Raw genomic sequence first — 71,749 nt, forward strand, 5'->3', positions numbered from 1 at the left:
AGTATGTAGACCTCTGAGGCTCAAGGATAGTTTACCTTTTTTGCATAGTTGGTAATCCATCCTTGTTTTCCTGTTTTGCTTCTCTGTCCGCAGGTGTTCCTACTAGTGAAATCACTGACAATGGCGTATTCCAGGTAAATAGCTCCAGTAATTTAGATCCTGGTCTGGGTTTTATGCAGCAGTAGCTACACATGCTAGCTTATCAGCCTGTCCAAGCTGACATTGGGATGGGTTGATAGGCTATCCCAATGTCAGGCAGACAGTTCACCAATCAATCCCAGGACTGTTATTGGACAATAATAACTGATAATAAAAAGAGCAGTTTTGTTGGGTTTGTGACTTTCTTACAACTCCTTTTCCTACAGCTACACTGTATTGGTGACTTTGGTGGAAGCAAAGAGCAAAGACGTGTTACAGTTCTCGTCTATGCCTTTTTTCTTCATAGAACAGGTCTAAGAGTCAGCCATGCTAGCAGCCCAGTGAAGCTGTAATTAGACAGAGCAGTGTTTGAGCTAAATGCTAAAGTCAGCGTACAGTGCTTTTCAGAAGACCAGTTTCACCACCTTAGTTTAGCATATTAGCAAAATACTATTTGTTTTAGGGGTAAATATAAAGTAGTACATTGTCTAATTTGCAGTTTTTGGTGGGGAAAAAATACTTGAATTACCTTGAAAATGTTCATTTTGATCACATGATGACACAAGGTCATGTGTCACTGCTATGCTAATCCATTCAGTAGATGTTGAGATATTTCACTGGTATTATAGAGAACAGCAGTTTATCTGTAAATGCTTCAGGACATTTTAATGAAAAACAAAAAATGTTGATCTCTTTGTTAACTGACTGAGAGTTACGACAGTTACCTTAGGTAGAGCCACAATACTAGCTAAACAACAATTAATGCTTTACAGTTCAATGTCAGTCTATCTTCTGTCTGGATCTTCAGCCTAAAATATGAACTCTCATCACGTCATGATTTTAGATACTTGTGCTTTTTAGGTTTTTATGGACCTTTGACCGAACCATTTTATCCTTGAGTCCAACTAAACATTTGACCTACTTTTTTAGATGTTCCCTCTAGACTTTCAAAAGATATCATGCGATAAAATGTATAATGCCTCCCTTAAATAGAGCTTTTCCAGTCAAGCAGCAGCAGTTTGTATGCTTAAGTGATTCAAGTCTGTCTTCATAATGTCATCATACTCCAGTGAACGCACAGGAGAGCAACTTCAGTATCTTGCTCGAGGATACTTTGACATTTTGCTATGCAGACTGAAGCAGCCAGGGATCAAACCATCAGCTGACCTGCTCTACTTCCTGTGGCAAAGTCACCCCATAGAGAAGCATTGATTTTTCACAGTTAAACCTTTGTTTCATGCTGTAATGTCATCTCATGGATTGCACAAATAGAATACCAGTTTTTCTAGTATTGAATCCATCTAATCTTTGGAACCATAGTCCTTACATAAACCACAGTGAATAACATTGGGCAGATCACTTGACACAGGTGGCATACATTACAGTCCAACTTTTGGTTACTCATGCTGTATGTCATTGGAAATGCTGAGACTGTTTTGATTTATTCAGATCATTTTGCTCTGGTAACTGAGCAAACATGATAATGTATTCATGTGGCTTCATTTCTGCATTCAACCACGTGAAAATATATTCTCCATGATTATGAACATGTTAATTTTTCCATGTACTTTAGCAGGCATGGCACAAATGGATGATTCACTGTTTTACCATGCAACTGATTTAAGTTTTGAATGAGGCACCCCATAAACAAATGTTATTCAAGACCACAGTTACATTGCAGTATTTCCAAGCTGATTACCTGTTCAGAGGAGGAATATGATTAATGTGTTGCATAGATTTTAAAATAAATGTTGAAAGAACATTTTGGATTTATTATCATTTATAATGTTAAATTTTGCTGGTTTTGATTTTTAGGTATCTACTGTGGCAAACAGTGCACAAGCAGGTGTCTACAATTTTGAGGATCCAGGCTTCATGAAACACAGACATGTCACGATTGTGTAAGGACAAACTGAGGACGTGACACATCTCTGAATGCTTGCGAGCCTGGGAACAAACCTGCACAGCATCTAAAAGGTGCTCGGCTTTGTCTGGATAAAAGGTGATCTGGATGACTGGATCTGCTCAAACCAAAGACTGATGTAGGGTGAAGGCTGTAGCTTCAGGTGGCCATGCAGATTTTAAATCTTCCATAATTTATTGTAGAGAAGAAATCATATAACCCTGTGATATACATACGAATTGTGTACATTTTTATTGTAACATTATGGGAATTTAAATATTCAAAAGTGATAAAAGTGATTAAACTTCTAAATCCCTTAAATTGCATCTCCTTACTTGTAAAGCAATTGTTCTCTGAGGAGTGGTCTATTTTTAAAAACATGATTAAAAGCTGTTTTAAATAGTTACCTTGAGAATGACATGGCAGTTTCACATGTATAAGTTGCTAGCCAGCTGCTGTGCACGGGCAGCTCGGGGTGGTTGTAGCTCATGAGGTAGAGGAAGTCATCTGCTAACTGGAAGTTTGGCAGTTCAATTCCTGGTTATTCCAGTGTCCATACCAAAGTATCCTTTGCTAAGATATTGCATGAGGACATGATTTCTTTGAGTTATAGCAATTTTATTCGTCATGGTGCAACATTGAAATTCGTCGTCTTGCCAGGGTCACACGCTTTGACAAAAACTCAGTTTTCAATGTAGCCCAAGATCAACTTCTTAAGGCTTTCCTGTACAAGTTTAAGGCTGCTCGGGTCACCCACCTCTACTCTGTATCCCAAAGTGTTAAACATGACATTTCCTGTTCCCACTAGGTGGCGCTGTCACCAATGTCAAATATGGCAGTTGAAATGTTTTCAGGGGTGGAGCCTTATCACATGTGAGAAGTTCGGGCCAGATTGGACCGTGTTTGAATGACAGCAAATAAAAATTTCAAATGGACTCATTCTTATATAGCGCTTTTCTACTCTCCTGGAGTACTCAAAGCGCTGTATGCAACATGCCTCATTCACCCACTCATACAAGCACTTCTAAACTCAAGTGCAACTAATAAGCATTCACACTCCAATGAACGCATCGGAGGGCAATTTGGGGTTAGTATCTTGCCCAAGGATATTTGGTATGCAGACTGGGGGAGCCAGGAATCGAACCACCATCAGCTACTGATCGAACCACCATCAGTAGCTGATCTGCTGTACCCCCTGAGCCACAGCCACCCACCTCAAATGAGCGCCGTGGCACCACGGACTCGCCCTATGACGAAAACTCAAAAGCTCCACAATTTAATGTTGCCCAAGTCTGTAGTTGAGACTAACCAAATATGATGTTGATCTGATAAAATTGCTATAAAATTTAAAATTTAACTGAGCAGATTTCAATTACAAGTTCAGACATTTTTGCTGTTGAAGCAGTCAAAAGCCAAAAAGATCCACAATGCCTGCTATGGCACACTGCAAGGATATGTGCTACAGAAATGCCTACTGTTCTCACACTTTAATATACGTCAGTAATCCCAGATTCAGCATGTTTTTTTGGACTGCTGGATCAGCTGGACTCAGATGACCTTTACTTGGCCAAGAAACAATTTTAGATGGAATTTGTTGGTGAAAACGACCAGCATGCAGCAAAATTGTCCAGCTGAGCTTTACGATCAGATACAAGCCACTGATGGCAACGCTCCCCACTGGATCAATTAGGTGATAACGTGACATCGCTCTCACTATCACTCCTATGTAATTAAAGATTCAACTTAATTTGTGACTAGATTTAATGTGATCTTCATTCAAATAGCCACTGAAGGTCTTGAGATGAACTTTGGGACTACTTAGTAAGAAAGTTTGACTTTGTGTTTTTATGAGACAAAGTGGAGTCAGCTGGAATCCTAAGACAGAAATGTTTCATTTGATCTGCTTAAACCAGCAGTAACTGATTTTGGGGTCAGAGAAGAAGGCTGAAAACACGATGTTGCCATATCACCCGAGAGACAACAGCTGAATCATTTCTACAGTCACAGAGAAGCAGTTTAGCCTCTGTGTAGCCTGAGAGGAATAACCTGCAGCTTTATGGCTCTGTATCTCTGTGTGTGGACAACTGATGGGAGTGACTCACATTAGAGAGCCGATGTGCTGAGGAGGCTTGTCAGAGTGTCTTGATGAAGAGTGAGGTTCCACAGCGCTGCTGTAAGAGCCCTTCAAGTCTGAGAAAACTGACACTAAATCCGATTACCTGCACTGTTTACGTCTCCATATTTAAAATCACATTAGTGCCTGTAATGTTCTCTTCCATTTAGCGTCTTTGAAATTGCTTAAATATGAAAGAAGATCCTCTTCATACTATCACTCTTTGATTTTACTCTTGTTAGTTGTTCACATTTTCTGTGAGTAGAAGACTAGTAGCTTATTTCAGCCTTTATATGTGATTAATACGATTTACAGCATTGCAATTGGATGTGAAGAGCAGAAACAGTGGCTTCTTGGTTCCTCCTAAAAATAGATAATTACTTAAACAGCAGGCTGGCAGTGGATGTAAGTGGTAATGAACAGAACCAATAAAATTAATGAATAAAGCTATGGTAATGACTATTGATAAGCCATATATAGTGCTGCTTGTTGAGTCATCCTGGCTTTCAGGGCACTTCTGGGCAGTTTCACCCTTGCATTAGGAATGTCCAACAAATTAATCTCACAAAGGAGACTTCAATCATCAAATTTCCTGTGCAGAGTTGGAAGCGCACACATGCATCCTGCTTGCAAAAACCACTGGCTGGCAGAACATGTTGATAATGTCAGTGTTGATTAAACTATGGAATATTTGGATGCTACTAATCATTTTCTTCCAGGAAAAGCAGCAATCAAAAAATTACCTGTCCAGATGAGTAACCCCTTTCGTTCTCCTTTTGTTTATATTTTAACAAAGTCCAAGAAAATGCCTTTTGTATTACAGGCACACTGTACAGTACACAAATGTTGGAGGACTAGACCTTTCCTTTGTCATAATGATTCAGACACTGAAAGATCCCATGATGGGGGAATTGAACTCAGAACCTTCTTGCTGTGAGGCAACAGTGCTAAACATCATGTCACAATAATTCTGCAAAGGAAGACATGTAAAAAAGTAAGAATGACAGATGAATAAATGAGGTCTTTTAGTTTATTAAATACTTTGTTCTGTCTAGAATAACCAAACTGTAATGTGTTGTTTCTCTTAATTTACAGCCCCAATTTTTTTTTTTTTTTAAAAGTCTGGTTTCTGTTTAAAATTTGAATAAGATTTTCAAATCTCATATTTTGTTCTCAGTAAAACACAAAACATATCACAAGTTTGATTTGAGATCTTTTACTATTTCATGAAAAAATATTAGCTCGATGGCAGCAAAACATCTCAAAAATGTTAGGAAGGGGGCAACGAAGGCTGGAAAAATAAATGGTACTAAAAACAAACAGCTGTAGGAATATTTTGCAACTAATAGGAAAATAATTGGGTTTGAAAAGAACATCTAAGAGAGGCAGAGCTTCTCCCAGGTAAAGATGGACAGATGTTCACTAATCTGCAACAAACTACATCTCCAAACTGAGAAACACCTAAAATTGTCAAGACTTTGAATATCTCACCGTCTATCATCAAAACATTCTGAAATCTCATTTTCATTGCATGGGGTCAGAAACGCTTACAGAGACCACTGCCTGTGCATTTACCTTCCAATATCACTGCATAGTGTATTTAGCTGCTGTATGACTAAAAACAACGATTTGTTTTAGTGATGGGATTCATTGCCTTAAGCAGTAAGGGAGGCAAGGAGTTTTCCTTGCACAGTATGATGGAGCGATCAAAAACAACACAAAGAAGTTCCAGTTTTTTGAAAGCTCTTTGTTCAGAAGACCAGTCTTAAAAATAGCTGATCTCGAGGTAGCAGCTTCTTTGCTAAAAATGCCTCAGCAGCATTACAAGAGCCAGAATGAAGCTGGTGACTGTCAGACTGGGGGAAAGGGCTTACTTGTGCTGCATCTGGTAATAGATAACCCTGCAACTTAGCGTGCAAAGGGAGAACGCGTGAGTGCCCACTTTGTCAGATTGTCAATATGTCTTCAGGATACGGAGACAGAGTGGGTCTAGAGTTCAGAAAGAGTTTGCTGACGTGATCAGCAAGCCAATATGTTCACCACATTCTAGAAACATATCCATATACTGTAAATGCTGATGTATTTAAGGATGTAACTAATAATATAATCCATCCATCCATCCTCATCCGCTTTATCCGAAGTCGGGTCGCTGGGGCAGCAGCCTAAGCAGAGAAGCCCAGACCTCCCTCTCCCCAGCCACCTCCTCCAGCTCATCCGGGGAACACCAAGGCGTTCCCAGGCCAGCCGAGATATAATCTCCAGCGCGCTCCTGGGTCTGCCCTGGGCCTCCCCCGTGGGACATGCCCGAACACCTCACCCAGGAGGCGCCCAGGGGCATCCTTGTCAGATGCCCGAACCACCTCAACTGGCTCCTTTCGATGTGGAGGAGCAGCGGCTCTACTCTGAGCCCCTCCCGGATGGCCGAACTTCTCACCCTATCTCTAAGGGAGAGGCCAGCCACCCTTCGGAGGAAGCTCATTTCTGCCGCTTGTACCCGCGATCTCGTTCTTTCGGTCACTACCCACAGCTCGTGGCCATAGGTCAGGGTCGGGACGTAGATCGACCGGTAAATTGAGAGCTTCGCACACTCAGCTCCCTCTTCACCACGACGGACCGGTGCAGCGTCCGCATCACTGCAGCCGCAGCACCAATCCGCCTGTCGATCTCCCGCCCTTCTCCCATCACTCGCGAACAAGACCCCGAGATACTTGAACTCCTCCACTTGGGGCAGGAACTCATCCCCACCCGGAGTGGGCACTCCACCCTTTTCCGGCTGAGAACCATGGCCTCAGATTTGGAGGTGCTGATCCTCATTCCCGCTGCTTCACACTCGGCTGCGAACTGCTCCAGTGCGAGCTGGAGGCCCCCACCGATGAAGCCATCAGAACCACATCATCCGCAAAAAGCAGAGATGAGATTCTGAGGCCACCAGTGAAAGCCCTCCGCCACTTGGCTGCGCCTAGAAATCCTGTCCATAAAAATTATGAACAGAATCGGTGACAAAGGGCAGCCTCTGGCGGAGCCCATCACCCACCGGAAACAAGTCCGACTTATTGCCGGCAATGCGAACCAAACTCTCGCAACGGTTGTATAGGGATCGAATGGCCCGTAACAGTGGGCCAGACACCCCATACTCCCGCAACACCTCCCACAGGACACCCCGAGGGACACGGTCGAATGCCTTCTCCAAGTCCACAAAACACATGTAGACTGGTTGGGCAAACTCCCATGCACCCTCAAGTATCCTCGAGAGGATAAAGAGCTGGTCCAGTGTTCCGCGACCAGGACGAAAACCGCATTGTTCCTCCTGTATCCGAGGTTCGACTAACGGACGAACTCTCCTTTCCAGCACCCTGGCATAGACTTTCCGGGGAGGCTGAGGAGTGTGATCCCCTATAGTTGGAACACACCCTCCGGTCTCCCTTCTTAAAGATGGGGACCACCACCCCGGTCTGCCAGTCCAGGGTACTGCCCCTGATCTCCACGCAACATTGTAGAGGCGTGTCAACCAGGACAGCCCTACAACGCCCAGAGCCTTCAGGAACTCGGGCGGACCTCATCAACACCAGGGCTCTGCCACCGAGGAGTTGTTTAACTGCCTCAGTGACCTCGACCCCAGAAATTGGCGGGTCATTCCCTCATCCCCAGACTCTGCTTCCTCCTCGGAAGAGCGTGTCAGTGGGATTAAGGAGGTCCTAAAAGTATTCCTTCCACCGTCTGACAATTCTCTCAGTCGACGCCAGCAGCGCACCGCCAGCACTATACACAGTGCAGGTAGAGCACCTTTCCCCTCCTGAGACGCCTGACGGTTTGCCAGAATCTCTTCGAGGCAGTCCGAAAGTCTTTTTCCATGGCCTCTCCGAACTCCTCCCACACCCGAAGTTTTTGCTTCAGCCACTGCCTGAGCCGCATTCCGCTTGGCCTGTCGATACCTGTCAGCTGCCTCTGGAGTCCCACAGGCTAACCAAGCCCGATAGGACTCCTTCTTCAGCCTGGTGGCTCCCTTCACCTCTGGTGTCCACCATTTGGTTGGGGATTACCACCACGGCAGGCACCAACCACCTTGCGGCCGCAGCTCAATGCAGCAGCCCGGCAATGGAGACGCTGAACATGGTCCATTCGGACTCAATGTCCCCAGTCTCCCTCGGAATGTTGTTGAAGCTCTGCCGGAGGTGTGCGTTGAAGATCTCGCGGACTGGGGCCTCTGCTAGACGTTCCCAGCACACCCTCACTCACGCGCTTAGGTGCACCGGGTCTGTCCAGCGCCCTCCCCCGCCACCTGATCCAACTCACCACCAGGTGGTGATCAGTTGACAGCTCAGCCCCTCTCTTTACCCGAGTGTCCAGAACATATGGTCGCAGGTCTGGTGACACGATTACAAAATCGATCATCGACCTGCGGCCTCAGAGCATCCTGGTGCCACGTGCACTTATGGACACTCTTATGTTTGAACAAGGTGTTCGTTATGGCCAAACTGTGATTTGCACAGAAGTCCAATAACAAAACACCACTCGGGTTCAGATCAGGGAGGCCGTTCCTCCCAATCACGCCTCCAGGTCTCGCTGTCGCTACCCCACGTGAGCATTGAAGTCTCCCAGTAGGACAACAGAGTCTCCAGGTGGGGCACCTTCCAGCACCCCCAGGGACTCTAAGAAGGCTGGGTACTCTGAACTGCCACTCGGCGCATAAGCGCAGATGACAGTCAGGACCCGTTCCCTGACCCTGAGGCGCAGGGAACAAACCCTCTCATCCACGGGAAAAACCCCAACGCATCGGGCAGCAAGCCGGGGGATATTAGAATACCCACCCCAGCCCGCCGCCTCTCACCAGGGGCAACTCCAGACTGAGACAGAGTCCAGCCCCTCTCCAGGAGACTAGTTCCAGAGCCCAAGCCATGCGTGAGGTGAGCCCGACTATATCTAGCCGGTACTTCTCAACCTCACGCACTAACTCAGGCTCCTTCCCCACCAGAGAGGTGACATTCCATGTCCCTATTGCCAGTCTTGGCAGCCGGGATCGGTCCGCCAGGGCCTCCGCCTCCTGGCCGCCGCCCGACACACATTGCACCCGACCCCTATGGCGCCTCCTGCGGGTGGTGGGCCTGCGGGAGGATGGGCCCATGTCTCCTCTTCGGGCTGTGCCCGGCCGGGCCCCATGGACCAAGGCCCGCCACCAGGCGCTCGCCTCGGGGCACCCTCCCCGGCCTGGCTCCAGGGCGGGGCCCCGTAACCCTATCCCGGCAGGGTAAACTGTTCCTCGATGTTCTTTTTCATACGGGTCTTCTGAATCGCTCTTTGTCTGGTCCTCACCCAGGACCAATTTGCCATGGAGACCCTACCAGGGGCAAAAGCCCCAGACAACATAGCCCCTGGGATCCCAGACACACAAAACCCTCCACCACGATAAGGTAGCGATTCACGGAGAGGTAATAATATAATTTGTGACATTTTTTATTCAGACATTTCTTTTATTGTAGGGTCTACCTAAAGCGCCTTGAGTCGACTGTTGTTGTAATTTGGTCCTTTATAGATAAAATTGAATTGAATTTCCAAAGCAGGGAACTAAAGATAGTAAGAGACATGAAAGCTGTAGGTCCTTTATAACACATTGCTACTTGTACAGCATCTTTCTACTCATTTGAACACTTTCTCCCACGAGTCTCACTCTTCCAATCACACACTGCACAGGGGGAAGCTTGGGGAGTAACATTTTACCCAAGGATACTTTGGCACACTGGAGAAGTCAGGGATTGATCCACCAGCCTGATGATTGGTCGATGACTAAATCTACCACCTGAACTACAGACATACCTAAAACTGCTTTTCAAAACAAAATGAGAAATAACAAAAAGGCAAAAAACAACAAAACAAAGAAAAACTATTAACTGGAAATCACATGGAACTTATTTGTTTATCCATCTAACACAAAAGACTAATTCAGACTCTTACTGTTGGATTTAAAATAATATTGGGTTTGCTTGTTGGCACAAAATTGCGTGTCAACATATCCCAAGCAGCGTGATTTGGAGCTCTGTTTCAGGCCATGTGGAAATCTAAATTAGAAAGCTTTCGTTTGTATTTGGACTGAAAATATAAGGAGCTAATTTATTTATTTGTTGTCATTATAGTGGTGATGGTACATTTTAAACACTTTACATACTTTTTATTTACAGGTTGAGTTACTTTAACAACACTGTGTTGACTACTGACAGATATATAAAGAAATAAACAAACAGTTTTGCATATATTCTGTGACTTTTGGGTAACCTGGTAAAGGCCACTGAAGCTTTCCAAAGTGAGCCTTTGTTACATGTAAAGTTTTGCTCAAAAAGATCCTGAGCAGCTTAAAATAGAATAATGCAAAAAACTTTTCATCAGCATTGAGTTCAAATGCATTAAAAAAAAAGAAAAAACACCAGATGTATTTTGTTTATTTATCCATTCTTTTCTTTTTTTTTTCTTTTAGCAACGATAGCTGAGTATGCAGAATGCTTTGAATGTATTTCTTGTTTTTCTGCCATGCTGCAGCCACACAGTCTCCACATGTTCAGCGTGCTCCTGATTTGACTGGGATGTGATTAAGAAAATAAGCTGAGGATCCTTCTTCAACATCTCTGTGAAAACAGAGAAATGAAACAACCCCATGAAAATCTTTAAAAATAAGCTCTGCACACTGGTGAAGACTTTATTTCAAGGAGTCGATGAGATTTGACGTGTGTGGGCAGTCCCAGTGAATCAGGGCTTTGAGTGACTGATGATCAGTTATTACCTCAGGTGGATCCTGAGGGACACTGAGCGTGGTGGATCTGTGAGCAGCTCGGGGCTCTGATTAAAACATGACTGATTTACGGTTTACTCAAACTCTGCCTGATTCATGAGTGTGCAGACACACACATGCATGCACATGAAAAGTTATGAGTGTCACTTGCCAAATAAAAAAAAAGAAGGTTTTCTGAAAACTGTAAGAACAGGCAGAAATAAATCTGAAAAAAAATAAATAAACTGCAAAAATGTAAGTTCATAATTTATTCCAGTGCTCCTCTCTGTTGCACAGCAACAGTTTGGTAACTTGTGAATACAAATGACTAAATCATATCCCCATATTTCTCCTCAGTTTAATAGTTTCAGCCATAAAATCAACATGGGTATGTTAAAAATCTTTGTGGTATTTTTTCAGTTTGTTTTATTGGTATGTAAGTGTTTAATGGGAGCAATTATTAGTTTCCCTAATGTAGTCAAAACCAGAAATAATAAAATAGTTTGGCCTGATATTTCTGATTCTTTCCACACAGAATTGTTTGTCCTCTAAAGGCATCAGGACTGATTCACACACACTGGGTAACACATTCATTCAATCCGATAAATATGGCCATGGTGTGCTACGGTGGCTACAACGTCCCCTCCAGGTCCTTCAACTGGATTTGCTAATAATAATTAATTATATAATAAGAGTAATAATAAAACATATTATAACATATTGCAGCTGGATAGTTGGGACAGTCAGTACGCTATATATTGAGTCAGGCACACATTCATAATGTGAAAACACTCTATGCATTATTATTAAAGCAGTAGTCACTGACATAAATGAGATATCTTATAAAATGATCTATAGCAGCATTGCACATCTTTTAATTCCCGTTATTTAATTCAGTTTGCCTGCTACATTTTACCAGCAGCGTTAAGTGTGCCTGGACTGTTTCACTGAAGTATTTAACTGGGATAAAAGGTTACTTTCAGGTCTTCAAGATAAAATAGAAAATAAATCTTGTCCAACTTTGCAGTTTTCTGCAGCAGGGTTCCTCTTTTATATGTTATGTTAATATTTCCTCTACCCCAATACGCCTTCAGCACCTGCTGCTGCAAAGGACCCCCACAGCATCAGTGCCACCAGACTTCACCATCATCATGAGAAATACTGCTGGGAAGTACAAAAGTGCAAATTTGATCTCCACTTACTAACAGTGCTACTTATTAATACTACATGTCTGCCCACTCTATTTGTAGTTAAAGGCTCTGCAAACCCACGCAGCTATGAGTAAAAACACCTGTGTGGGTGGATAAAAAAATAGATTCTGGATAATACATTTCTATTGATCAAAATGCCAAACAATACTCCAAATGTGCTCTGTCTCAAGCAGCAGCAGGAGCCACCATGAAAAAGTATCATTTATATTCATGAATCCTTACTTTTATTGTTTAAAAAATGTTGGAAAAATAATATTGGAGACATCTTTTTATTATCTCTATTTTATGCCCAACACATCTTAAAAATGCTACAAATACAACATAAAACAAACAAAAATTCACAGCATAACACAGTGGTTTAAAAACATTGCAAAAGTGGCTTTTTTCAAAAGAAATATCCACAAGTCTCCTTCACTGGATTCCTTATTGTCTTTTTAGATTCACCAATAGATAGAGGCATGGTTAAAGTCCCATTCCCTGCTTAATCTTCAACCATTCCTGTGTCTTTATGATGCAGAGTCACTACAATTGATATAAACTAATGAACATATACATTTATAGACTGGAGATTAATACTAAAATCCAAATTGCAAAATAGTTTAGCCAGAAAACTTTATGATTCTGGCATCGAAAATGTAAGACCGCAGCGACTGAAACGTGCAGTGCTGGTTCGGGATTAACAGGAGCTTCACATATAGAAACTATCCAGTTTAGTATACATATGATACATGATGCTTTTTTTATGGTTTATTTTATTTTCAGCGGACCCGCAGAATCAGCAGATGGTGGAAGACGTGAAGGCTGCTCCTTGGTGTTGAACTACAGACGAGGAGCCCCGTGCCCATTGGCTTCGTGGAAATGTGGCGAGGGGGGAGCGGGGCTTCCTGCGCTATAAAAGCGGAATGTGCGCGCGTGGAGAGGACGGTACCTTCAGTCAGTCGACCGGTGCGCATCACAAATATCCACACGCAGACACGCACAGCGAAGCCATGAGTGAGGTAGGTTCTTCTTAGTAAACCGCTTTTTCTGCTTTGTGTTTGTACTTTGGCGTCAGAGACAACTGATACTCCGGACTTGGTATAAAGTTATAAGAGCAGAGCTGCAGATTTAAATAATAATAATAATGAACTCTTCGCTTTGTCCAACACTTTTGATGCTGAGATCATCGATATTCAACTTTGGTGTAGAGTTATAAAAAAAATAACATGCACACATGTTTAGCATGAAGAATAAACTCAGTGTGCGCTTTTCTCGATTTTTTCCCACATTGCTACATTTTAGGCAAAAAAGTGATAAACGTTAGTGTTACAGTGAGTCACAGCCTAGATGAATATTGCTTCTGTTGTCATGACTGGAACTGGTGTTCCAGGCAGACTCTGAGCATACGTGATGGGATTTTTGCAGCTCTGATGATCTTAATCACTTCACAAACTTAAAATGACGGCCAGCACAGTCAGGTTGTTGGAGCCAGTCCTATCAAACCGCTGAACTCTGTGTGTGTGTGTGTGTGTGTGTGTGTGTGTGTGTGTGTGTGTGTGTGTGTGTGTGTGTGTGTGTGTTGATGTTTTACTGATGAATATGGCTAACAGTGACATTTCAGACTGAAGCAGAGGCAGCATTGACCTACACAGTCTGATTTCGCACAGAAGTATTCAGATGTGATAGAAGCAGCCAGTCTGATAATGTCAGAGTGGAGATTAGAAGCAGGAGTGTTCACTGGCAGGGTAAGTCCTGTCGTCTCTGAATTATTCAAGGCTAGCTGGGAACCCAGAGAAATAAAACATTCCCTGAGCATTCACGAGGAGCCAAGGCTCCAACAAGCCCGCTTGTTCACCCCAAGAACCCGGACTGACTAAAACCATATAATACAAGGATACTTTTAACCTGTCTCCAGCTCTGAGTCCACTGTTGGGCTTTATTATGCAGTAATTGTTTCAAAGTGGGGTTTATCACTCGATTAGTGCTTCCAATGTATGTAAATTGTGATGAACACCAGCTGTCACTACCTTATGAATCTTTTATTGGAGACTTGTTATGTCTTTTTGTTCACTCACACACACACATGCACAAACTCAGTGACTTCTCTCCTCCCCTCCTGTGTGCTGCTTACAGAGTGAAGTTAAAGTCCATAAATAAGACATTATTACACAAAGGAAAAGTCATGAAATAAAATTGCATAGCGCACATCAGTGATGGATTCTTGTGTCTTTAAAAACAGCAAGGCCAGGGCAGGAGTCTGTTGCTCTGAATGAATAATTAAATGCAAATCAATGGTGGGCTCCATGTACCTTTAAATACTGCTCCTCCAGCTCTTTTTTGTTCGTTTTTATTGCGCTCAGATTCCCACACAGTTTTAATGCTCGTCAAGATAACCGGCATTCCCAGCAGAAGCAGAGAAGACTCACATCACTATAGAATCATTAAGTTGTCCAGACAATGGGGGAGACCATCAAAAACACAGAGACTTATTTCTCCAGGGACACTTGATCTTACCATCTAAAGCAAGTGCAGGCAGTGTATATAAGCAATAAATATGCCTATAAACACTGTGTAACTGCATTACAGCAATCTACCGAGGCGAAATCCTGTTTCAAAGCCAGACAGCACTCATACACCAGCCAACTTACTGCCTGGATTGGTAGTGTTTTAAAAATCAATGCATGTATCACTGTCATATTAAGTCTTACACTGTGCTATGATTAATGAAAAAAATAGGCCATAAGTGATCCCCTGCTGTATTCTTCAGGCTTGGACTGATTCATCTTTGGCAATGTCCACAAACATCAGGCAGTCGGAGGCTCCTGTGGTGAAAGTGGCTTAAATGTGCTGCCTGTCACCATAGTGATGAACAATTCTGCATTTCCAGCCTGTAACAGGCTTTGAAATTACATTAACAGCATTTTAGGCTGGTGAGGACTGCATTGCTGATGATCATGTTGCATATTATCCATAAATCTCTCAAGATTTTGTTTCTCAAACTCAACCAATGTCTCTGAATTCTCGAACTTATCATCATCTTAGCATCGTCTTCTTATTTAAAGCTACATAAAATAGATACTTTCTTTTAGTTGCTAGTTGCCGTATACATGTCTAATGGGAATCATCAAGTGTAAGTAACCTAGCGTCGCTTGTAGTTGCTGTTGTGCTGTTTCGAGTTTTAGTCCTGTTTTGTTTGTTTAAGCCTCCGGTTGTTGAACAAAAATTTAATTAGATTGCTCTCAGTGGAGAGGTTTCAGCCAGCTGTTTGTGGTTGCCAAGATATGTCCGTTCCACTTTTCAGATTTCCAGCTAAAGATAATGATTCCTTGTGTAGCCCAGTTTCTCACCTGGAGATTTGCCCACAGTACCCAGCACCGTGGTGGCTCAGGGGAAAAAGTGCCAGCCGTCATGGTCATGCTACATCTCCTCCCTTTTGTTTGATTAGTAGAAGTACATTGAAAGTACAGTGTGTACAGTAGGCTGCTCCACAGGGGCAGATCAATGTAAGAGAGAGAAAAACACATCTGGATTGGTCACATAGCTACTGGATAATTGTAAAAAAGATTTCCTCTAACAACAATTTGTGATTTCTGTATTCAGTTGGTTACATCTTTAATGATTTTTTTTCCTGTTTCAGTCACTGAGAGCAGTGAGGATGCCACTGCCCGGCAGACTGTAGGGGCTTTACACCTGGGTCATGTTTTCATTTGTAACAGTATAAGACCTCTATTTTGGTGACATACTGCCACTGACCCATTCTCAAGAAGCAGGTGAGGAGTCAGATGGTGTTTAGTTTAACAAGATAAACAACTGTTGAGGTAAAACCCAAATTTACCATGAAAATTTTTAAGTTCTTTATTGTTATAGTAAATATCAGTTTTCTTTTACTTTTCCGAGGATGTGTTGTGAGCTGTCTGAGTGGAGGCCTAGAGCTCCATCTCTTCCATCTTCCCATCACTCTGTCTCTAACTCCAGACACCTTTTGAAGGAAACGCATTTCCACCACATGCATCCCCAAGCTCATTCTTTAAGTTACTGCCCACAATATGCGGTAATGTAGATCAATGAGTAAATTGCTTCACCTTCATGCTTAGCTCTCTATTCATGCCAACAGAGTGGTGCTATGCGATACTGTACTCCAGATCTCTCCCCCTACTTTGCTCTCTCCCTACTCATGAACTCCTCCCTAAACGTGAGCAGGTAAGCCATTGTTTTATTGCTCAGAGGCATGGCCATTGGACTTAGTGGTGCTAATTCTCCCAGCCACTTAACACTGGGCCACAGATGTAGCCTTAGTGTATGTTCAAACTTGGTATATCAGCAGTTATTGGGTGCGTGTGCTGTCATTAATGCTTGTAGAACAATAAAACTGAAGTAAAATTATTTAATATCAGAAAAAATAAAGGGACAAAGTTTCATCTAAGAATCTATAGTGATTATTATTGGTCATTGGAAACACAAAGACCTTTTACTCTCCCAGAGGTCTGAGGGATCTTCCAGGAATGGTGATGCAATTTTCTTTAAAACAGACTGATCAGTAGGCGGTGATTTCATATGTGTTGATCTCGTATCTGGAACATAACCTGCTCTGAAGCAGGTTTCCAGCTACCATGGCAACATATTCCAGTAGGAAGTGAACCACCTTTGTTGTTCAGAAAACCCAGAGTTTACCCTGAAGATTTCTGGATAAGATGAAATACTGCTTTGTAGCACAGGCCTCTGCTGGCAAGGTCCAACACCCACCAGGAACATGTCTACCTTTTTGCAACATGAGCTAAGTTGTCACTGTGATAGTACAACTACTGAATGGATTGCATGAAATTATCCATCCATTTTCTGCTGCTCATCTAATTCAGGGTCACGGGGGAGTTGGAGCCTGTCTCAGCTGACATAGACAATGGACAGATCACCGTGGCTAACACAGAGACACAGACAAGCATTCAAACTCACACCGATGGCCAAACTAGAATCACCGATTAACCAACCCTTATGGTGGTACCCAGAGAGCACCCACAGAAAGAACATGCAAACTCCACACAGAAAGGCCCCGGCCAGGAGTTCAAACCCAGGACGCAGTGCTAATCACACCCTCACTGCTGGCCTGCACCGAGTTAAACTGGCATAAATAATGTCATTTGCAATTGAGTGTTCAGACTTTGTTGTGGTAAATAAAGAAACTTGTAGGACAGTTATGTCCTTACCCTGGCACTAACTACAGAGACTGACGTTACTTATGACTGCATTCAGGCAGAAGTCTCAGACCGTTCACTTTTTCGACTTCTCGGTACACAGTGTTGATAGCACAATGGTGAAGTCATTAGCAAAGTTGTCACATAGAATGAAGATGCTGGGGAATAAAGTTTTCCTGTGTGGATTCCCTCCAGGGACTCCAGCTTCCGCTGGAATTCCACGTTTTTCTGGAAAACAGGCAGGCGGTGATTTCATATGTGTTGATCTTTTATCTGGAATATGTTAGGTTCTGGTGAGAGAGACTGACTGGCTGGACTGGTGATCCGTCTAGGATGCATGACAGCTGGGATACATCCTGTGACTGTGAATCAGACATGAATGGATAGATCTTTTTAACTTATTGGTGTACAATGTCATGATGTACTCTGCAATAATAACCATCAGGAAGATGGACAAAGCCACACAACTGAGACTCACAATGCAATAAAACAGATTTAGCCCTGGTGTCAAATTGTGCAGCAGCTTTTAGTGGACACCTCCAGCTGCTAAAAGCTAGTGTGGACAAGACTGTACTCAGAAGTGGAAATCTGATTTTCTTGTAATGTCTCTGTAATTCTGCTGCAGGTTAATCGCAGCGTGCTGTGCTTAAGTGCTGCTTGACATTACCGTCTTTTTAGGATTTGACTAGCCTTTTAAATCAAAGTCATTTTCATTGTGATGATTCACTTTAAGCATGTTGTTGCGTGTGGGCTGTGGCGTGTACAGTGTGCGGATGATTAAATGGCAATTTCTTAGTCATCTGTTTAAAATCTGCTTGAAAATGTAATTATTGAAAGTTGGCCACAAGGCCATATTAAAGGGGATATCCTGTTTTGTCCTTCAATCAGTGCATCAACATTTAAGTGGTCTCCTGTTGTGTTCACCTACCTCACACTTTAATTACATCGAGAGTGGTGGCTATCATGGCTGCTTGGCAAAGCGTTAGTCTCATCATCCAAAGTGGACTAGAGCCTTTTTTATTAAATTAATGAGATAAGAGTGTTAGAAGTTGCTGATCAGTGTAAAAAGGACAGCAAGCTGAGTGGGGAAAGCGTTCAGGGATAGATTTTCCTTAAAACTCCTTTTTGCTGACTGAAGACTGATGAGGTGATAGAGATGTGGACTAAAGTGATGATTAGAGGAAAAAATCTCTGCAACTCGGAGAAAATGTTCAAATAAATTTTGATTGAAATATTGTTGATTCTATGTGATGTTTTTTTCTTGCTCATTGACCATAAATGTCAATTTATGGTCAATTCAATCTCCAATTCTCTATATGAGATGTTCACACTAACCCTAATCCTGCTTTAAACAGTGAGCAGAGATTACACTAAAGTAATTTGGTGGCATTCCTGGTTTCTGCTCATGGAAAATGACAAACAACAGCGGGAGAAGAGTGGGATGGGAAAGGCTAACGTGGCAAAAAATAAAACTGACTGCAGTTAAATGACCAAGATGGGATTTGTAGGGAACCTTACAGATGTACAGGTTTACTCCAAGGTTCCCAAAATGCCATTCATCGCTTCTCTGGGGAACTACAAATAATCTTTGATAGGAAGAACTATTCTCATACTGTGCTGTAATTCGCTTATGGCTGACATAAAATGCAAAGTCACCCTAAATTGAAAGGGAAATCCTAATTTATCTAACTAGTTATAAACCCATCACATCACCCACATTATGCCCCTTGGAGATTATTGACTTTCCAGTCTCCAGTATAGTGGTATTACCTTTCTCTGAATGAGAACAGTAAACGACTCTCTTAACCTTTATGTGTAAATCAGAATCAGCAAATGACCTTAAACTGTTAAAGCGATATGAGATTCATTCATCTGTTTGTTAGTTTGTTCATTTTTACTAAAACGGTTTGCCACACCACTTAGCAGTTCATATCATAACAGCATCATCCATTTGGGAGAAAGTACCCACAGAAGCTGAGTGTTTGTAAATTCCACTGGGATATTTCTGGCATACAGGATGGAAGAACGTGAGCTGGCTCTAATCTCTGTAGGTTTTTGGAGATACATTATAGTCATTCTGTGCAACAGTGCAGCACAGTGTTGCTTATTATTGTTTGAAATTATGTATTCAGTGTTTACAACTGCTTTTTTTAAGACTACGAGTATAGTTTTTTATGCACACTCTGCCTAATGCATACTAATGCTCTTTGGGAAAACCCTGCTGATCTTTTACTACTTTTACTTGAATGACTCCAGCTGGAAAATACTGCACACTGCTACTTCCATATATTGAAAATATGCTGTTTTACATGTTTATGTGAGAAAGACACTTTCCATTGGGCACAGCATAGCTGCTGGAGTTTAATGAGTTTGAGAGGTTTAATGAATCAGTACTTGACAACACAAATCATTGAACAATGACATTTTTTATAGTACAAGAGAAAATGGTAGCAGCTTCAACTGAAGCTGTCGCTGAGTGCTTTAATTTCAGTTAAATTTTCAATTCAACTTTATTTATATAGCGCCAAATCACAACAGTCGCCTCAAGGTGCTTTATATTTTAAGGTAAACCCTACAATAATACATACAGAGAAAAACCTAACAATCATATCGCCTCCTATGAGCAAGCACTTTGGCAACAGTGGGAAGGAAAAACTCCCTTTTAACAGGAAGAAACCTCCGGCAGCATCAGTTTTTCAGCATCATTCCAGGCCAGGATGGTTCAAATTTTAAAGCTATTGCACAAATGCAAGAAAGCAGTCCTACATATTTGTTTAATATAAGCATCCGGGTCAAAAATGAATCCAAAATTGCACATGGTGCTACTGGAAACTAAGATTATGCTATCTAGGTAAGCATTTGATTAGAAGCCATACTTATAAGATTTAAGAGTAAAAAAAACCCTCAGTTTTATCTGAATTTAGAAACAGGAAATCTGGTCATCCAACCTACTGATGTCTTTAAAACATTCATGCATATTAACTAATTGGGGTGTTGCTAGGTATCACCTGCACAGCCATAAAAATTTATGATCCATCCATCCATCCATCCATCCATCCATCCATCCATCCATCCATCCATCCATCCATCCATCCATCCATCCATCCATCCATCCATCCATCCATCCATCCATCCATCCATCCATCCATCCATCCATCCATCCATCCATCCTCTTCCACTTACCAAATTCAGGGTTATGCGCTGCTGGAGCTTATCCCAGCTACTACAGGACTAGAGGCAGAGTATACTCTAGATAGCCTAACAAATTAATTATTCTGTTCAACTTGCCTATTTTATTCAATCAAACATGCAAGACTCCCCCTATTTATCATTAAAGCTTTTATTACTAATGAGCATAATGTATATTAAAAATTACTTACATCACACATGTTGGCCAAGCTTGTTTACAAGAGAAGCTAATCTGCTACGATGATTACTGAAAGTGCTCATTTATCTGCCAATGCTATCTCTTTTTCCACACTTTGTGCAGCTCTTAACTGATCTCAGAGCAGTGAAAGGACAGTCAGTGGCTTGTCTACGAAGCTAATCTCCCATCAAGCTCCATGCACTCTTTAAGGGACACTGGCAAGTCCATGAGAATGCCTGTCAGATAACTATAGTGAAGTCAAAGGTGCAATATTTCCCTCTTAGATGTTGTGGAGTAGAAACATGAATAAAATTACATTCCAGCCATGCGCTACTATGCCTAACTAAAATGGTAAACGTGGTAAAAATACCAAAAACCTGGTTTGTGGTTTGCTGATGTGTAACCTTTTTATCGTGCTTATATAAGCTCTTCGTACAGCCTCAGAGCTATAAGCATGCCTTTAGCCTCATTCACTGGTGTTTTAATGCCGTGAGTGCTGATGTTTTACATAACCCACAGACCTGGTTGTACCAAAGCTGTAGTTCTCAGTGTGACGTCCTGTACAGTAAAAAAAAAGAAGAAGCTATTTTTATATTGTTTTTTCTTTTTTTTAAATCTGGGATGAATGTGTAAAAAAAAAAAAGCCTAGTCCATCAAGTGTGTCATCCCTGCTCAGGTAGTCAGTCATCGCTCAGCAGTGTCACTCTTCCATGCTGTCATCGCTGTTTCCAGTCTGGTGGTGGGGACGCTGCTACACAGTTGTAATGGTGCTGGGATGAGCTGTCTGTGACCCAGTTTTGCTGTCTTCTCGTTAAATTGTTAATAGATCCTGAGTGCAGCATGGAGTCTCTCTAGGGAGCCTGAGCTGCAAAAAGAACCAAAAATAGCCCCCCACACACTTCCAAGGTAATTTATTTATTTTACCAATTGCCAAGTCTCATGAAATCAGTCATTGAGAGAAAACATACATGAGCATCACATGAGGAAGGAGTGATGGAAACAACAAATCTTTAAAAGCTGCTACCGCAGAAATAAATGTAAGCTTCTGCTGACACTGAAACCAACCCGCTAAAGAGCAAATTCTGGATAGACTCCATCTGTATGCTTGCACTGTGGCCCAAAGAAACAAAGAGAACTTGATGATACAGGAGTTTTATTAAACTTAATTCACTTCCTTACTTTTAGACAAACAATGTTTTAGGTCGTTAGCCACAAACACGCAAAACAAAACAAAGAAAAACAAACAAGCAAGCAAACAAAAACAAGAATTATATGAACCTTGAAAGGCTTTGATCATTTAAAAACGGCCAAACTTTTTAATAAAACCTGTCATTTCAAGTTCACGTGTTTCCTTGCACTCCGTGTAGGATCACATGAGGGGCATTTCTCACACATTTCCTGCTCAGGCTTCTCAAATTTGCATGAACATTTTATGGTCCCAAGTTTTAACACATGCAGTGAGTGCTCTGAAATCTTAGCTTCATATATCAAATACTTTGAAACATACTGAAAGTGGCCAAAGTTTCCTTATGGTACTCTAATTATAACTCAGAGCAGAAAATATTCTAAAAATCTGATGATGGTGGATTTTAAAATGGAAGAATAAACACATATTTAATAAAATTATTTTCTGAATTATAATTAGAGCACCATCTGGTTTTTTGGACAGGACAATCTAAAGATATTTTTGTTTTTGTGATACAACTTGTTATATTTGCTCAATCCAGCATGACAGCTGATAATGACATTTTCTTCAAATATGTGATTAATTATGTCACATCAAAAATAGTCTACATACTTTATTTTATAGTATTCTGTAATTCAACAATGTACCATTCAGAAATCATCAGTAATTATTTTTTGCAGTTTGAATTTGTATGATTTTTTGTTCAAATATGGGACTTTCCAGGAGTGCTGGATTTTATTATTTTTTATTTTAACTAGTCAATATTTTGACATTTTTTGATGTATCTGTCCCAGATCACACATCCTGATTGTGATTCATTTCGATGGTAAGAAAGACCAGTGATACAGGAGCTCAAAGGATGAGAAAATTAATAACTTCTGGTGTTTATCAAGCTCTGTTTGTTGCCAGTCAACCATGGTAGGCATAGTGGCGCACACTGTACACTGTACAGGAGGAGATCATCATTAGCAATATAATTATTATCACTGCCATCCATTTGTCAAGCTCCCTCTGTTTCTGGCATACGGGACTGGAAGCCTGCAATAGTCGTGGATCCTCCTCGGGGACCATGCAAGCTAAAAACAATCTACATAAGCTCCACATAATCTGCTCAAACACCAAGCAGTAACACAAACTCAGGTTCAGTTTAGCTAAACATGGCATTGGCACCAGAACGTGTACCAGACTCATGGTCTGCTCTCATCCAGCTTCCTGCCCTAACTCCCCGGATTTGTCTTTATGTTTGTGCTGCAGGGCCAAAGAATGACAGGACTTCTGAGTAAATGCAGAATCTAAACTGCAGAATCGATCAGTTCAATTATGTTTTAACAGCTAATGCTACTGATTGACCTGGTAGTTCAGCTTTCCATACTACATTGTGCCAAAACTTTAAACTAGCAAAAATCTCTTTGCTCAGTGTCCATAAGTTTGGGTCAGTTCTCTTTTGATAAAAACGTGAAAAAACTAGTGAAAAAAAATATTGAGTAAATTCAGAACAGAGCGATTAATTAACCAAATACAAGCTCTCTATTATTTAAGCAGAAACAAAAACACACTGAAGTTTCCCAGTGTAGAGAATACAAAGCTTGTGCCAAATCACCAGCTGACCTCTGCTTAGAAGACTGTAATTATATATATATTACCTTTGACTATACATCAAACATCTTTTACTTCATGAACCCAGCAGGTTCCAGATGTCTCTTCCTCAGCCTACATTCAAACTAATGAGATTCCAGTTGTTGCTCTGAAATATAGATTAAATGTAGTTCTGAGAGTAACAGGCCTCAGAGTCTGAGCCATCCCCCTTTCAAACCTTATTTAAGCACTTGCTTTTTATGTATCCTATTTCTTTCATGCTTTAATTTTTTTTTACTCCTAAGTATTATTTCAAATCTTCTCTAAAGTACTTCGCAAAGTGTTTCCTATTGTAGAATATAAATTGCTAAGAACTTTTCTGTTTTCTTTTCTTTTCTTTTTCTAATTAGATACAACAAACGTGTCTGTGGTACCTGCTCCTTTGGCAGTTTTAATAATCATGATAGCAGGCATCTCAGCTTGGTGTCCCAGCTTATGTCACATCTGTTCCTTAAAATGTCAAGGTCACAGCTGTCAGGTGTGAACATTAATGGAAAGTGGACAGCTACAGGAGGTTAGATGTGCTTTAATGACAATGATAAAATATGGGAGGAGGGATATTTGATCATGTCTTTTAGAGCTAATTGCAAAATATAGAAATACGACAGAGCCAGAATGCAGTAAAAACAGTAGGAGTGCTGTGCAAAATAACAACAGAACTTAAGATCAAGCTAGTCTTTCTCTAATTCTTTAATTGGTCTTGAGCAATACTTCTCCAGGCTTTATGAATGTTTTCCAAGCTTTTTCTTTGGAAATTGGCTGCTTGTATTTTCAGTCCAGTCCTTGAACCTGAACATTTTTGGTGGAATGTCTTTTTTCTTGTTTTTGTTTTGTTTTGTTTTGTTTTAGCAACATAACATTGAGTTATGAATCATTCAAGTATAAAAATGTCACCTACCTATGAACCAGTGTTGTATTTACACATCAAAGACAGCAAAGAAAACAATTGAAATTGTATCTTTATGCAGTAGCAAAACAACTGGTGTCACAAAAACGCACCATATCCAGACAGAAAACACACAATGGAACACTATCAGTCAGGTCTGGACTCCCTAGACTCCACACTTCAACTTTACTGTGGGATCATCTTGTCAGAGAACCAAAGGTGAACATGCAAGCAGTGGCGATAGCGAAAGTAGATGAGTTTAAATACCTGGGTATGGACCGTACACAAGAGAGGTGAAGAAGACAAGTGTCAGGGGTGATTAATGAGCAGCAAACATAAAAGGGAAGTTTAAAAAATGGTGGTGTGACCTGCCGTGATATATGGCTTTGAGACGGTTGCACTAACAAGCAACAAGAAGCCAAACTGGAGGTGGCAGAGCTGAAGATGCTCAGATTTCTGATGGGAGTGACCAAAACGCACAGGATTACAAATGAATAAATCAGGACAGAGACCGCTGATCTTGTACTCCTTACTATCATCACTGGGACCACTTTGTACTTGGCTTCCACATCTGCTCCAGCTGTTCCTTCAGCCTCTGGTACGTCTCTATTCTGTTCTGATGTTGCTGTTCACTATGAATGTCCCATCTATCACAATTACCATCTTCTGCTCCTTGTTAACCACCATTTAGTCTGCAGCAGCTTGGTTTTTCCTCCTGTTCCTTGTCACTGTCTGTCTTCAGCTCTCTGAGGCACTTTTGTAGCAGCTCATCTTCTTGATATTTTCAAGGATGATGTGTGTTTCTTTCTGGATGATGGCTCTGACCATCGCCAATCCTTATCCTCTCTCTTTCCATTGTTCGTAGAGACTGAGGGCACCTTCAGATGGACACTTCCATGCATTGTGAGGAGTTTTTGTGTCTTTACAACAGTGGCCTCCTGTGGCTAGCTTAATATTCCTGCTGGAATGACCTGTAAAGCATTTGACATGATGTGGCTGTGGCTGACCGTAATGAATCATTATCACGGTTGCTGATGAGCCAGGTACTTGTACCTGTCCTGTATGCTTGCTTTGCCTTCTGGCAACTTCACTCCTTCAGTCCAGATCACCATGATCATGATTCAGCCGCACTTTTCCAATCTGAATGACATTCCAACATCCTTACTGTAGATGCTGGTAAGATGGATTAGTGGGTCTATTTTTCACTCACTCTTGGCATACAGTTTGATCTCATCTATGTAGAAGAGATGGCTGATGGTTGCTCCACTCCTGAATCTATATGCATATCCACTCTTTGAAATGCTTAGAGGTGAGCCATGTGCAGAACAGCAATGGGGCCAGTTAATCACCTTGGTCATCCATCTGCAATGCAGTCTTGAGCTCCCTTTCCTCAACCCCCACTCACACCTTGTGTCAGGTGACCTCAGTAGTTCAGAAGAAGGTCAAATAACCGTTTCCCCCAGTGTAACTCCATGAAGTCACACAGAGGAAGTGTGGTGTTCCTTCTTGTGCATCTCTGTCAAAGATCAGTAACTCCTTCATCATGGTTGATGCAAGTCTGCAAGTCCTTCCTCTTCTTGATTGTGATTGGTTGGTGAGACAAGAGTAATGGTGACAATTGTAGCAGTGTTCTGAAAGTTGAAAGATGTCCTGGCCAAGATGGTGGTGCCAATTTAGATTTGCTATGATGGATGGAGTCTTCTCGCTGACCCAAAAAAAATTCACTTACTTGGTTTGGATTTTAAGTCAGATCAGCACTGCTGTTTTTCCCCTTTCTCTGGTATTGCTTTAAAGTTCCTCTGTAAAATTAAAATGCTGCAGTAAACACATTCCTGCCAAACACAGTGACAATGCTGCTCCCTCAACTGAACTGAGGGCACAAGTGATGAGAGTCAAACCTAAGTAAATGCTGGGATGGGCCGTAACAAACAACTCAAATGAAAGTCCCTCGTTGATCCCTAAAGTCATCTTATGATATCGAATGCAGGCGCTCTCTTGTTCTGAAGTTCTAAAGAATGTGCTGAAATTGAAGAGATGAAACCTCTGCTGAAGAAGTGAAATGGAACAGAGCATGAAATAGTGCAGAGAAAATGTGCTAATGTGTAAAGAGTGTGCACATTAGATGTTCAGCCGTTATGTAAGCTGTGAAAAATGGAAGAATGGAGTGGGCATATGAGTACATGTTGGAGAAAAGAAAGCTGTCCTCCAGACTTTAAAGGAAAACATTTTATTTATATGTCATCCACTACTAAGGCTGAACATACTTTACTGCCATAGCTTGCAGTCCCTAATATGATGTGAAAAATACACCTGGTGATGATGCCAGAGTTGCTATGATAATGATAATACAGCTCTTGTTCCATCTCCGTCTTAGGCTCAAAATGACTTTTTGAGACAAAGACAAAAATAACCTCACTCAAAGTAACCACACACACACAGACACACACACACACACACACACACACACACACACACACACACACACACACATGCGCGTGTGCATTGATGCCATGCCTTCTTTTAGCCCTCTCATGAAAAGCTGAAATATAACCTGATACTGTTATCTATGTTATCGGTGGATCTCTGGGGCTGATTAATAGGATGGCACAGGACAAGAGCAAAGAAAAGACTGAGGAAAACAGATTCGAATGTTTGAACTGTGCATCCAGTTCTGACCTGCAGTTTTTTACTGGTGTCAGCTCTGTTCATCAGTCTTGATTTCAGTTTCAGTTTCAGTTTAAATTTTATTTCTAAAGCACATTTAAAAGACCCAGGCACATCAAAGTGCTTCACAGAAGAGCCGCATTTGTGAAGATGGAGCAATATTGTGCTCCATCTTCACATTGTACTGAAACAATTGCTCAACTCTTATTGTCATTCTGCTCCTGGATCTCAGCTCTGGCTGAATGCTCGCTTGTGGTGGGTGGAGGTGTGATGTATGGCACCATCACTTCATGGCACTGCTCCTGCCCTCCTGAATAACAGAGCACAATCAAGCAGCTGACAGTAAGCATGATGCCAGGAATCCCAGCAGACTCACTTAGATTTCTGCATGTAAACAGAAAAACAGATGGCCAAGATGCCAAACAAGTTTTTCTTCCACTTGCTCTCCTGATGGCATAAGGAGACTCTGGGGGCGAGATATTTGGCTTCATCTAGGAGTCCAGGCAGCAGAGCTACAGAAACCCTCTATGCCCATCGAATATTCTCTGCTCAAATGGTTTTCATCTGAATGTGTCGCCGCTGTTTGTGCAGCTTATAGCAGAAGACTGTCTTCCTTCTCTCACCCCAACCGGTCGCAGCAGATGGCCCCGCCCCTCCCTGAGCCTGGTTCTGCCGGAGGTTTCTTCCTATTAAAAGGGAGTTTTTCCTTCCCACTGTCGCCAAAATGCTTGCTCATAGGGGGTCATATGATTGTTGGGTTTTTCTCTGTATGTATTATTGTGCGATCTACTGTACAATATAAAGCGCCTTGAGGCGACTTTTGTTGTGATTTGGCGCTGTATAAATAAAATTGAATTGAATTGAATTGAGCTGTGATTTTGCATGGCTGTGGCTGAATTGCTGTCAGTTGCTTTCACTTTGCTATAATAACACTAACAGCTGACTGTGGAATATTTAGTAGTGAAGACATTTCATGACTGGACAAGTAACATCCTATCACGGTACCACGCTGCAGTTCACTGAGCTCCTGAATTCAGTGATTTACATGGGTGGGTGAATACTTTTGGCCATATAGTGTATTTATTGAGAAAGAAGAACTCTGACGGCATAGATGCCAAACTAAAATGATACTTTATACTTTATATAATTATACTCTACACAGGCACAGTCAGTGCATTTCAATATCAAGCACAAACGATAAGCCATGCCTTTTTTTAGCATTAAGTATTGGCACGATTAGCAGTAAACTGCATGTTGCAGCACTTTTTATATTTTATAATAAATATATATCAACAATCTAACCACTTTTTTGTATGCACCACCAGCTCAGGGCCCAGTATATTTTGGTATGTAGACTAGAGCAGCCAGTGATTGACCCGCTAACCTTTGACCTGTCCTAGTGCCTGAGCCACAGCCACCCCAAATAAATGGTGGGAAACCAAAGCTCCATATGAAGCAAGCTCTCTTAGAAAAGCAGACTGATCTAAGTTGTGAATGTGAAGCAAGCCTCAGCTCACACTGTGAGCCTGGATGCAGTCTTACTTTGGGCGAACGGTATCATCCCGTCAGGGGAGAACTCTCAGGAGCTGTAGGAGCAGGCAGAGCAAACTTGTCTCTGCTGCAGAAACAGGGATTATAGATCAACATCCTGGCTCGCCTCACAAAGAACCGCAATTCTCCTTTCAATTGTTTTATGTGTTGCTCACGTCTGTGTGACTATAACAGATGCTTGTTTTGTTTCAGGAAACGATCAGATTGGTATTTGGGGGAATGAACAACATATTTTGTGTTGAAGGCAGGTTTACATGTAGCGTCTCAGGCTGATGTTAATTGTAATTTTTAATTGCTCATTCTTTCTCTTCTCATTTTTGCAGAGACAAGCATCTGGCCCAATGACCGGAAACAGCAAAGCATCTGGCCAAGGTATTTTTAAACAGAATATTAACAATGTGAAGTTTTTACCAAAGATTAGATTGTTTAAAAGACAACCATGCATAAATCTTTACACACTAAAGTGACCTCAACACCACAAACACAAGGTAATTTTCTCATACATTCTCTACTTGCATAAGTGTTTTTAAAGCACATTATAGGTTTTATATTATCCACAGCTGTGAACATGGTGGAAAAGATCTACAGCAAAATAAGCACATTTTTTGTATTTACTAAGCACAGTTCTTGAGTAAATGTACCCACACTATGTGACGTGTAACTCAGAAATAAAAAACAGAGTTCAAGTGTTTGGGCATTTTTGCATATTTAATTTTAAGATATATTCTTCTTTAAACCATCAAGTTAAAACAACAAACTGAGAGACAACTGTGTGCTGTGAGGAGAAGGACCCAAGTGCTGACACGAAAGAACAAAACTTGAGCTTAAAAAAACCGAGCTGTTTATTCAAGGCTGGTGAAACTACAAAACAAAAGGGCAATGGTGAAACTAAACTATAACCTAAACTGGGTGATCTAACGCTAACACAAAAAAACCTGGAACATGAACGTGGAAACCCAGCATGAAAAACCTGGAACGTGAAGACTTGGCATAAATACATGAAATCCCTGGAAACATGGATGTAGTAACAAGCACACATAGCAGGAAAGCAGGCTAAGCAGACAAAGAGACACTAAATACACACAGGAGGTGATCAGGGGAAGTGGACATAATGACGCCACAGGGGAAGTGAAACTAAATACACTGAACATAGAACACCAGACCTCTTCAAAATAAAACAGGAAACATAACAGGACGCAGACATGACACAAAGACTAATGAGGGACACGCACACTTTGGAGGTGTCCAAGTTCATAGGCTGCATCCTCCTGAGACCGCATTTATTCCGATTACATCACAGCGACGCGACGAAGGCTGTCCAAATTCGCAGACTTCTCCGAATGCAGCCGATAAAATGCGTCCTCCTTTTCCCTGAGTTTGAAGGATGGGTTGGGTGTATCCTTCGTGGCCCACCATATCCCAGAATTCATAGCAGCCAATTCCAGTTTCCAACAATGGCGGCCGCTACTAAGTTTTAATATTACTCTTATTAATCTTTCTGGGTCACAAAATAAACTTTTGAGATATTTCAGGCGAGAATGTAGCTGTGTAAACTTCAAATATCTGCTCGCTTTATCAAGACATCACATATTTGCAAAAGTGCGCCGACGTTTTCGGAGACGTCTGTTACCCACCAGCTCGATAGCTAGCCGGGCGATAACAGCGAACTCCCCACACATCGTTTTCAGATCCCCGCGGTCTTTCGCTACTCAGGTTAAACATGATATATAAGTCACTTACATAAATTAAAAATGTTCTTGTTTGGCTTTTTTCAGTGTTTGATTTGTTCCTGAGTAAATCGGTTTGGCTGAGATTAAAGTTATAGTTTTCACACAGCTGAATAAACATCAGACGGAAGACTGATTAAACAGAAGTGTGAAATGGTCGAGCGTTTACTCCAGTGTCCTGTTATATTTTAGATACAAAGGAGCAGACAGCTAACTTTATTAAACTCCACCGAGACAGCTGGTGACTCAAAACTGAAGGCTAGACGGTCCAATTTCACAGCCACCCACTTCCGGCCTATCCGGCCTTTGGAGGACCTGGCCTACGTAGACCGCCAAGGCCGGGTCCTCAGGAGGATGCAGCCTATGGACACCCCTTATAAATACAGAGGCCAAAAGGGGACTGGGGATGAGACACAGACATAAGCACAAACAGAACTCAAAGTACTTGGTCAAACGACCCAGGACCAATACAGTTAGTTACAGAGCTGAAGCTGGGCATTTTAATATGGGCGTGTATCTGGACCCATGACCTCTGAGCCAGCCTCATGTGGCTGTTAGAAGAACAGTAATTTTTGGCACTGCTGCTATGGCTTCATTTTTCATTCCCAACTTGACAAAAACACAATTTTTTCTGCCATATCTGACATCTTTAGACAATAAGAAGTGTTACAGCCTGTTTTCTTAAAATAAATACATTAATAAATACAAGTATATATATTTTTTAATCCTCATATTTGAATGTTTTCTCTGCAATTTAAGCATTGTTATTGTGAAAGTAGATATTGATAAAATTAAATCTAACATTGCACAAGTGTGCTCCAGTATACCTGTCATGCTTTACTTATTTAATTTGAATAGTTGATTTCAGTTTGTTTCTTCACTGTTTATCTGAAACAACACACCAGCTCTTTCTAGCATGGCAGTAACTCTCAGGAAGACCTACTTTGTAAACTGGGCCATGGTATTGTTGGCATGATGAAGTAATTCTAATCCCTTGAGTTATAAACAGCAAAATTGGACTCTGAATACTTGGCAGAATCCTTTGAAATTCATAAATGGTGCTAAGTGCAGAACTATCATGCTGGCAAAATGATAGTGTGGAAGAACAAAAGACTGCTTCTAATGAACCTCACACCAGTGAATGGCTTTTTTCAACGCCTGAGCTCAGGTGAGAGAATCAGTCTGGCTTGTGGGATTATCAGTCGCTAACTAAGCTTAAAAAAAGATATCCTGTCATGAATATGCATTCAGCAACTGTTCGACCATGGAGAAGGTGTCATAAATCTTGTAAGTAAATCTAAGTAAGTCACTGTAGTCTGCACATTTTCTGAATTCAATTTCACGGCACTCATTGAATGTAATCTCCTCCACTCCTCGAAGGTAACATTCTTCTCACACAATCAATGTAGCAGGTTATTAGCAGCCCATTCACTGCCAAACAGCTCCATAGTCCATTCAGCACAGAAGGACCACATGTCATTTCCCCTCTGTCTCTGGGGCTGCTGATAACCCTGTAAAGACCCCGTGTTGAAATGGATTTTTGTCCCAACCTTTTGGGATGATGAAGTGTGTTGCAGCTCTGGCTCGGTCCAAAGGGGGACATCACAGCAGTGATCAGGAGAAATTTGAGGACACTAAATTGAATTTGACACGTGTGAAATGCATTCTTGTGACATTTGCCCATTTTGGTCTTTCCTTTTAAGAAGCGGTAGTAAGCTGTGTGCCCTTGAATTCTATGCAGGAAAGAAAAGGCACTTACAAAATGAATAATGCTCAACACATGACAATATCAGGAATGGCAAATCCAAAGGTGACATGTGTTGCATAGATTGTATAGAAACCTCCTTCACATAGATGGAGCCATACAAATGCTGTCATTTTCCTGTTTGCTTGTTTTGGCATAACCACTCCAATGTCTCTATTCTCACCTCTTCCATTTTTTAATCCATTCATATAAATTACATGCCAGGTTTCAGCTTCAGAAAGAGGGAAACCTAAAGAAGCAATTTCTCACTGTAGCAGTTTATATTTGTCAGCAAGCCTCTATTCTGGGACCTTCCTGCTCTTCCATGTGCATATGCGGACAGTGGCGTGAAACAGGCCCAGAGAACAGCAAACATGGTGGCCCATTGTATGGGACTGTGGGACGAGGCTATATCTCTTAAAAATACAGAACATAACATAATAAATTTACTTTACAACATTCATGGACTGTACCATTTAATATACTCAGAATTCTAAGCAACATTTAAACATATGGGAATTGTTACCTTTTATTTCTTAATAAAACTTTCTTTTCTTTTCCGGCTCCAGCAGATAGACATAGATATCCAGCAACAAAGTTACTGCCAAAGTCCACAGTGCCTTGCAGTCTGGGATAATTTACATTTCCCTTCACTAATCATTGTCCATATAATCTAAGGCTGCTGTAATATATATATAAATGATCTGCAGCAATGATTTACAGATGGGATTCATTCATTGGTTCAGCAGTATGACATACAGTATGACCTAAAGCGTGATGTGCTTTTAAAAGTTTCTTTGTGGTGTAAAGGGCATGAGTCATGTGGAGCAGGTGTGATTATAAAGAGTGATGGTGTGTGTGTGTGTGTGTGTGTGTGTGTGTGTGTGTGTGTGTGTGTGTAATAGAGAGAGATGTGCAGTTATGAAATATAAAGTTGTTGTTCACTGTCATCCAAGGGCTTCAAGGTCAACAAAAGGTACCATCTAAGCGTAAGTAGGCCATTTGGAAAAAATCACCTTTCATGCAAGAGTGCACAACCACGCACGGAGCACTGTACTGCATGAAAACTGTAATACTCGAATAAACAACTGACCTTTTGTTAAAAGTGAATGAATGAGCATGATGTTTTTTTTTTATTGCAGTGAGAACTGAAGCGATATCCTGTAAAACTGATTCTTTTCACTTTTTTATAATCACGTCATGTTCTGTGATCAAGCAGCCAGCTGCACTTCTGTCTTCTCTGTTTATCCCTGTCTGGGCACTTCATCTTTGAATCTATTAATCAGAAGCTTGTTTCTTAATTAAGTACAGTGCATCTCATTCCCTTCACACACAGCACCCGGAGGCTTGAGGGAGTTGAGGGTTCTGGCTTAAAGAACTAGAATCTTCTCTGCTGCGCTGTGAAGAGCACATTCCCCGTTTGCTTCTTTTGTCAGTTTGTCAGCTTCTGCTCTGTCCTTTTACTGAATGTCAGCCATCTGTAATGACATTTACATCTAACAAGAAAGAGGTCACTTCTGCAGCACTGCAACAGAGCAGTAAAAATTGACTGCAAAACCTTTACTAAATGTTTTCTTTCTGTGTTTTGCAACCGCTGTTTATACTGTTTTGTCCATGTCCAATAATGGCTCGTTTAATGGCTTCCGCATCCCCAGAGTTTACTCTTTGAATCTGTAAAACATTCAGCTTCCCTCAGCTGTCGAGGATCTCCAGCCTGACGAGGATAAAAATTAGGCCCATGAAGCTGCTGGATCAGTGTAAAATAATGGTTTGAAATATTCTTTCTCCTCAAGTGTGAAGCTGTAGTTTGTTTTAATATGCAATCCTTGTGACATTAAATACAAAGAGACAATATAACATAAGTAGAAGCAGTATTCATGCATATGGTCCAAGAAGCGGCTTTACGTTGCTCTCTGTGTTAGGAGTAGAGCTTAGCCAAGTTTGTCAAACTAACCAGCTAGGCTTCATCTCAAAAAGCTTTTATGCAAATTTACATATTTTTGTAAAACCAAAAGTATACAATACCTGTGACAACTAGGAATAAAAAACAGCCTTGGTTGCTGAACGTTCTCTTTCACAGGATAACAGAAACGTAGCGTTTTGGACACCAGGGGTAAGAAATGTTGAGACTCCCACACTGTTAAAAAAAAAATCCTAAAAAAAAAAAAAAAAAGTAATATTCCGGCAGCTGGGGCACCAAAATAATACCAGAAAATAACTTTCTCATAAAAATACGGTTATTTTCAGTAATGACAATACAGTTTGTTGCCCTAATTTTACATGGATTTTGCCTTTTTCAAGTGCTTTTAAACATTAAATTAGGAACATTTTAATGTGATTAAAGAATGAAATTACCTATAAACAAGGTCAATGAATGCGGCAATATGAATAATAATACTTAAATGTACAGAAATATACAGCTAACAGTTGGTTTAAATAATTCAATTCAATTCAATTTTATTTATATAGCGCCAAATCACAACAAAAGTCGCCTCAAGGTGCTTTGTATTGTACAGTAGATCGCACAATAATAAATACAGAGAAAAACCCAACAATCATATGACCCCCTATGAGCAAGCACTTTGGCGACAGTGGGAAGGAAAAACTCCCTTTTAACAGGAAGAAACCTCCAGCAGAACCAGGCTCAGGGAGGGGCGGGGCCATCTGCTGCGACCGGTTGGGGTGAGAGAAGGAAAACAGGATGAAAGACATGCTGTGGAAGAGAGACAGAGATTAATAACAGATATGATTCGATGCAGAGAGGTCTATTAACACATAGTGAGTGAGAAAGGTGACTGGAAAGGAAAACTCAATGCATCATGGGAATCCCCGGCAGCTCACGTCTATTGCAGCATAACTAAGGGAGGATTCAGGGTCACCTGGTCCAGCCCTAACTATATGCTTTAGCAAAAAGGAAAGTTTTAAGCCTAATCTTGAAAGTAGAGATAGTGTCTGTCTCCGAATCCAAACTGGAAGTTGGTTCCACAGAAGAGGGGCCTGAAAACTGAAGGCTCTGCCTCCCATTCTACTTTTAAATACTCTAGGAACAACAAGTAGGCCTGCAGAGCGAGAGCGAAGTGCTCTAATAGGGTGATATGGTACTACAAGGTCATTAAGATAAGATGGGGCCTGATTATTTAAGACCTTGTATGTGAGGAGCAAGATTTTGAATTCAATTCTGGATTTAACAGGAAGCCAATGAAGGGAAGCCAAAACAGGAGAAATCTGCTCTCTTTCTAGTCCCTGTCAGGACTCTTGCTGCAGCATTTTGGATCAGCTGAAGGCTTTTCAGCGAGTTTTAGGACATCCTGATAATAAAGAATTACAGTAGTCCAGCCTGGAAGTAATAAATGCATGAACTAGTTTTTCAGCGTCACTCTGAGACAGGATATTTCTAATTTTAGAGATGTTGCACAAATGGAAGAAAGCAGTCTTACATATTTGTTTAATATGTGCATTGAAGGACATGTCCTGGTCAAAATGACTCAAGGTTCCTCACAGCATTACTGGAGGCCAAGGTAATGCCATCCAGAGTAAGAATCTGCTTAGATACCATATTTCTAAGATTTTCAGGGCCGAGTACAATAACCTCAGTTTGATCTGAATTAAGAAGCAGAAAGTTAGCGGCCATCCAGGTCTTTATGTCTTTAAGACATTGCTGCAGTTTAACTAATTGGTGTGTGTTACCTGGCTTCATGGATAGATAGAGCTGCGTGTCATCTGCATAGCAGTGAAAATTTATGCTATGTCTTCTAATGATGCTGCCTAAGGGAAGCTTGTATAATGTAAACAGAATTGGTCCTAGCACTGAACCCTGTGGAACACCATAATTGACCTTAGTGTGTGAAGAGGACTCTCCATTTACATGTACAAATTGGAGTCTATTAGATAGATATGATACAAACCACTGCAGTGCAGTACCTGTAATACCTACAGCATGTTCTAATCGCTCTAATAGGATATTATGATCAACAGTATCGAACGCTGCACTGAGGTCTAGCAGGACAAGCACAGAGATGAGTCCACTGTCAGTGGCCATAAGAAGATCATTTGTAACCTTCACTAAAGCTGTTTCTGTGCTGTGCTGAGCTCTGAAACCTGACTGAAACGCTTCAAATAAGCCATTCCTCTGCAGATGATCTGTTAGCTGTTTGACAACTACTCTTTCAAGGATGTTTGATATGAAAGGAAGGTTGGAGATTGGCCTATAATTAGCTAAGACTGCTGGGTCTAGAGATGCTTTTTAAGTAAAGGTTTAACTACAGCCACCTTGAAGGCCTGTGGTACATAGCCGATTATTAGAGATAGGTTGATCATATTTAAGATCGAAGAATTAATTAATGGCAGGACTTCTTTGAGCAGTTTTGTAGGAATGGGGTCTAAAAGACACGTTGATGGTTTGGAGGAAGTAATTATTGAAGTTAACTCAGAAAGATCAATTGGAGAAAAATAGTCTAACTTAACATCAATGGTACTAAAAGTAGCTGTAGATAATATTACATCTGTGGGATGATTATTGGTAATTTTTTCTCTAATGATAAAAATTTTATTTGTGAAGAAGTTCATGAAGTCATTACTAGTTAACGTTAAAGGGATTGTTGGCTCAGTAGAGCTCTGACTGTTTGTCAGCCTGGCTACAGTGCTGAAGAGAAACCTGGGGTTGTTCTTATTTTCTTCAATCAGTGACGAATAGTAAGATGTTCTGGCTTTATGGAGGGCTTTCTTATAAAGCAACAAACTATTTCTACAGGCTAAATGATGATCCTCTAAATTTGTGACACGCCATTTCCTCTCCAGCTTACGAGTTATCTGCTTTAGGCTACGTGTTTGAGAATTATACCACGGAGTCAGGTACTCGGATTTGAGGCCTTAGTTTTCACAGGAGCTACAGTATCCAGAGTCGCACGTAGTGAGGAGGTAAAATTACTAACAAGATAATCGACCTCTGTTGGAGTAGCGTTCAGATAGCTGCTCTGCTCTATGTTGGTACAGGGCATTGAAGATGATAACAGTGGGTGGATTATATTCTTAAACTTAGTTACAGCACTTTCAGAAAGACATCTACTGTGATAAAGTCTACTCTCCACTGCTGTGTAATCAATTATTGTAAATGTGAATGTTATCAGGAAATGATCAGACAGCAGAGGGTTTTCAGGAAACACTGTTAAATGTTCAGTTTCTATGCCATATGTTAAAACAAGATCTAGAGTGTGATTAGTGGTGGGTGGGTTCTTTGACAGTTTGAGAGAAGCCAATTGAGTCTAATAACAGATTAAATGCCATGTTGAGGCTGTCATTTTTAGCATCTACATGGATGTTAAAATCACCCACAATAATTATTTTATCTGAGCTGAGCACTAAATCACATAAAAAGTCTGAGAAATCAGAGAGAAACTCTGTGTAAGGCCCAGGTGGACGATAGATGATAACAAGTAAGACTGGTTTCTGAGTTTTACAGCTGGGGTGGACGAGGCTAAGCATCAGGCTTTCAAATGAGTTAAAAGTCTGTCTTGGTCTTTCGTTAATTAATAGGCTGGTGTGAAAATTGCTGCCACACCGCCCCTCGGCCTGTGCTTCGAGGTTTCTGGTAGTTAGAATGACTCGGGGTGTTGATTCATTTAAACTAACATACTCATCCTGCTGCAACCAGGTTTCTGTAAGGCAGAGTAAATCGATTTGTTGATCAATTATTAAGTCATGTACTAACAGAGACTTGGAGGAGAGAGACCTAATATTTAATAATCCACATTTCACTGTTTTACTCTTTGGTTCAGATGTGGATACTGTATTGTTCTTTCTTTGTGATTTTTTATGTTTAAGTTGTTTATTGCTGGTTTTTAGTTTGTTTTTTGTCTGTTTGGGAGCTGACACAGTCTCAGTGGAGATGGGTTTTTGGGGGGGTAGCAGGAGGAGAGAAGCTGCAGAGAGGCGTGTAAGACTGCAACTCTGCTTCCTGGTCCCAACTCTGGATAGTCATATTTTGGGGGTTTAATAAATTGGTCCATATTTCTAGAAATGAGAGCTGCTCCATCCAAAGTGGGATGGATGCCGCTCTCCTAACAAGACCAGGTTTCCTCCAGAAGGTTTGCCAATTATCTATGAAGCCCACATCGTTTCTGGGACACCACTCAGACAGCCAGCAATTTAAGGAGAACATGCGGCTAAACATGTCACTCCTGGTCTGATTGGGGAGGGACCAGAGAAAACTACAGAGTCCGACATTGTTTTGGCAAAGTTACACACCGATTCAATATTGATTTTAGTGACCTCCGATTGGCGTAACCGTGTGACATTACTGCCGACGTGAATTATGATCTTACTGTATTTACGTTTACCCTTAGCCAGCAGTTTTAAATTTCCTTCAATGTCGCCTGCTCTGGCCCCTGGAAGGCAATTGACTATGGTTGCCGGTGTCTCTAGCTTCACATGTCTGAGAACAGAATCACCAATTACCAGAGTTTGACCCCCGGCGGGTGTGTCGCCGAGTGGGGAAAAACGGTTAGACACATGAACAGGTTGGTGGTGTACCTGGGGCTTCTGTTTAGGACTATGCTTCCTCCTCACCGTCACCCAGCCGCCTCTTTCCCCAGCTGCTTGGGGTCTGCCGGGGAACAGCTAGCGGGCCTCACGCTATCTTCGGCTGCACCAGCTACAGGGGCCTGGCTAGCTACGGGTGAATGAAGGGTGCGAAGCCGAGTCTCCAATTCAGTAATCCTGGCCTCCAGAGCTGCAAATATGCTACATTTTTTACAAGTATCATTACTGCTAAAGGAGGCCGAGGAGTAGCTAAACATCTGACACAATGAGCAAGAAAGTGCAGGAGGGACAGGTGAAGTAGCCATGGTGCTAACGAGTCGGCTACGAGCTGAGCTAAGCTAAGCTAGCGAAACAGTACAGAGACAGTGAGTGAATACTTTGGCTATAAATTAGGTAGTGAGTACACAGAAAGGGTGATTCAGATGAAGCACGTTTAGATTATACTATGAAAAATGTATCTAAAAGATTTTAATTAAATTGCTAAGCAGATAAGCTACTCAGAAACACCACTGTGCTTGAGCAGGAACAGGAAGTGATACTCTACCACAAAGCGAGCCAACACCAAGTGACAGCGCCACCAGAGAAATCTTTCAGGAACTTTTGATATGTCTATGAACTCCCCTCTTGAAAGTCCTGCTGTCCTCTCACATTCCCATGTCTCCTCTCTCCCCAGAAGAAAAGAAGAACAACCTCCCCCAGGATTTTGACATCGACATGGACGCCCCAGAGACGGCGAAGGCTGCTGTGACCATCCAGTCACAGTTCAGGAAATTCCAGAAAAAGAAGCAGGATGTGAAGTCGTAGAGTGGCATCTCCTAGCCTCGTCTTCAGCTGACGTGGGCCCGGTCATGCATGTCATTTAAACTGCATCATCATGAGCTGGAAAGGGAGGGTGAGGGCGGGATTCCTGAAGGTGGAGGTAGAAGGGTGCGGTTAAATTGTACCTTTGTGAAAGTGTGCATAATGAATAACTTTACTATATACAAAATGTTGCATTATTACTTTCTTGGTGTATGTATTTAGATAATAATATAATTTTGCTATTTCTTTTTTACTTCAGTGACACTTTACAGTTTGGTTTCACACTCACTGCACACCCACATAAACAGGAAGCTTAAATATGGGAGGTCTTCTCATGTAATGTTAAACAGCGATCTTTGATTGATGCTATAATCTGGGTCACAGTACCAGCAAAAGAGTTGGGCTCCACTGGAGGCCTGTTATTGGCTTCTTCCTGTGGCTGAGCAGAGTGATTCCATACTGTTACAGTGTCTTTAAAATCCAATCAATTTAGTGTCTCTAAATGTGTTCACATGTCGCAGATCTCGTCTCCGACACGCTTTTCCCCTGATGACGCTCTCAGTTGTATCTTTGTTGAGACTGCAGATGTTGTGATTGTGGGTCTTTGCCTGTTGTGGTTCCAGTGTGATTCTTCATTGTTAGATTGGCTCACGTGTATTGTACAAGCACACACATGCATGCATGAACGCTCACACATATGCGCACACATGCATATCCACTTCTACAGAGAAATAAATAAAGACAACAGAAAGGAGAGATTTCTTTTGGAGTATTTCTTTCCTTGCTACAAAATTCATGCACCGCATGCAGCAGGTCACATGCTTTAACATCTGTGATTTAAAAAGAAAGTTGAAAAAGCTGACATTGAAGCATGCATGTGCAAAGCTGCAAGATTATACGAAAACTTTAGTGATGATTGTGAAAGTGGTTATATGCACACACAATGTACTTTGTGTGCTGCGGTTAAAATTCTATTTACATTGATCACAGTGCTATACAAATATTGCAGTAGTTAATGTTTTGCTAGTATATACAAGCTGGGATCAAAAGGTTCTAATGATTGACCTTAAAAGAGGTTTTTAGGTGATTCATAGACGTTGTTGATCTCTCATTCAATATCCTTCTGTTCTTGTGGACCTGTGCCTTTAACTTGATTTACATTTTTGGTAATGTGGACAAAAGAGTTGCACTAACCAAACTGTTAAATTGTTTGAATTTAAATATTTTTTAAAGCAGCTTAAAAGTACAACTTTGTCAGTTTTCTCAAACATAGATTTCTCCATCATTCTAGTAGCAGATGTTTGGCTTCTAGAAAAACAAAATCATGAATTAATTAAAACTGGAAAAACAAAACAGAAGATCCAATTAAATTTTTCTTTTCTTTTGTCATAAACAGTGTCCAGGGGTATAAAATCTAAGCAATGCTGACCCGCATCAGAAATGAGCTCCCGGGGTTTGTTGACATGACAGGATTCAGTATGTGTGCTGATGAGAAGCGGGGCTGTCTCCACTTGGCTCTAAAAACACCTTCACAGCATGGCAGACCACAAAGGCTGAGCCATGTTTTCCTATTTTTGCCCTGCGGTGCTACTCATTACTAATTTGTTACCATGGAAACACCGAGTTATGTTGCAGGTAGACTCTTTAAGTTTAAATTACGTAGGTTTTTGTGAAGTTAGAGCAACAATATCATACGGCGTTAAACACAGTGCTGCAGGTGAGTCTCTGCTCTTCTGCCATCTCATCAAAAAGCACAGCTGCTGACCACAGTGTTCAGTAACGGAACCTCAGTGGAGTGGAAGATGTGAAATTCTAATTTAAACCTGTTTTCTAGTAGATATATTGGGTATTATTTCACATTAAAATCATTTGTAATGGAAGCTGAGAATATTAAACCAACTATTTTATCAGGAAGTAATGACATTTTTGTTATGCTGTGTTTTATGCACAGTCTCTTCAGAAACTGTCCAGGCACACTGTATAATTTGTAAAATTCATTTGAAGGGAATACATTTCCCGTATTCCCACAAGTAAACTCAAGCTATAATAATAATAATGGATTGCATTTATATAGCGCTTTTCGAGACCCTCAAAACGCTTTACAGTTCCACTATTCATTCACTCTCACATTCACACAATGGTGGAGGCAAGGTACAGTGACGTTTTCTTTCTTCTTTAGTGTCTTTATGATTTGCAAACTTGGATGTGGGCAAATTATCCCTTTCTTCCTAGCAGATTGTGTAAAGTAACTTCAGACTGGAAGGGAAGCATGTACGATGACATGTCTTCTCTGTGTGGGTTTGTGCCTTTGGCGCTGGGTTATTCGTCACCTCCCTGATCGATTACCTGGCAGCCAGCTTCAGAAAGAGTCCTGATAGTTCCAAACTTCTTCTATTTTACATTTCTTGAGTGCTCATAGCAGACCTTGCACAAATTAAGATTTAACTTTCAGCAAAGTTTTATTATGTAGGCATTTTTCCCCACATGCAGTGTTTAAAGTGGGATTTTATATACAAGTATCACAGCAAAAACTCCAGTGTTAAATGAACACTTTTGGCAGTGTTATATTTTTTAAAGTAACCAAGTCAGTTTTGAAGATTTACAACGACTGACACAGAGCAGTGCTGATTTTCTAACACTGGAATATTTCTAACATTTTGAGTTATTTTCCAGTGTTAGAAAATCAGCACTGCTCTGTGTCAGTCGTTGTAAATCTTCAAAACTGACTTGGTTACTTTAAAAAATATAACACTGCCAAAAGTGTTCATTTAACACTCAACAGTGTTATATTTAACACTCAGAGGTGTGGACACATATAAACACTCTCCAGTGTTAATTTAACACTGGAGTTTTTGCTGTGTATATGAATGTGTGTCCCAGCTTAGTATCATGGGCACACGTGGGCTCCACTCACATTCTTGACACATCTTAAAGACCTGACTAGAATTTCGATGACCACAGCAAAGCTATGAATACATCTGTAAGGAACAATTTCAATTTTAATTTTCAATGAAATCTATAGAATTTCTAAAATAATTTTTTAAAGCAAAGAGTGATTACTTTATTATCTCTTTGCTTTTTCATTTAGATATATCAATGTTGGTTTTGCCAGCTGAGGGCGAACAGATCACACTGTAAGGATTTCTCTGTGATCATCACATAAACTCCTTTGCTGTAACTCACTAAATGAGTTTGTGAGGAGTAAAAATATCTGGAATCCAATAAATGACAACATAAACAATGCCAGCTGTCTGAGCCATGCTCAGAGCTCATTGCTTTGGGTCTGCACTGGGACATGCATCCGTGCTTATTACTTTACGTTTTCAGAACCACTTCCTCAGCTCTGCAAACGATGGATTCATATTTCTCAGGCTGATCAGAGGCAAAGAATTCAGTGCAGCCGGAACCTTATTTATGACAGCTGTTATTCACCACCGAGTGTGCTGGTGAGTAAATCTCTGCCACCGTGTTTAATTTGTTGTGGACTTTGGAGGTGGATGGCAGATACAGTTGTCATGCTGAGTAATACACCTTCCTGCTAATCCGTGTCTTGTGATATAAGACCGTGGAAGCAATTTAGCAGGCAGGATGTGTGAGGCTCAGGCGGACTCTTCAGGATGGCAGGTTGGTGAGTTCAGAATCAATAAACCAGTTTAGGAAGATTCTTCATAATTCTGTCACTACTGTTCACACTTATCCTCTGCAGTAACACCAGACGGAGTCTTGACAGGCTATAATGTAACAACACTTTAAATTTACACTGACTTCATTAGAGCAGAAAATTAAACTGATGTATTTCACTCCACTCTCTTCAGCGCATTTCGTCACTTGCATGATGTTTAACTTTAGCCTACATGTCCCACAATGCCTTCTGCCTGTTAAGTGGTAAATGGCACTTTATTGCTTGGCAGTTCTCTTTATCCTTTCTTAATAATACCACAGAAATGTGTGAAATGATATGAAAACCTCAATGAACAAGTCTGTTATGGTGAAGAAGCTGTTATCGGTCCAACTACATTCCTGCTCCGGCCAAATGTCACCCTCACAAGCACTAGAAGTGCTTTGATTTTCACATGACAATAATTATAATAAACTTTATCTATTAATGCCAAAAAAAATCTTAAAATGAAATCAGTACCTTTTATTAAAATGTGTTCTGGAGCAGTGAACCTGATGCCTCCAAATACCCGTGGACAGTCATGTGGTACAGAGAGGCATTGGTAGTGAAAGAACTGGAAGAGCAGAGCGTATGAGGTGTGGTCCCGCTCCCCAAATTCAGATGAATGATCTGAATTACACTTGTAGTCTTTAGAAATGAAGTTTCATGTTAAATTTAATACAATCATGTAGTGCAGTCAACACTTAATACCACTGTGAAGAGGCAATCAGAGCTCCATCCCAGAATTTCTCAGTCTTCGGCACCACAGCAGTTAGTCTTGACCAACTGTGGCTGCAACATAATCATCTGGCACTAAATTAGAAAAAAGAAAAATGTTTCTATGAGAATTTCTGTTTAAAATTAAGTTCAAAACTGAAGAAATAAATTAGTTTTAAGATTTTAGGAATAATTTTAGAGCCACAACTGAATTTGATAAGTATGTTTGGAAGATTTCAGATATGTTTAAGATCAACCTGAACTGTTTTAAGTAAATTTGACTCCACCCTCTCCAGCAGCACAGTCATTCGTTCATATTCTATGGTAATATGGTGTCAAGCATCACCACCTATAATTAAACATCTGACATGTTTATATAATCAAACTCTGAAAATACAGATAAAAGTCTGTTCTGGGGCATCTCTGTCACATTTAAAAAATATATAATTTATTTAGTTTTGAGCATTTCATTCATTTGGTTTTCTTAAATGAGTTTTCAATTGTATAAACAGTCTCGCCCTGTTTATAAAAATGCGTCTTTCTAGATAAACCCAGAGACGAGACAGTAGCAGAGCTACCTGGAGCACGGTGAACGGCAGCTTCAAACTTTCACATCACTCATCTAAATTTGGACAATCAGCGTTGATGTTTCATGTCACTGATGGACGACACAACTGAAATCAAACTGATCACAGATTTTCAATCTTTCATAGTAAAGGTCAAAGGCTGCTTTCAAAATAAATCTCAACTGCTTTTATTTTAAATGAATTATATAATTGTATATAATTTACAGTGTAATTTCACAATCATTCATATTTTTTGAAACTGTTTCAATTCATGTATTTTTACTCTGTTGTGGTTCTATGTGACTGAATTCTGTTTGTGTACTGTGGATGTAAAAGAGTTTGAAATTAGCTATAAACTGTCATCAGTTTCATATTTTTATACTGGAACTATGGTGGTTTAATATGTGAAACCTATTAAATACAAAGACACAAAAAAGAAGGTTCATATCGACTTTTGTGGTAAATATAATTAACGTCTCCAGATGTGGATCCACTCACAGACACACACAGTGTTCTGATCTCAGTCAACAGCTGCAAAGCCTCATGGAAAGAGTGGAGCCACTGATATTAGGAGTCTGCAAACCAAGTACCACTGGATGTCATGGAGTTTAAAAGTGAGGCTGCTGGTGTGTTAGGTATGCTTAAAATAATGTTTTGTGCTTTCAGTCAGCTTCGATTTATACAGTCATCCCTGAACACAGACATGTGGGATTCATTCTGAAGCTACAGAAACTTTTGAAATTTTTCTGAAACACATCTGAGCTGAGGATGAAAAAATATAGTAGTTTATCTTATAATTGACATGAAGAGTTCAGACGTCTGACTCTCTCTCTCAAAACCGGGAACCCCACAGAGTAAGTCAATATATGTCAAGTCAGTGGGAATAACATGACACTGAGAAAAATGACTCAACTGCTGCCTGGTTTCTTCTCCTTTAGGCCAGTGTCAAACATAAGGCCCGGGGTTGAGAATCAGCCCGGGCTTTGGAAAGGTGAAGAAGGACCCTGGAATTTCAACTGTATTTTCAGAAGTTTCCTAGTGTTTCCTACTGATAGCTTTTCCCATTCATACTAAAGTAATTGAATTACAGATATCTGTATTTTCCACATTTAAGATTCATGCTGACAGATTTCTTTCTTTTACTACAGCAGCATTTCTTCATCATGTAGAAAAAACAAGACATAGTGTTGAAATTGCACTTGTTTTTCTTATATCTCACTGATTACACTGACAGAAAGGGGATTTTCTTTTAGTTTCTTTAAACTGTTTCAGAATCCCAGTGTTAAGTGCCTTATACTGTTGCTGTGCATTCTGGTATTTTGAGGCTTTGTTGGTATTTTCGTCATTTTAATTGTCTTCTGACAAAATCACTGCATGCTCCACATTTGCGGTTGAATATCTCTGGAAAACATCCCGTCCACGATTCAGGGCAGACTCAACTGCTCATCTTAGTCACAAGCAGGTGTTGTAGAGAGGGTCTCAGCACACTGCAGGCTCATTGTCTCGACCAGACTGTGCTGAGCAGCACGTCACTGCCACCTGCAGGTAGGGAGTACAAAGCTCCACATTAGGAAACCATCATGTTTCATCGCTGTCACAGTGACAAAAACGAGGTGAAGACCGGGCATCTCTCTCGCCGAAATTCACGGCCCAAGCAGGCAGGGAGCGCGGCCTCCACCCGCTCTGGGCCCGTCTGCTCCGTCACCTCCGCCCCACCATCAGTCACGTCAAAGCTGCGAGGGACACTTTGGGGAACAGCCATTTTATTAATCAAATTTGAACCTTTGTGTTAGTTTCTCTTTATTCCAGTGCCACCATGGTGAACACTCATGTTAAAAATAAAAAGTGACATTTTTTTTGTTAAAATGTATAATCATAATGAAGACAGTTAATCATAGAAACTAATCATAGAAACTGACATTATGACCTCACAGCATTTTGGATCCCTCAGGCTAACTCAAAGAAAGAGAACAGAAATGGGCCAGGGCAGACAGGAACAGAAAAACAGCTTCTTACGTATATATCCACATGAACTTTTTTTTTTTTCAGATACTTCCCATAGACATTATAGGTTTGGTTCGAAGGGGGGAATTCTGCTGGATTGTCTCACGTTTTTTTTTCCCTGTAGAGGAGCATTGCTGCAATGCAGCAACAGTAAATCTACTGAGGACAGTGAGAGCCCTGAAGACTCTACCTAGTGCACTGAGAGAAGGGATCTGGACACACTTGAGTCGGGCTGTTGTGAAGTGCAAACCATCAGTACTCAAAAACCTCCCTGTTCTAGCTAACATCATTTACCAACCTGGCAGACAAGCAGTGGTAAACTACACCTGAATACAAAAGCTGGAGTGTGTCCGGCCCTGTAAGTATACTCACAACATAGTTATTTATCATCATTACAGTACAGTATAGAGCAATAGTTTCCATAGACTTTTCATATCTTTTTTCATATTGCACCATCAGAGAATGGGACACAGAGAAAGATCAACAGAGACTCCATTTCCTAATTAAAATGAGATATGTGCAAACATGACTAAGGACTTTATTAACCAAATCAATTCTTCCCTGTAATATCCACAAATAAAAGTGATTTCTCTTTTTATATATATATTTATAGTAATAAGAATAATAAATCTTCACATTGGATCATTTCATAGTGTGACAAAATGCTCGACTGGGCTGCCCACCCAGCCGTGATCATAATCCTCATTGTCTTTTAATTGGTCAGTCCCCATGCATCCATAGGAAATAGATTTTTTTTTTCTTCAAAAAAAGTAACAATTTGAGAGCAGCTGAAAAGTTTGGACTCTAGTTTCAATTGCTTTCGTTCCGAGATTTCTCCGAGTTTCATGAATGTTTCAGAAGGAAATTCCATAGGAAAAAACATGACTCCAAATCGTCATCTTCCAGAAACCAGGAAAAGAAACCAAAGAGGAAGAAAAAGATGTCCAGGTTCTTATGAAAACACTGGAGAAGTGATGGTGATAATAGATCATTTGGTAATCAGTAATTAATGATCAATAATAGCTGACAACTAACAATTAATAATCACCAATTCCTTATAAAGAATGAACAAGAATAAATAAATACTCCCTCGTTACTCAATTAGTTTGGCAAAGCTCCGACTGGACTCATTTCCAAATGAGTGAAATTTTTTTTCTCAAGTGATACAAACAAATAAACAAACCAAAACAAAAAAAATACAAACAAGAGGTAAAAGAAAAGTCTAAAATAAATAAAAGGACATTAGTAAAAGTGACCCCATCCTCGGAGGGAGGGGACATATATACAGAACTGCGTGGTGAAAGTCAGTTTACTGCACTTGAGTGTTAAGTCCAGTGTTAGAGTGAGTTCTAGTCCCGCCCCAGGTGCCCCTGCTGTTATACTAGCGTATAGGACTTTGCGTAGGGGTTGCTGCTCTGTTTCAGATGTCCTCTGGAGTCCAGCAGGGACTCCTGGGAGGTGCTGAGCTTGGCTGCCTGGGCCAGCTCTGAGCCCTCTCTGTGGGGGAGTGTGGCTGCTGATCCGGGTTGCCACTGGGCCACTGGGTCCCTGCTGGCCTGAGGGGCCTCTGTAGGTGTCGGGGGCGCCATCCGAGAGGGCCGCTTCAGCGAGCGGCTCTTCTGGGGCTCAAGGCAGGCTTGACCCATGGCCGCTCTCTCCCCACTAGCTGTCCCCCTAGATGACCCCGAGCAGGACATGCCTCGGTTTAACAGGAAGTCCATGCGCAGATAGGGAGGAAGGTGAACCAGCTCGCCCCCTGAGGGACGACAAACACAGAGCAGGGTCAGTAAGACAACAGACACTCCTGAACAACCTCACCCTGTTCTCCAAAGTTATCACGCTAAAATAATCCTGCTTATTCTTTTCAGCCAAATTACTCTTCCACTCCCGTGACATGCAGTTTGATGGTGTATGGAATAACTGTGCACTCTTATTTTGAAATGCACAAAACACCAAATCACCAGTAATCCCTGCATGCACTAATCAGGTAATGGGCAGTTTCATTTAACATGTGGATTTACATTATAATGGCTGGGATTTGCTCACACTATCAAACAGATATTACCAGTGAGAGGCTCACACATCCCGAACAGACAACAATTATAAGCCTGCAAAGAAAATCACTTTAATCATTCCAACCATTCGTCCTAACTGAAAAAAATCCTGTTCTGATCTCAAAATAACATCCACGTATAGTTTAAGGATCACAGTCGTTTACTTGCCATACCACATTTGTCTTGTTCGGCGTCCAAACCTTTAATTTGTTTTATAGTTTAACAAATGTTTATTTTAAAAGTCAAACTGCAGCATCAAAACCTCCACGTTCCCACCCAAAGTCAGAATAATACATTTCCAGTAACTTCGGACTGAACCTAAAATGTATTACATCATCTTCATTTGTACATTAAAATGTTCTTTTGCCCTTTAAAGCAGATATAGCTGCCTTTTTTTTGCTACATTTATAATTAATTTTTAGACAATGCTTCTGCATCTTTGTCCAAGTTGTTTTCATTCAGACTGGACTTGTGGTTTCACTTTAAATAAGACGACTATCAGCTTGAATGAATTCACTGCTGGTGTTAATATTAGGGGTAAACATTAGAGATGTTGAGCAGTTACAGTTTAGTGGTTATCAACAGATCAAAATGAGATCAGTTGTAATTAAACGGTGGCATTTCAGGCAGGCTGAAGTGTGGCCTCTGGACAGCTTGGCCTCACCCGGTCTGTGAGCCTTGGGCACGGCCATGTTCATAACCCGACTGACGTCCTGAGGCTTGGGTGGGGAAGCGGTGAAGCGGCAGATGCCTGATTCGGATGGCGTGCTGGAGGTCAGGCTGTCGGTGTAGTCGTTGGTGCCTGCCGTCATCTGCTCTGACGAAGTGTCCGAAATGAAGCACTCGGTGATGGTGAATTTGGCGTGTCGCAGCTGCTCCTCCATCTTGGCGTGCTCGTAGGCTCTGGCGAGCTCCTCGTAAGTTGAGGAGGCGCTCTCTGTTGACACCATGCTGCTCCGCGCACGGTCTGGATCAGGCCCAGAGTTAGTGGAGCGGATTAGTGTTAGAATTAGTGCAATGCCATTTTGTGAAAGTTAATACAGGTGCTATGCTGTTAGGAGCGTAGGGTCACACAGAGCAGCTCTGTGTTATTTACCTGTGTCCTGAGATGGGCTGACGCTGTAGCTGTCACTCTCCTTGTCAACAGAGCCTGCCACTCTAGGTGTGGGCAGCCTCCAGTCAGTGCTGAGAGTGTGAGAGGAGACTGGCGGGTGGGGGCGGTTTAGGGTCCACTGGCTGGCGTACCTGTTGCGAGCAGCTGGGCCAGCTTTGGCCGTGCGGCGGGCTGTAGGGTCTGAGAGCGAGGCAGAGAAACGCAAGGTATTTAAGTAGGTCAAAGCAACAACTTGGCTCAATGAAATGGTCATGATTACAACAGAAAAGAGTGACAACAGTATATAGACTCTGGGATTAAAGTGGATTTTCTTCTGCGTCACTATGCAGACTTTGATTACTAAAGTAATAAAACCTAACAGTGAGCTCACTGCATGAGAGCTATTGGGCCAGATTTATTAACATGTTGCACGAGTGTAAAAAAAGTGTTGTCAGTATTTATAAAGAGAGCACAGTGAGAAGATTGCATGTAAGAGGTGGGTAGGAATTTTAAAATCTGATTTACTAATGTTGGAGGTGCACAATTTACCACTAACTGTGCTGATACTTAGGCCGGAAAAAAGCGTGTCTGACTTTTGTTCTTGATATGGCAGCAGCTACTGCTGCACTGAGAAGGCATCGCAGAGGTTTAAGAGTGTGTGCTAGAAGAGTGAGAGATCTCTCCAGGACTGTTAGTGTATTTGCAACGGCAGACAAAGATGTGAGAAAAGGTACAGATTACCAGGTCACCCAGTTCTAAATGTGACCCGGAGCCTCGAACCTAAAGGAGGTCATCCAAGGGCAACAAAACTTCGTCCAACTTTTTGTGTTTGTGGCACTGAGTTTAACATACTGTGGCTTCTGTGGCAGTAATTCCACAGTGGGGTTCAAAGCAGAAAGGCTAAAGAACAACCGAGGGATGATGGCGCTGACTTTAAAATCTATCCTGCGAATGACAGTTTGTGCAGCCATCCTGCAACTTATTATACCTGATAATAAACCAGCTGAAGTCTATTTGTGGAGTGGATTTCATGTAAATATAGAATCTGTAGTGAAACCGCTCCACAAGGAAACACCATATTAACTCCAGAACAGCAGGCGTGGCAACAACACTGTAACTATGAAGCAGCATAATGTGGTGTATGAGTGTAGCAGCAGTCTGTTGAGCTGACAGCCAGAGCTAGTTTATGTGTGTATGTTTTTTTAAAAATCCTCATAATTTCCAAAACAAAAGGCACACTGACAGAGGGAAGGTTCACGAAAGGAGAGAGTTCTGGGAAAATAAAAGGACATATAAACATTTTAATGTATTATGAAGTTAAAAAAAAGAGTCCGTACTGGACTTACTAGTTCCTGGTCTGGCATCAGACACGTCTACCAGTGGACCAGTGGCCTGGGAGATTGATTGGTAGTGGACAGTGTGGGTGACTGTGGACGACTTCTGCTTCTGTGTCTCCCCGAAGTCGTTGTCGGTCAGTAGCACAGTGGACCTGTCATCTTTGAGGAAGCAGCAGAAACAAACTTAGCCTGCGTGCCATCTTACATTATGTCCTGTGGCACCAGTGCTCGCTGCGTACTTACCAACAGTCTCCATGGTGTCTCTCTCCTCGATGAGAAGCTGGGCTCTGGGGATATCGATGTGCATGCGGAGTGTCTGCTGCTGTTTGTTAATTGGCTCTGCTGGACGCGTGTTTTTGCTGAGAAGCACAGAGCAGATGAAAAATGAATGGAAGTGAAAAGATCTTGTAATTGTATCTGTGTGCATGCTGAGTAAATGATGATGGCTTAATGAAGATGTTACCTCATGAGCATCTCAGCCAAGCTTTTTGCATCTAGGAAACATACAGAGAAACTGTTTAGAGGCAAGCACGTAGCAAATTTGGGAAACCCGCCCATCACGTGTGGGGACCCCCATCATCTCACCTCTGAGCCTCTTGAGCCTCTGCTCCCTCCTCCTCCTCCTCAGCACCAGAAGTCCAATGAAGATCACGACGATACCCACCAACACGCAGGAAATGGTCACCATCATCTTCAAACCCTCACCGCTCCCAGAGTTATCCTCGCTCACATTGGGCGCCTTCACTAAAGGTGCGATGGTACCTGTGCGGAGGTCATGTGACAGTGTCAGGAGAGACAACCTACATGACAACCCCCTGATCTGTCTCTTTAAATGAAAGCTACTGAACAAATCCTAATGTGTAAAAAAAGTCAAGAGCATTGCAAATTTTGTGTTTCACCATAAGCTGCTGCCCTTTCCTAATGGTTGTGCTTGACCTTTGTCAAATTGACACTAATGCTTTGTTCTCATTTCGCCCAACTGTACCTCAGTACCAATGAACTCATCCTTCACAGCCTAATGCTCACCCCCACCCTCTCTTCAGCAGTCGCAGAATGTGATTGAGGGAGGAAATGAAGTATTTGGTCCTCAGAAGTGATTGTGGTAGAACATCGCTGAGCCCCCGGTGTGCAATATGAGCTGGTAATGCTGGTATCCTTTATCTCAAAGGAGATCAGGAGATTATTTGATTCTTGTGCTGGAATTCAGAGGGCTTGTGAAAGCGGCGTCGTCATGAAAACCAGCTGCAGCCACTAGATTTGGTATGAAATGTGCTTTTTATTGCCCGATTTGTCAAAGGCGGCTCAGTCTCCTTGAGCCTGGAGTTCTGCCATTAACAGAAAAGGTAATTTATTCCTTTTTGCCTCAAACTCTCACACTTAGTCAGACTCTTAATGCTATAGTTACTGAGAACTTATGACTTTTATCACCAATTCCCTCCTAAAGTGTCAGTGTTCACATGATACCTCCGGAGCAGCCAGTGAATCACACAGGTACAGTACCCTGCTGGTTTCAGTAGCCCACGACAGACAGTACAATCACTCTGCTCCCTGTGAAGAAAAGAGTGGGAAACAGATGGTCTCCTGCCACCGTGTGAACTCACTGCCATCATAGCTGAGTGTTGCAAACTTGACTCTCTTCTCGGCATAGCCGGCGCTGTTGTAGACTTTCATCTGCAGCTCGTACCAGGTGGCCTCCTGCAGGTCGTAGAGGACGTAGCTCTTGGTGAGGGAGGTGCGCTGTGCCGTGGTCCAAGTGGGCGAGTCTACTGGCCGATACTCCAGGGTGAACGAGGTGATTGGGCATCCGCCGTTATTCCAGCCGTTCAGGTTGAGCTTGACTCGAGTGGCATTGATGCTAGTGAAGAGCTCCTGTTCTTTAGAGTACTGAGGTTCTGTGGGAAGAAGGAAAAATAATCAGCATTCAGACACAAAATTAACAGCTTAAGACAAAGTACACCTTGATTAGACCTGCTTTTGCATTCACAACAGTCTTTATTCTTTGTTGCATACGTTCAACAAAGTGCTGGAAACAGGAAACTTCAGAGATTTGGACCCATGCTGACATTGGCAGCATGTCACTGCAGACATGCAGACATAAATTCCCACAACTGGACTGAGCTCTCATGATAAGGAAGCCATTTGCGTAAAGTAAACTCACTGTCAAGTTCATGAACTTTGTGACAGGGTGCATTATTTGCTGGAAGAAGGATTTTTCCATACCAGTGACTGTGTGTACACTTAATCAGATGCAATACATTCTGTGCTATCACTTTATTTTGTAACTCAGGATGTTTTCAGGAAACTGAAACCAAATTCAAATTTGGTGGATCTCCCCTGTCGAGCGCGCTCTGAGATTTCAGCAGGGATCTGAAACCTGAGCGGGTGGTAGGATCTGAGTCTCCTGGGAAGAAAGTCTACAGCTGAGGAGTCCACAATGAGAATTTATTCTCCAGGGTGAGACTGTCAGCGCAAGCTTCTACTATAACGTCCCGATGAGGGAGTGCAACCGCCTGAATTGCCGCTGAGCCATTGTGTGTTTGCTCATAGTACACTAAAAATGGTTTTTAGCTACATCAGCACAAACTTTCCTCACTACCTGCCCCTTTCTGTTGCTCCAAAAAAAATGAAAATTAAGTTGACACACCGGAGAAGATCCAGGATAATCAAAAGGCAATGATCTAAAAATAAAGAGCTAAAAGCTTATTGGATTTAAACCAGATCAATCCTTCAAACTCCTATAAGGTTTTGGCTCTTTACAGGTTTGATCAAACCTTATATATTATTATTTCTGAGGGAAAAAAGTTAAAACCCCTTTGACCTTTTAAAACACGCACTCAACGTGTTTATCACTCCAATCATTTGCTGTATTGTTAAATATTTTAAGTTTACTTTTAAATAAGTCGAGGCTGCACAACGACTAACCTGTAACATGCCTCTTAAAGAAGAACAGTTCATACCTTTCCCATGGGTCTTTGCTTCAATGATCTCACTGATGCGTCCGGGGCCCACGGCATTCTGGGCAGTTAGGGTGAACTTGTACCAGGTGCCACATTTGAGATTTTCTAGCCTGTAAGAGCGCTCACTTGGACTGATGGCAAAATTACCCCACTGTTCACTGTTATCCTCTGAGTACTGCAAAATGTAGCCTGAAGGTAGCACAGATGGGGACATGAATGTAAATCAAATGGTAAAAAAAGCAGTGACAGAAAAGGACAGGTAGAATCTCTCTGACCTCTAATGGAGCTGCCACCGTTATCTCCTGGGATCCAGGAGAGGGTGATGGAGGTGGTGGTTGTCTTGGTCACTGTGAGGCGAGGCTGGTCAGGTGGAACTGAAGGAAACAGCAGGAAAAGACTTGAACAAGAAGGATTTAAAGACAAAAATCTAGCACTGAAAAAGATGATAACGTGTCATTCATTTGTCTTTCTGCCCATGTTGTAATTCTCACCTTGAACCTGGAGGTTTAGGACAATCTTGTCCAGTCCAAAGCTGTTACTGGCCACACACGTGTAGTTCCCAGAATCCTCTGCTTTCACTGTGCGGATAACGAGGCTGCCGTTCGTATGGACGCTGCGCCGGCTGTCAATCACAACGGGTGCTGGGGTTCCATTGCTGAGGCAGAGATGCATTTACAATTAGCTTTCAGCTTCCAGTGCGCCACACAGACACTGGATATTTAAAGGAGACAATATCCACAAATATTCAGCTGTGAAAAGATCCTCAGTGATTAGTATTTTACTCACATCTCCTTCAGCCACTTGATGGTTGGTGAAGGATCGCCAACTGCCTTACATGGCAGCAAGATGTCCCTCATCCAGGGGGTCGTTACGGTCCTGTTGAAGGTCAGGATCCGAGCCGGAGCTGCAAAAACACACAACTGATCAGCCTGCAGTGAAATTCAAAGACATGTGTTCCTGTTTAAATATTTCAGATGGAGAATTTAACTTAAGATGTGCTCACACATGTCTAACCTGACAGACTTCTTAAAGAAACTAGAGAAGAATACATTTCTGTGACAATTATTGCAACTTTCTACAGAGGAGCAATAGAAAGAATTGTAACTGCAAACATCACAAACTGCTATTAGAAATGCACAGTGCAAGACCAGAAAGCTCTGCAGTGGGTGATTAACATAGGAGCTTTGGGTCCTGACTCCAGACAATAAAGGGCCTGTTGGTATATGCATCAGCTTATCTGCGTTTACAGAACATGTAACATGTTACCAGGGCCAAATGTAGCATTATTCCAATCTAATAATGCTCTTTGTCTTAAGAGTCATTTTTACCCAAACCCCACTCCACATTTTACGCATCCACTTCGCACTTCAAGGTCACAAACGTGATACCAGGCAACAGAGAGTTGTTCAGCATTGAAAAGCACATTTTATAAGAGAGTAGCTCCACCGACCCTCAGCCATGGGTTTGACAGTGATGATCTCGCTGGCATTTCCACGGCCCGCAGCAGTCACTGCAACAACCCAGACACTGTACTGACGGTTTTTGCTCAGGTTGGGGATGCGGTAGAAGAACACATCTGGGGCTGCCTCAAACTCACTGCTCACCTGGAGGAGGGAGGACATTCATAAATGACTCCAGTACATTTTTAAAAAGACTCAGGAGTAAAACTACACATGCTGATGTTTTCTTATTGAGCCCAAACCAGTAATGAACAAATATCGTGTTTGCACCCAGCTGGACTGATGCTGTCTACGACCAGTTCTCAAACAGCTCAAATTATACTGGCCAGAGTTCACATTTAGACCAAACAATTCATTATCTGTGATTTTTTGTACACCTCTGCAAATGTTATAGTTGTTTAGGTGCTACAAATATTTGTGTTTCACATGTTCATGCCTTGTGTGAACACCTAGGACATGTCAAATATCTACAGTTGCTTGTGTGATATATGCTTCAAATAGTAATAAATAAATGGTTTTAAATGTCCTGATATGCAGGGCTATGAAAAATTAGGGTGCTGTAGCATTATGCTGAGCAGGTGTAAAGCTCTTTAAAGCTAAAGAAACCCACACAATTATTAATTATTTCAGTTTTTTTGTAAACTTTTGTTTTTACTTTACTTTTACTGTAATTATTAAACAAACATAGGTCATCTTTGCTTCGAGCCGAAGCTCCAGTTTCCTGGTTATCAGTGATTCTTTCATTTTGAACTATTCAAATTCAAAATGCTGTAAAACAGTAACCACGGCAGCCCTTGTTAGCAACAAAAATGTGTAACAGTGTAACAATGTCTTTTTGAATGACTTTGTTGATGTGTTTTACCGTGGGGTGTGGGTTGGAGCAGAAAACGGTGTATTTCCTGATGATGCCGTTCACTTTGAGAGGAGGAAGCCAGGACACGAACACCATTGAGTTGGATGCAGCTGCTGCCTTTACACCCGCCGGAGGACCGGGAACTGAAAGCACGAGATAATTTAGTTGATATACTCCCCACATTAAGCTAATATTAATACTCGGAAGATTTTTATGGCTCTTTTTACACTGATTATACAGCTAGATAACAGATGGCCACATAACATATTCTACAGGGCTCTCTGCTGCATGCGAGACTTACTGCTCTCTACTTAATAAGTATATTTAGGATCCTGCCTCATTTTTATCCCAGTAAAATACTGTTGGTCTAGAAAAACTGACATTTAGCGTAAAGAGGGGAGATATTGTAATTCCTTGAGGCAGTGAATCAAATTCACATTAGCACAGATCTTAGCATAACCTGACCATGAAACAACCTCTATGACAGAAGCTCGTTACAACCTGACAGCTGCCCCGGTGCCTTTTTATTTGGAGAGGTGACTTAATCGGCCTACCATCCTCCTTGGTGCGGGTGTAAATCTGTTCACTGCGGACACCATCACCAGCTCTGGTGAAGGCCAGCACCTGGATGCTGTAGTTGGTATATTTCTCCAATCCATCCAGCTCCAGTGAGGGCTTAGAGGTTGTCACGTTCCTGATCTCTCCAAGCTCTGACCGACAGAAAACAGAAGAAGATGAGAGAGGAGACAATCGGTGAATAAATCAGCGTGGGATCTACACATCTCTGTCTCTGTTAACATATTTTCACCTTCTCCTCAGGAAATGATTCACTTCTGACATGTTAAACTGTTTGCATTGTTATGTTTGACTGGATCAACTGGAAAAAATGAGACTGAGAATATTACACATATAATATCTGTGTAGGCTCTCAGTCATCCAGGTCATGGTAATCTAAGGACCTTGGAAACATCTCCAGACGTTTCATCTCTCATCCGAGAAGCTTCTTTAGTTCTAAGACCAAATGGTGGAGAGTCCGAGGTACTAAGCCCTCGTGGGAGTCGACCCACTATTGATCATGTGCCACATCACGTGAGCCAAGGTGTAAAAAAGGGTGTGGGTCATTATCTGCAGAGATCTCAAGTGAAACCACTGTGAGACTTCACCCTATCATGTAACACATTGAGGTCAACTGACGCTGAAGCTCAGCAGCTTCTTTCAAAGCTCCTTAGATTGTGTTTATTAGTTGACGATTGAAAAAAAAGGTCACAAAATTATTGTAAATGATGCTGTTATATGTTTAGGTTCTGAATTTGTTTAAATTCAGATTTATCCTCAACCATACTGACAGCAGTATTAAATACTCAGTATATGTAAGAATATTCTGGTTTCTGAATTATTTTTGTGAAAAAAAAATCCCCATAATGTCTCCTGTTGTAAATAATCCTGTTATGTGACAGGTTGCCACTGGTCCAAACATGTGACTACTATAATATAGAGGATCAAAAAAGTAATATCAGGCCTAAGTGAGCACAGCCTGAGATGATTTCATATTCATTCACAAAATTTAAACAAGCCTGGATCCAAGCGTACATGTTTCCCTCAGCTGTTAACTTCTGGATTATCAGTGTGTCTGTATTCCTTCAACACAATCTGTTCTCCTCCACAGTTCTAGCTTTCCATTTCACTCCAGAGATCTATAACACATCCCCAGCTACTCCTCTTCTCCTCATTAAGGAGCTTTTAAAACACTTGAAAAACACAGTAGGATGTACAGGTTAACCAAGACATACAGGTTGTCTGTGCCTGGCCCACAGTCTTCATATCCAGGAACATATAAAAATGAAAAACAATGATTTTAAAATCAAAAATTATGTTTGCATCAAACTGGAACCACATCCCGATAAAGAAAAGTGACAATAATCAGAGGTGAATTTGTGCCCGTATTTTTCTGGTGCCTGCAACTGCGAGATAACTGCAGCTCTCCCGTGACTTTAATTGATTCGAACGGTGGATTAATTGTTTTTCCGAGCCAAAAGGATATTTGCAGATGGTGTGATGATTTGCTGGTTTTCATTGTTTGACATAATTGCTGAAGATAATAGTTTTTGGCTGTTTAGACTGTTGGTCAGACAAAAGAAGCAATTTGAATATGTTACATTATAATTTTTTAATGGTTTTGCTGACGTTATGGGAAAAATAGACTGAATAAGCAGGAAAATCACTGCACAATATTCAAAAATTCAGGTCTGTGGTCTTTTAGATTTTAGATACTCTGATTTCTCTTACTCAACAGAAGTATTACAAAAAACCAACCAAATGAACAAAACCGTTCTTGTACAAACTGCAACACCGCCTGCATAGCCTGCACCACTGCAGTTAGGGTCTATACCGCCCTCTGCTGGTCAATGACTTATTCCATCATCCTGATGTACTACACTTGTCTGGCATTGAGTGCAATACACAGATCAATATATTAATTGTTAGGCTACAGTATATATAAAAAATTATGAACACAAATATTTGCAAATAATAGCATTTTAAAGTAGCTTTGAGAATACATTCACTGTTACCATGCAAACTAGCCATGGCTGTCAAGTCTTGAGCGTTCATGTTCTGTAGGCAGGCCAATGTGATGTGACAGTGCAAGGGGCAAAGGTAATCATGCTGTCACAAGCAATCTGGCTGACACTGCCATGCCATGCTGTCCGCCTTCCAAACCACATCAGCATACAGCCTGTTGGCCAGCAGTGAAGGTTATGCCATGCCTTAAAAATCCATCTGAGTAACGACACTAAAAGCTACAACTTGGTCATTAGAAACAAGTATTGTTTCTAATGACCAAGAAAAAGTTACACGCAGGAAAGACTTGAGCCAGGATGTCAGGATGGTAACTTAGAGCACTGCTTAACCTTAGCAGTTAAATCTTTCTAACAACGTGCACATATTTACAGTAATAGGCTCAGAAGTGATGGCCTGCCATTGGGATCAACAATATCCTGCCCAAGGACATCTCAGAATACTCGGACCACTAACTCTGCTGTAATTGGGCAACATGCTCCAAAACCACAGTGAAGCTGTCAGCGAGTGTCCTTGGATGTAGTTTCATCAAGTAAAATGATTTGCTCTAGGCTCAGTGTGGGGATCTGCAGGGCTTTACTAAATGTAAGAAAACAGTGGGTCTCATTCACCGACACGCACAAATCAAATGTTTTCTGCACAAATCCTGGCTTCGTCACTATTTTTATCTGAATCTGTTTGTAGCTACTAACAAATTAGAACATCAGACCACCAGAATGCAGGAAGATGGTTGTCCTTCCTGTTAAGAGGGAGTTTTTCCTTCCCAGTATTACCGAGTGCTTGCTCATAGGGGTTGTTTGATTATTGGGGTTTTCTCTGTATTACTGTAGCGTCTTTACTTTACAATAGTGCTTTGAGGTGACTGAACAAAGCTGAATTGAATTGAAATAAACAATGAAGACTGTGGATGGGTAAAATGAGATAAATACAAATCTTTAGCATATTAAAACAACATTAATTAAACTGTTACATGTATTCATGTTAAATGAACAGATGTATTAAATAATTATAAAACGGATGCCCCTTCATCCTTGTTGGATGTTACGACTTTGACCTACATTTCTTGGCATTTCTTGGTTTGTCCATTAACCGGACTCTTGCGTTGACAGATCAGGTGATCCTTGTCCAGGGTCAGTTATTTTAGCCTAAGCCTCACCATCTCTGCCTTTGATTTTTGTCACTCGTGGCTTGTTTTGGCTCTTAGCTCACACACAACTGTTCCTTCAGACGTGCTAGCAGGCTAGGTGTGCCCCTGCATAGGTGCATCAGACAGGGTTATCCACCTCTGCTCTGATTGGAGGCAGACTCACAGTAGTGCAGATCACACCTACCTGTGTGTGTATATGTTTTCATAAAAAAAAAATGCTATCAGGAATTGTTTCTAATTTTACTCTATTTGAGGAGGAAGTGCAGATTTCTGGAGACTGAGATGTATTTTTGTAAAATGCATGTTAATCTAAACTCAGGTTTGCACGCTCTCGTGTGTGTGTGTGTGTGTGTACCTCCATCAGGCAGGTTGGCCCAGTAGATAACCCTGAATCCCAGCAAGTTGCCATTCAGAGCTTCTTTAGGAGGCGTCAGCCAGGACAGTGAAATGACCTCTGGGGAAGTTGCAACGGCCTGGACGTTCTCCGGGGGACGACTGGGCACTGAGTGGAAAAAACCCAGAGACAAAGTATAAAAACAAACACTGACGTAATACCCAGTGATCTCCACTAGGTTGTGTTACATCCTCACAGATATCTGCAACATTAAACCACGCTGCCTGGCTCCTTCACAGCTGTGTTTGTAATGGGATACTCCAACTGTATTAGTGCCGTATTTAGATCAAGGGTTTTGTCTCATGTTCAAAACCTGCGTACAACATTTCTCATTCATTGATGTGAAACTACAATTAAAAAAATAGACTTATTTCCTCCACTCTTACCGTCCTCCAGCGTGGTAGCAGCCACCTCGGTGGAAGACGGCCCCGTCCCAGCGCTGTTACTGGCTTGCACTACGACTCCATACTGGGTGAACTTCTTCAGGTTATCCAACACCAGGCTTTCTGCATTGTCCCCTGTGGTCTCCACGCTGATCACACTGAACTGGTAGTTTCCTCCTGAGCTGTACTCCCTGTAGCCTACCTGGTAGCCTTTGATGGCCCCATTTTGGAGGTGCTTTTTGGGCGGCTGGCAGAAAAATGATAACACTCATTAGAGATTTACTGGCTGAATTAAATATACACTGTGCTAACGAGGGAGTGCTAGCACACACACACACAGATAATTTGTCAGTTAATCAGATTTTTGCCACTCATGCTCCTATCATGTGTTGTTCACATCTGGTAATGAAATCCATCTTGTTTGTAACACCCAACCTACCAAAACACAATCAAAAATGCATTAAGGGCGTATTTAGGCCTGAATGGTCAATATGGGCAGGAAACAAGAACGCGTAACAATACATGACACCAAGTAGGTGATGCATCCAAATGCATTCCTCATTCTGCTGACGGAAAAGAAAATGTTGTAATCCTGCAAATGATTTACATTCAGATCATTCTGTTTGTCTTTCCTAATCATTTACTGCACCAGCACAATCCTTTTCTCTTGCTGGTTGAGAGAAAATGTGCACTTTTTTTTATCATTTAAAGCGTAGCCGTGCGCCATTTGTGAAAGCATGACATGGATGCATGAATTGAATTGCTCTGAAATACAACGATCCAAGCTTTAAACAAGACCACATGTTATTGCACATCAGAGCAAATTAATGGATTCCCCCACTTTCAACTAAGCAGATGAGAGATGCAAATATTGTAACTTCTTCTGAAAAAGCAGAGTAATAAAATATTCTACAACAAACTGGTTCAAATCCACAAAGTTAAATAAAGAAACACCTGAGCTGAGCTTCACTGCTCGCTGCTGAGCTAATTCACAGGAGCAGCAGCAGGTTAAATGCTTAGTTTTATGGACAGAGTGGAGAGAACAGCACTGAATTAGGAGATACATTTAATTATATATATATATATATATATATATATATATATATATATATATATATATATATATATATATATATATATATATATATATATATGTATATATATATGTATACATATATATATTTTTAATCTGTATCTATATGGATACAGCTAAAGACTGCACACATTCAGTCTATGGTAACACACAGGATCAGATGAACTTACCCTCCATGTGACTCGGATGCTCTGGGAGGAGAGGGCTTCCAGCTGCACGTCCTGAGGCGGACCATCAGGAGCTGAGATCATGTCAACAACATAAACGTCTGATTAAAGTGTGCACATCCAACCAACTGAATGAGTGAGGCTGTGGATAAAAATATGGAGCTTGTATATGTAGGTGGCTGCTGAGGGTGAGGGGAGGCTGCCAGAGTGGGGAGCATTTGGGGGGGGGGGGATAATTTGCAAAGGGCTCCTGCTTTTCTCTATTGACCAGAGTGTGACATTTACTACTGAGGCCGCTAATTGAAAAGTTTTGCTTTTAGTGCAGGGTCAGCGTGTGTTCAATAATGCATCAGAGCCGACGGGCTGATGTCACCGGGCTGTTAATGAAGTGACACAGTTGGCTCTTTACCCTCTTTTGCCTCCTGTCTCTATTTCACTGCTCACACTCTGATTGCTGTCGTTCACCGTGCGTTTTTGCTACACCGATTTTTGTCTTACTGTACATTATTCACAGTACTGAAAATCAGATAATTGCGTGTTTGCATTATTTAGTTCTGCAGAAAAAACAGCACAGAATGCATTTGGCTTTGAGAGGGATTCAATCTCTTAATTCTCACCTGCTTCATCAGTGGTGATGGTGAGCTCATTGCTGGCCTCACTCTTCCCAATCAGGTTCTTGGCAAACATGCGGATGTTGTAGGTGGACGAAGGGTGAAGGTCGATGATGGTGGCCTGGTTGAGCTGAGGGGAGACGTCTTTGGTCTTCTGTGCAGTATCCCAGGAGGCTGAGGGGGGAAAGGCCAAGTTTTATTGGTGGGCCTGAACTCAAGAGGTCAAATCAGGCTAAGTGCATTAAATTATAGCTTTGAGATTAAATGAATGCACTGGTAATTCACGTCTCTACTGGCTTAGCTGCATTTCCAGATTGGTATTACACCAGTATGTTGGACTTAAATGAGCTTCACTGTACCTGATTTATTCTTGCTCTCAATATCAAAGCCTGTTATTGGACTGTTGCCATCGAACCCCATGGTCCAACGCAGTGCGATGGTTCTGTCTTTCACTTCTCTGATCTCCACTTCTGGGGGGTCCGGGGGCTCTACAAGGCCCAAAGTTAACTTAGTGTTACTGGAGGATGCATTATTGTGAGGATTAAAACGATCTGCTCAAGACAAGCGTTAGCTGACATTATTTGAGCATTTCAGTTAGGTGAGGTTATACCTTGTACTGTGAGCTGTATGATTCCTCTGTCTTCACCAAAAGAGTTAATGGCATGGCAGGAGAAGAAGCCGGAGTCCTCCCTCACTGTGGGCATGATCTAGTGGATGCAGAGGAACGACAGGACGTGAATAATGAACGGGTGTAAAATAATACATCTAATGGATGCCTTTTGGTCCATTAGTAATACCGAAGTAACAAAGTGGGAATAATTGTTGCATCTTTATATTTTTGGGATGTTGCCTCAGCATAAGGATCTTGGCAGGATGTGAAACATCATTTAGAAAATTGTTTCCCATCGTTTTTGGCTTGTGAATGTTTGTGGCCTTGAATGTAAATGTAAAAATACAATATTTCTTTTGTTCTTGTGTCTTTAATGATGTCTCATCTCAGCACCCCCTGGTGCAAAATCCTGACCCACAGATGGCAAACATACAGTATCCATCTTTAAACACAGTCTAACAATTAGATTGGATTTAAATCTAATTTAACTCACATGGAAACTCTGCACCCAATAGTAAACCATCATCATACACCAACAAAATATAATCTCAGACTGACCACTTCAGCCTCCTACCTGCAGGGTGGAGATGACTTCATCGCCCACCTCCTTGACAGAAACCACGTAGCGGCTGGTCTCAGGGTTGATGATGCGTTCCTCCTTTTCCCAGCGCACCATGATGGGTTTCTCACCATGGGCCGTGCAGCTCATCTTCTTTTCTTCGCCCTGCGTGGCCAATGTGGTGTTGGGGTAGGACGTGATCATAGCGGGGACTGGTGTGAAGACAAAGTGGAGAGAAAATAACAGATTTTGTTAGTTTCATTACACAGGTGATATCAGTACTCGCTGTTGTTCACAGCTGTTGTTCACAGCTTTTGATTAAGATATTGATATTTTATATTGACAAGATATTGTTGTGGTATCAATATTGATATAAATATGTAGGCAAATAAGATTTACTGATGCACGTCTGTTGTATCAATTTTCTAATAAATGTTCAAATGTAGTGTGAGAAAGAGCTTTAAACCAGTATGTGCTTTTATATTATATTATATATATAGATGTATCTATATGCAGTTTAAAAAATGATCAGACCACCTGTCATAAAAAACAAGAAAAAATTAAAGGAAATAACTGTATTTTTGCATGTTAATAAAGAAAAAACAACATGCTTTAGTAGTTTTTTTTACATTTTTATATTTGAATATTTCAATATTCCATATTTCAGTTGAAGAGCTTGAGAATTCAAGTGGAAACGTGAAACATAAAAAACTGTGTTGGTAACTACAATTTATACAACAATAATGATAAAAAGGTTTCAAAATCTGGACCTAAACTCCACTGTGATGCTTCGGCGTGACCTTAAACAGGCTGTTCATGCTCAAAAACCCAAGAGAAAGAACGCAAGAAGAGTCAAAACACATTTATTCAGTGTATTCAATAGTGTCACGTGTCTGCAGGCTGCATGTTGGTGCCACCCATGTAATTTTTGAGCTTGTTTTGAGTTGTGGACTTTTTTCCCTCCTTGTTTTTCGAGAGTAAGAGCTCAGCTACGTTTTGGTTTTGTCTTTTTTGTGGGGGTTTTTTGGCACAACCTAACTGTCCCTTTCTCCCCCATATTTTTTGGAAGGAATTTGGGTCATTGTTTTTGTGGGAAAGCTGCCATTAAACTTGTCACAGCGTACTTGTACTGAGTTTCTGGAGTTGTTGTGTTACCCCCTCCTGCTCTCGAGGAGGCGTAACAATAGTGATATTTGTACTTTCTGCTAGTCCCCATCCCTTCACCTCTGCCTCTTTAAGCAAGCAATTACTTGGGAAGTAATTGCTCTTATAGCTAGCTCCTTTTAACTCTGTAAGCCTAAAATACCGAAAACCCATTCAGAGTAAACTGACACTATGATTTCATTATATTCGATGTAATATTATATCTATCAAAAAGATGTTCCTCAGTTAAAGATGCACCATGTAGTAAAAAAGCATAAACAATCAAATAACACAGTTAACAGGCAGGCCTATGATTGGCTGGACGGTGAGGAGCAGCTGATGACTCTGCTGTCCTAAACATAAACATCATGAAATAAAAATGAACGAATTCCTTTTCTGGAACTTCTTACAAAGCAAACGTTGTTTTTTTAGTTTAGTGCATTATTTGCCACTTGCAAAAATGTTTAGTATTCATTTTGTAAATTTTATAATATTAAAATATGATATAAAAGCCTAAAGTAAAAATAAATAAATAGAAAAAAACACGAAGCTTCACGTGTGTATTGTTAAAACAGCAGATATAAAACCTATAATGTTGTGTTGATGGCAGCGCACAGCTCTGGTGTGCATCCTGTATCGTAGGGTACTAAGTGGTACAGTTATGTTCTAACAACACTCTGAAGACACCACACTAAATGTACACTAACGACATACTGTACATGGCTCATTACACCCACAGCAGAGTGTATAACAACCCTCCACTCCCAGATGCTCTCACACATAAACACACCTCTGCCTGCGCATGCACGCCAACACGTGTGCTCGCTCTCATTTTCCGTCCTACACTCACACGCACACACACACACGCGCACACAAAGCGTGACTCTGCTGATGTGATGGGATGTGTCAGGCAAGAAGTTGCGAACATTTAAGCCTCATGCCTTATTCACTCTGCCGCCATTTGAGGCTCGGCTCTGGAAAAGAACGCTGATTTATTTTGCATGACAAGTATGAATTTTTTGTGAGACACATTTGGAAAAGTGAGGGGAAATAAATAACCGCTCCGGCTTGGCTTTATGTAAACGTTATCGTTTGAGAGCACAGCTACTTTCATTTCGCCATGTAAGTGGCTCCGAGGTGGCACGGGGCCGTGTTGTTGACACTCCTGGCAGAGTGGGATAATGTGCTAGGTGACAAAAAGGAAGGGCAATGAAGAGACTGAGAAGGTTCGGCTCATCAGGTGTGGAGAATACCTGTGTACTGTAAACTTCAAAGATATTTTAGTATCTGGCATTTTGTAACGAAACATTGAAACTACACTCATCACAAGAGCATCATTATACAGTTGTGTAGAAGTTTACATCCACTCATCATGGGCATGACTGTAACAGTAATTTGGGGCTTTTAACGATGTCTTCTGGGTGCTCAACTTTGAATTTATTTTGGATTTCCTCTAATCAAAAATGATACATTCAGGCTCAAATATATACGTACACCACTAATATTTGATCAAGTGTCCCTTAGCAAGTTCAACCAGATGCTTTTGGTAGCCATCAACGAGCTTCTGGTATGATTCTGGTATGCCGGATATTTGACCACTGTTCTTGGCAGAATTGGTAGAGTTTACTTAAAATGTTTTCCTGACATGGACCCAGCTTTTAAACAATAGAAAGTCCACTGCAGAAAGCGGCCTTTTGTTCCATTAACTGTCAAAACTACTTCAGTAATGCTGAGGTTCAGGCTCTGGGAGGGCCAATCCATGAATATTAGGTTTCATTGTGTGATTTTCTATCCAGGTTTGCTTTTATTGCATTGACAGTGTGTTTGGATCCATGCTGAAAAATGAAGTTGTTACTTCCCAGATTGTATTGCATGGTGGATAAAAATCTCATGGTATTTTTCTGCATTCATAAATTCATCAATTTTGATAAGATCCCCAACATGGATTGAAAGACCTTCAGAAAGCCGGGGGAACTATCGCTCGAGAGCACTTTACAAAAATGCCAAGAAGTTTTGGATCATTGGAAGCAAGGTGAAAAAAAAAACATGAGAAGCAGCTCAGTTTTTTGCACACAAACTAGCGCTGTGCCCTTTACAGGTGAGTGTGCGAATGTTTTTTTTTTCTTTTGTAGTTCTAATTTACAGATGTTTCCTAAATGCTTCAGCAGCAGTTCCCGTTTTCCAAGCAACAACAGTAACTGATGTGACAGGAAACCAATAAGGAAAAAATAAATGAATGAATATATCCAGCTATCTTTGTTAAAACCAGTCTTTGTAGAAGATAAACCTAAAGTTTTTTGATCCAACAAAAAATAATCAGAGCTGCTGCTCCCCCTCGGAGAGGCACACCAGTAGAAACCAGTGCTTTAGTTGGGTACAGCAGACAAAGAAACACTTACATTTATTCACTGTTTGAAATGCACACTGGATGAAATTGTTGGCAGCCATTTCAAATTTTAAAATACTGTGAAAAAAACCCCCCCAAAGGTTCCATTTTTGGGATAATATTTTTTTTTACTATTTTTTCCCACATTGATGAAACAGGAAATCCCGATTTGAGATTAAACACAAAAGCAAACATTTCTTTAAAAGCAGGAGTGCCTCTGCACCATGAAGAGGCCTCTGAGATGAGGCGTATGCAGCTTGTGTCTATGTAAATGTATGTGTGTACAACCCTGTGTGTGAGCAGCCCAGCTGAGCCAGCCCCGAGGCACATTTTATGGCCTCGTAATTGTTGTGTTGATATATTTCTTTAATATCCAGCAGAATTATGGAAACAGAACCAGGGGAAGGAGTGCAGACAGAGGGAGGAAAGAAAAAGAGAATGAGAGGACAGATGGTGGGAAAAGGGTATCTCCTTGTGTCAGAAAGCACCGGCTCCTCTGATGCCTAATTCGGCTCTAAACATAACTGGAGGTGTGCGTGCAGATGTCTGGAAAAGACGGATTGTACATATCATTAAACAAAAACAAACACACAATGACATGATGAACCCAAGCACACACACACACACACACACACACACACACACACACACACACACACACACACACACACACACACAGGAAAACCGCTTACGTACTGGTCTCCAGTAGGAACCAGTAAGCTGTGACATGTTGCCAAGGAAGGCTGAAGGAAGGCATGAGCATTCGAAAGAGGAAACAGTGGATTGCGTTGTGTATATTTACTGCACTGCACAATGTGTCTTTTATGTGGAGGTGAGGAGAGCCCTGTTCCTCCACAGCAACCCAGAGGGCAGTGATGATACGCTTAAGCCTGCAGGGGATTGTGGGGGATAGGCTGGCTGCTGATAGGCTACTCCCCTGAGACAAAAGCACCCCACCCCCCTCCCTCTCCCCCTTCTCCCAGGCTCCCTTTCACCTGGCCAGGTTACCATGCCAACCAGCATCGGACAGTCTCTCCTCTCCTCTCCTTGCCTGCCTCCTCTCTCTCTCACGCGTGCTCTCCTTCGTCTGTACTCTTAGAAATAGGGCCATTTGTAGTAGCCAGGAATAGAACACAGACCTGCCATTGATTTCCACAGGAGCATGATGATGATTACACAATCACACCCTGAATGTCGCAATGCAGAAATAAAAGACAATACAAAAAAAGAAAATGTTTCTAATGTCTGTAACTGCTGGTGTTAGCGATGTGGAAAACAGAATTAGTCAAATGGTGGAGTCAGGAGAATAATAATAACATATAATTATGGGTGAATGGCTACTTCGGTGTGGGGCTATTCATATGAGATCAAAGAAAGAAAGCAGTCACACCGTCTCAGTGGATCAATGAGATGTGAGAGGTGGTAAAACGGGATTAGTTTTATTTATTTATTTGTTTGATCAATTGTTAATAACAATAAAATGGACCCGGACCCCAACCTTTACTTTGTACGTCCTGCAAAAAGAAAACCATGTCATTGCTTATGGCTTTTAAGAAAAGTTTGACTGCTGTATTTGTGCTGCACTTATCAGGGATCGCCTCTCATTCACACCGTGATAATTAAAGTGACACCTCTCCTGTATGGATCTTGGTGTGAATTTCTCTAGGGAGGGTACTGTAGACATCAGTTGTGGTGAGTTTTTTCCTCGGTATACAGCATCTCTTGTGTGATTGATGTAATAGTTGCTTTTAAAAAGTGAAACCCTTGAATTAACAAGAAGACTTACGGTGAGCCGGCTTCTCCACAAATACAAGCTGTGGATCCCTCCATGGTGTGAACACTGGGATGCTAGTCTACATTCTACACAGGCAGCCTGGCAGGCCAATGTGAGCCAAAGGGCACCCCGGCTCAATGGGGCCACAAGGGCTGACAAGAAAAGACAAGCTGAGATGCATCTAGCTTTATGCCTTGAGGGCACACTGTAAGTGGGCGCTGGGGAAGAGGCAGCCTTGACATGGGGTATTGCGCTGCGGTGATGACTGGTTCACTGGCTGCCTGCAATGTACTGAAATAATTCCTTTAGCTGCACAATTGGCTTGGACGTGAAGCATGATAGCAAATATAGGCCTGCACACTGGAACAGTGGCTTAGTGCAAGTAGGCTAAATAAACACAATGAGAGTCAAGGGAACTTCTTTGTTTCACAGTCACACTTTTAAATGGTCCAAGGGTTAAACTGGTCTTAATATTTCTCTAAAATTCATTTAGAAAAAAAATAAGTGCTGACTACTTTAAAGCCAGCAAAGTAGACAACATACCAACATTGATTAGTGGAGTGTGGAAAACAAGGCTCATACTTTGTTATACAGGGAGTGCAGAATTATTAGGCAAATGAGTATTTTGTCCACATCATCCTCTTCATGCATGTTGTCTTACTCCAAGCTGTATAGGCTCGAAAGCCTACTACCAATTAAGCATATTAGGTGATGTGCATCTCTGTAATGAGAAGGGGTGTGGTCTATTGACATCAACACCCTATATCAGGTGTGCATAATTATTAGGCAACTTCCTTTCCTTTGGCAAAATGGGTCAAAAGAAGGACTTGACAGGCTCAGAAAAGTCAAAAATAGTGAGATATCTTGCAGAGGCATGCAGCAGTCTTAAAATTGCAAAGCTTCTGAAGCGTGATCATCGAACAATCAAGCGTTTCATTCAAAATAGTCAACAGGGTCGCAAGAAGTGTGTGGAAAACCAAGGCGCAAAATAACTGCCCATGAACTGAGAAAAGTCAAGCGTGCAGCTGCCAAGATGCCACTTGCCACCAGTTTGGCCATATTTCAGAGCTGCAACATCACTGGAGTGCCCAAAAGCACAAGGTGTGCAATACTCAGAGACATGGCCAAGGTAAGAAAGGCTGAAAGACGACCACCACTGAACAAGACACACAAGCTGAAACGTCAAGACTGGGCCAAGAAATATCTCAAGACTGATTTTTCTAAGGTTTTATGGACTGATGAAATGAGAGTGAGTCTTGATGGGCCAGATGGATGGGCCCGTGGCTGGATTGGTAAAGGGCAGAGAGCTCCAGTCCGACTCAGACGCCAGCAAGGTGGAGGTGGAGTACTGGTTTGGGCTGGTATCATCAAAGATGAGCTTGTGGGGCCTTTCGGGTTGAGGATGGGGTCAAGCTCAACTCCCAGTCCTACTGCCAGTTTCTGGAAGACACCTTCTTCAAGCAGCGGTACAGGAAGAAGTCTGCATCCTTCAAGAAAAACATGATTTTCATGCAGGACAATGCTCCATCACACGCGTCCAAGTACTCCACAGCGTGGCTGGCAAGAAAGGGTATAAAAGAAGAAAAACTAATGACATGGCCTCCTTGTTCACCTGATCTGAACCCCATTGAGAACCTGTGGTCCATCATCAAATGTGAGATTTACAAGGAGGAAAACAGTACACCTCTCTGAACAGTGTCTGGGAGGCTGTGGTTGCTGCTGCACGCAATGTTGATGGTGAACAGATGAAAACACTGACAGAATCCATGGATGGCAGGCTTTTGAGTGTCCTTGCAAAGAAAGGTGGCTATATTGGTCGCTGATTTGTTTTTGTTTTGTTTTGAATGTCAGAAATGTATATTTGTGAATGTGGAGATGTTATATTGGTTTCACTGGTAAAATAAATAATTGAAATGGGTATATATTTGTTTTTTGTTAAGTTGCCTAATAATTATGCACAGTAATAGTCACCTGCACACACAGATATCCCCCTAAAATAGCTAAAACTAAAAACAAACTAAAAACTACTTCCAAAAACATTCAGCTTTGATATTAATGAGTTTTTTGGGTTCATTGAGAACATGGTTGTTGTTCAATAATAAAATTATTCCTCAAAAATACAACTTGCCTAATAATTCTGCACTCCCTGTAGAGAGTGGAGGCGAAAGGAAAGAGTTTTTAGAGACCACACTAATACACTGAAAATATGCTGCAGTTCTTGCAGACGACCACTCTGTTACCCAGTGAATCTAACCTGAGCCTGACTGTAGAACTAACAAAAGTACAGATTTTTGCAAAAATGTCCAAGGTCTGTTACAGGTTTGCACTGTGTTGAGAGTTCAAGCAACAGGAAGTGATGCTGTGACAGCACGAGTCTCAGTGTGTAACTAATTCCCAAAAGGTATCAAGAGAACTTTCAGAATTACTTGCAGACTTTTTATCCTGTACAAAGCTGGGCCGGCACTGTTATCATCCCACTCTACACTACAATTAGTTAAAAAGAAGAATTTATTTCTTCACTGAAAAATAAGTCTTTGTTAAAGATTAATTTCCTGATCAAAGACAGCAGAAAAGTAAACTGTTTTGAATTTAGATGAAAGTCTCTTTAAAACCCGGCCCCTGGAGGATTCTGTGCTTGAGACTGCTCCGCGACCATAAGACCATTTAGCACTGCACTTGAGTGAAGCTTCATCACTGCGTCTGCAGGCATTATGATGTCTAACAGGCTTGATTGGTTTTAATTGGCCCTGATAAACACTGAGTGGCTGTTGCCCGCCTCTGATAGCATCTGTTGTGGATTGGTAATGAATTGACTGAA

The 71,749-nt window shown here is 41.4% G+C and overlaps 3 protein-coding genes across 5 annotated transcripts in view; 2 read left to right on the top strand and 1 right to left on the bottom strand.

Moving 5' to 3' along the window:
- igsf5a (immunoglobulin superfamily, member 5a) overlaps positions 1–2,354 on the top strand; it is a 20,004-nt gene extending 17,650 nt beyond the window's left edge. The window contains exons 8-9 of the mRNA XM_039618746.1: positions 94–134; positions 1,954–2,354. Coding sequence (XP_039474680.1) covers positions 94–134; positions 1,954–2,043 — 131 coding nt within the window. The 3' untranslated portion in view covers positions 2,044–2,354. The remainder of the gene's footprint in view (positions 1–93; positions 135–1,953) is intronic.
- Positions 2,355–12,951: 10,597 nt separating this feature from the next.
- Positions 12,952–40,142, top strand: pcp4a (Purkinje cell protein 4a). 3 transcript variants are annotated; one of them, XM_039618063.1, is made up of 4 exons: positions 12,952–13,120; positions 28,903–28,951; positions 33,007–33,039; positions 39,264–40,142. In XM_039618063.1, the coding sequence occupies exons 1-4, from the start codon at positions 13,025–13,027 to the stop codon at positions 39,389–39,391; spliced, it is 306 nt and encodes a 101-aa protein (XP_039473997.1). In that variant the 5' UTR covers positions 12,952–13,024; the 3' UTR covers positions 39,392–40,142. The 3 variants fall into 3 exon arrangements, with proteins under 3 accessions (XP_039473997.1, XP_039473998.1, XP_039473996.1); XM_039618062.1 differs by having other exon boundaries at positions 12,969–13,120; positions 39,261–40,142; XM_039618064.1 differs by lacking the exon at positions 33,007–33,039 and having other exon boundaries at positions 12,957–13,120; positions 39,261–40,142.
- A 5,940-nt stretch (positions 40,143–46,082) lies between these two features.
- Positions 46,083–71,749, bottom strand: part of dscama (Down syndrome cell adhesion molecule a) — a 106,819-nt gene continuing 81,152 nt past the window's right edge. Inside the window, exons 12-33 of the mRNA XM_039618899.1 lie at positions 63,644–63,840; positions 63,070–63,166; positions 62,819–62,947; positions 62,466–62,633; positions 61,852–61,922; positions 60,592–60,835; positions 60,167–60,313; positions 56,642–56,797; positions 56,097–56,230; positions 55,225–55,378; positions 54,561–54,678; positions 54,266–54,429; positions 54,050–54,148; positions 53,775–53,963; positions 52,419–52,709; positions 51,403–51,579; positions 51,281–51,311; positions 51,061–51,176; positions 50,818–50,976; positions 49,484–49,681; positions 49,052–49,354; positions 46,083–48,089 (exon numbers count right to left, since the gene is read on the bottom strand). Of these exons, the coding sequence (XP_039474833.1) occupies positions 47,710–48,089; positions 49,052–49,354; positions 49,484–49,681; positions 50,818–50,976; positions 51,061–51,176; positions 51,281–51,311; positions 51,403–51,579; positions 52,419–52,709; positions 53,775–53,963; positions 54,050–54,148; positions 54,266–54,429; positions 54,561–54,678; positions 55,225–55,378; positions 56,097–56,230; positions 56,642–56,797; positions 60,167–60,313; positions 60,592–60,835; positions 61,852–61,922; positions 62,466–62,633; positions 62,819–62,947; positions 63,070–63,166; positions 63,644–63,840 (3,722 nt within the window). The 3' untranslated portion in view covers positions 46,083–47,709. The remainder of the gene's footprint in view (positions 48,090–49,051; positions 49,355–49,483; positions 49,682–50,817; positions 50,977–51,060; positions 51,177–51,280; positions 51,312–51,402; positions 51,580–52,418; positions 52,710–53,774; positions 53,964–54,049; positions 54,149–54,265; positions 54,430–54,560; positions 54,679–55,224; positions 55,379–56,096; positions 56,231–56,641; positions 56,798–60,166; positions 60,314–60,591; positions 60,836–61,851; positions 61,923–62,465; positions 62,634–62,818; positions 62,948–63,069; positions 63,167–63,643; positions 63,841–71,749) is intronic.

This window comes from Oreochromis aureus, linkage group 10 (assembly GCF_013358895.1).
Source record: "Oreochromis aureus strain Israel breed Guangdong linkage group 10, ZZ_aureus, whole genome shotgun sequence".
Taxonomy (NCBI): domain Eukaryota; kingdom Metazoa; phylum Chordata; class Actinopteri; order Cichliformes; family Cichlidae; genus Oreochromis; species Oreochromis aureus.

What these genes read in the sequence shown, in the direction of transcription:
- pcp4a (XM_039618062.1), top strand. Translation starts at nt 13,025, where the DNA reads ATGTGCGCGCGTGGAGAGGACGGTACCTTCAGTCAGTCGACCGGTGCG. An exon ending in ACAGCGAAGCCATGAGTGAG is followed by an intron (nt 13,121 to 28,902) that starts GTAGGTTCTTCT and finishes TCATTTTTGCAG; the next exon opens with AGACAAGCATCTGGCCCAAT. An exon ending in CAGCAAAGCATCTGGCCAAG is followed by an intron (nt 28,952 to 33,006) that starts GTATTTTTAAAC and finishes CTGTCATCCAAG; the next exon opens with GGCTTCAAGGTCAACAAAAG.